The 72,089-nt window shown below is 40.4% G+C and overlaps 1 protein-coding gene and 2 long non-coding RNA genes across 3 annotated transcripts; 1 reads left to right on the forward strand and 2 right to left on the reverse strand.

Moving 5' to 3' along the window:
• Positions 1–6,666: 6,666 nt before the first annotated feature.
• GPR37 (G protein-coupled receptor 37) lies at positions 6,667–20,931 on the forward strand. The gene is made up of 2 exons (XM_030015032.2): positions 6,667–7,374; positions 18,530–20,931. The coding sequence occupies exons 1-2, from the start codon at positions 6,670–6,672 to the stop codon at positions 19,334–19,336; spliced, it is 1,512 nt and encodes a 503-aa protein (XP_029870892.1). The 5' UTR covers positions 6,667–6,669; the 3' UTR covers positions 19,337–20,931.
• Positions 20,932–21,690: 759 nt separating this feature from the next.
• LOC115341683 lies at positions 21,691–39,591 on the reverse strand. Its single transcript, XR_003923485.1, has 2 exons — positions 39,280–39,591; positions 21,691–21,949 (listed from the first exon to the last, which is right to left on the reverse strand). It is a non-coding gene; the product is annotated as an uncharacterized LOC115341683 (long non-coding RNA).
• A 14,885-nt stretch (positions 39,592–54,476) lies between these two features.
• Positions 54,477–55,688, reverse strand: LOC115341682. The gene is made up of 3 exons (XR_003923484.2): positions 55,587–55,688; positions 55,225–55,347; positions 54,477–54,671 (listed from the first exon to the last, which is right to left on the reverse strand). It is a non-coding gene; the product is annotated as an uncharacterized LOC115341682 (long non-coding RNA).
• Positions 55,689–72,089: the final 16,401 nt, after the last annotated feature.

Below are 72,089 nucleotides of genomic sequence, written 5' to 3' on the forward strand. Positions count from 1 at the left end.
GGGAGAGATGGAGACCACAACACTGGGAGATAACAACAGGGGCTAGGGACAAATAATCTAAAGTTGTCTGCTCCATGCTTTCAAGGGATGAGGCAGCCTCTACACCGTAGGCTCTCCCTCTCCATTTTATTCCTTAAGCTGTGCCTCTTTTCCTCATATTCTTTCAAGAGAATCCCTTCTTCCTCACTCATGACCTTTTTTTTCTGTCAACCTTCCTGACTCGTCTCCCTGTTTGTCCTTGACAGAGTCTTTCTCAGCTCCCCTTCCCCTCATTTTCTTCATTTCTCTTTACAGCTGTACTGGCTGCTTCAAACCAACAACTGAGATGTCATTCCACTGCCTCTGCCACTCTGAGCTCTGTGTTGTCACCCAGTCTGGGCTGGACTGCAGGTGGGGTTGGAGGAGATGCTGCTATGCAGGGCAATCTGGGCCATCCCAAAGACAGCAGTGCTTCCAAACCCTTTTGGATCTATGAACTACTGCCAACTCTTTGGAATTTCTCAGCACAGTTTCAAATGGAAATGGTGGAGCTTTCATTCTTCCATCAGGTTCTCCACATCAGCTGTGAAACCTTTGCTATGGCCTCACATATCTTCCTTAGTTCATGGACCACAACTTAGAAGTCACCACAGTTCGGGTCTTAATTTCCCTTGAGCTTCAGTTTTGCACCAAATAACAAACCAGGGCAAGTAGTGACTAACTGGAGCGATGTTCCTGGTGATTATCTGTGGCACAAGGGCAGTCTGATTTGAAGCTCTGAATATTAGTTTGTGCTTTTTAGGGTTTGTGGCTCCAATCCAAATGAGTTGAAATAGTCAAACCTGGAGATCAAGAAACTGAGAAGGGCCGTGGCCATTTTTTCTGCATGGGGAAAGCGAAGGGACTCTGGTAAATATAGGAAAAAATATTTTGTATAAAGAAGCTAGTAAAAAAAAAAAAACAACGCGGAAAACCAAAAAAACAGCCAAACAAAACAATATCTAAGAATTCTCTGAAATGCAATGATCAAAAGAATTTCACCATGGTGGACACTTTAGAAAAATCGCTGGTTAGGTTGAAAGCTGACACCAGCTACCATTTTAAAAGTCTGTAAAGGTTTAACCTGTGTCCATAAGACTCTTACTGCCTTTCTGCATTTCTTACTGACCTACAGAGTGAAAATCTTGGATAAACTTTTAAAAAGGAAAGGTTTTATTATTTTTTTTCCCTGATCTGAATTTCATAGCCAGGCAAAGAAAAAAAAAAAAGTTATTGCATCTCACCTCTAGTATTGCAGATTATTGAGACCTTTTATCTGTTTGAGCACTTTCTGCACAGAAACTTGTGAAGATGATCACAGGTAGAAGGGATGATGCTAACATGAGAGACTGAAATAGAATGATCTGATGTGGATGGACATGACTCACGTGGCGTCATCCCCATTGTTTTAATCTATGGTCTGTCAAGAATACTCACTAATAACAGATACTCTTTCCCACAGCTCCACATTATAAAAATATAACTTATTCCCCAAGTAATTCACCGTAAAAAAGGAATTGATGACTTCTGTCTCCAACAATCAGTGTTGTTAGACAGTCTATATATCGTTCTGCCTTTTGGATAAAATAGGACAGAAAAGCAGCAATGCAAGTATCAACAACATCTTAGTTTTCCATGTAATATAGATCACTGGTCTTTTTATTACTAATAGTAATAGAAGAGTTGCTGGTACTTACCTTTCAAAACAAGAATAACTTAAAAAACAAATCTAGTTGGACTATGTGATATGAGCACTGATGCTTACCCTTTAAAACAGAACTCAAACTTCAGCAAAAGAGAAAGGTTAAAAGGAAAAGTATTATAATTTAAAATGTGAAACTAGACAGGAATAGCAATCTATACTCAGGAGCCATCATAAGCTTTCCTAATGGATGTCAATAAATGCAGAATCAGAATAGTAATTACAAGAAATTCCCAATATTATCATTAAACTTTGGATTCCATTTTGAATTTCAATTTCAAACTTTTCAATAGTTATTTATTATTACAGAGCCTGACCCAGCCATATAAGTAACTGAATTCAACAACAAAAGTCCTTCCATTGATTAGGGGATTTTGGTCTGTCTGAAAAAAAAAAAATCCCAATGATACCACATCACAGACATGATGTTCTCTCTGAACTCAATTTTTTATGACAAGGTAATACATATCAAAACCCAGTGAGATGTAAGAAGACAGCCTACACAAATCAGTCTTTTTTCTATAGGAAAAAAGTTGTCCTATTACATTTGCCTAAATGAGGAAGCAGAGTGGAGTGCAGGGTAGCCGAGAACACCATAGTTTAAAACCAAAAAAGAACAGAAGTTATTTTGAGAAATACACTCTTCTTCATTGATGAACTGTTGAATATGAATCCTGAGTAGAGGTTAAAAGGACAGCTATAATCCCTTCTTACTGCAACACAGTAACATGTTCAGGCTAAGAGTATCGCTTATTCAGATAATGAATACTGGAGATGTCAGAAAACCAACATTGCAGGCATTGAAAGCCTATTGATTCCTTTAGCGTAGTTGAAATGTCATAGAACACCAACAAAAAAAGAATGAATGTATTTGGAAACCTCTCAAATTTCATAATTTTATATTTTTTTCATGTAGGAACATGTTTATTGGTTTTCCTTTTATAGATTTTGGCTGCAAAAACATCTCTGAATTTTAGTTCCCTCAGCTAACAGTGAAAAATGCTTTTCTCTCTCTTTTTTTTTTTTTTTTTTAGTGTTATAAATATAAATGTCTGCTTGCAGTTTGTGAGACTATTTCTAGGCTGATGCATGAATTGGTAGAAGGACTGTCAAAACATGTACAACTCCTTTAGAATAGAAGCACACTATGAGTTGTGAAAGCCTGAATGAACTGGAGGCTGTATCAGAATATGACAGAGTAGAAGCTTTATCCTAAAGGAAGATCTTATCATAAGAAGTACTAAATTTATTTGAAAGACACAGGACATATGCACATCGCTCCCCCCCCCCCCCCCCCCCCAAAAAAAAAAAAAAAAGAAAACCAACTCAGATATTATATGGACTGCAGCAAAATTTCAATTAAATATTTGAGACCAAAGAAACTGGGAAAACACAATCTTCAGATACTAACTTTCAGCATCTAACAGGGCAGCAATAGCAAACAGGGGACTACCATAATGGCAAGTTAACTATTTTTAAAGCCAGCAAAAGAGGACTTTTTTAGACTGGCAGAATTAGGTAATTATGGTGAGGTGCAGATATACCTAACTACACAAAACTACATCTCAGTGAGGTCAGAAAACTCTAGGAAGTATCTTTCCTCTGATTCCCTTTGATGTAAATGTTTTAACAAGACAAAACCCCAGAAGAACACTTCCATTGCACCTATATAAATACAAGCAGCTCCTCCATTCCAGGCAGGGTGATTATATGGCTACAAGCTAAAAAATCAATTTTTTTTTGCATGTGCTGTTCTTCACAACGAGCCAAATACTTACTGAAGTAAGAGAAATGTGACAAAATGTAAGTAGAGAATAATAATTTATGAGACTGTTTTGTGTTTAGAAATCAATTTTCTCTATTATAAAGCAGGTGGAATGCTGACACTGGAAAACCTATGTACAACTCGGTTCTTATCTCACCATTAAAGGATCAGTGACGTAAACCAAACACTGCTTAACCTTCTTCTTTGTGATCCATATCTCTTGCAGAAGTATGCAGAAGGGCAGTATGTCTGCTAACTGCTGTCTGCTCCTTCCATATAAAAGCCAGAAGCAATATTCCTCAGTATCCTTTCAGAACAAGCAGTGAATTTATCATCTCTCTTGTAATGCCCTTTGGGACTTTTCAGGAAGAAAGGCACAGTAAATGTAAGCTCATTATCATCATTAACTCCTTTTATACACCAGCTGAGCTCAGAAGAAACACATGTGAGAAAAATATAAGGAAAAAAAAGGTTAAACATATTTACCATTCTCTTTCTTTTCCTGGTAGGTTTTGTTGGGTTGGTTTTTTTTCCATTCATAGATACCTTTATTAGATAAAACTCATTATCTATCAGGAAGTCTTAAAATTAGCTTGATCATTTGACTCCATGAGATGACACTTAGATTGCTAAGGAAGAACAAAATGGCTTGACATATTAGGGGACATTCAGCACAGCAGTGCCTGATTTATTACACTTGTTCTCATAAGATTAGAAACGCCTTAAGGTTCCCACAATTACACCTCACCTACACGTGCAAGAGAATGGTTTCAGGAAAAGGAAAAGCTTTGTGTTTGTCCTGTTTGTGTGTTTTCTGGGTAACGGTCACGGCCAGGGGAAAGGCACTAGACCTAGATTTGAATGGGAGAGGACTCGCTAGTTGTACCTGTTGAAAGGTCACATTCTTCATCCAAAATAATTTTCTAAGCTCCTTCGAGGGTAGACGTGTGCGAGCGGCACCTCCAGACAGCAATTTATACCACACACGTTGGACATTAATATCAGATAAATGACCTCAGCAAGGCACTTGTCTCTCTCTGTTGACAGCAAGGTCAGCCTAGAGTCCCGTTGTGTGAAGCCTACTTTTCCGCCAGCTAGGTGAATTTGTGCAGCTGTGGTTTTAAATATAAACAATAATTATCAATTCATACGAAAGGATCCTTTCAACACTACAGCTTGATTCAACCCCATCGAGAAAAAGTGGTACTAATCTTGTCTGTGTTACTGCAGCTGATAGATTGGTTTCATGCATGTATGTGATGTGTATTTTCTGTTACTGTAGATTTAGACGGTTTTCTTTGTTGATCATTAATAAAAGAAAGATGGGGCCCCGACCTGCAAGCACATCCCCCCTACTTGGCATCTCAAGACTTTAAAAACTGGCCCGCAAGAAAAGAATTTAGGGGGCCGTTAGATCCACAGTCCTGATTTCAGTCCCTAAAACGGGGAGCTCTGGTAGCTTTGACTCAATTTCTGATCTTTACATCAAATGGGTTGAGTTCGAGGGGAGGAAAGAATGCTTCTCAAACTGCTTTATGGGTAAAGTTTGAAACTTTTAAACCTGTTGGGAATAAGCTACACTAAAAGTCTTAAAAATGGAAGCAAGGGTGGTAGAGAATCCCTCAGGCTGCCGACAGTGAAATATTTATCGCCTCCAACTTTGGCAAGCGAAGAAGTCACCTGAATTAAATAAAAATCAGAGAAAGAAGGAGAAAGAGCTGTGAAGTTTATCCGAGTGTACGAAGCCACGAAACAAAACCATACGCAAGCGTTCAGAACAGGAAGGAAACCTAAACCTGCCTCTCCAGGCACTGCAAACACGTGGAGACGCTTCCGTCGGCGTCCCGCTGCGGGGTGGGGGGGAGGTCTGGAACACCCTCTTCTTCAGCGGCCCCCGTGCGCTTCACTTCGCGCTCTCAGACGGGAACACTCCCTTCTCCCCCCAAGCTGTGCCCCCTGCCCCTACCGCAAGGTGCCCTCAGGGGCTCGTCTCCCACCCAGATGCCGACAGCGTCCCCCCTCACCCCCCGCCCTCGGCTCCCACCGCCCGCGGTGCGGGCCGCCGTGCCACACTGCCCGTACCGGCGCCTCCCCGGGCGCCGCCGCCACCTGCGAGCCGAGCCGAGCCGAGGCGGGCGGCCAGACCCCGGGAGCGGGGCGCTGGCAGCAGCGTGGCGAGAGCCGGCAGGCTGCAGAGCCGCCGGGCTGCGAGGGCCCCGGCAGCGGGGAACCGGCTTCTGCCGCCCCGGCCCCGGCCCCGCAGCGCCGCCGGGCGGCGCTTGCGCACTGCGGGCCGCCGCTCTGCTCGCCCGCCTCCCCGGCGCGCCCCCGGGAGCCGCGGCGGAGCCCAGCCGAGCCGAGCCGCGCCGAGCCGGGCCGGAGCCGCGGGGAGCCGGCAGCAGGAGCGGAGCCCGCCGCAGACCAGCCCCCGCCTGCCCGGGGGGCCGCGGCTGCCGCCCCCGCTTCTCCTCCCGCCCGCGCGGCTCGGGGAGGCAGGAGCAGCCCCGAGGGGTCGGTCCCGGGGCTTGCGCCCGCCCGGCGCCGACAGCAACTTCGCCGCCCCGGCCGTCCTCGCCGCTCTCGGCCGCCGTGCGAGCGCTTAGGCGGCGCGGCGATTAACCCCGGCAAGAGTTTCGCAAAGCCCTCAAACACCCTAAGCTGCGGGCAGCAACCTGTTTTCTGCGAGGTTGCCGGCGAGGAGGAATTAGCGCTCGCGATTATCCGGAGAGGGGAGGCGCGTTGCACGAGGGACCTCTCCTCACCAATAGAGCCACCGACTGCCCGCGGCGGCGGGAGGATGTCGACAGGCGGCACGGGGCCGGTGCGAGGGCTGGCGAGGAGGCAGCGGTCCCGGGAAAGGGCGGAGCGCCGGAGGGGGGTCCTCCCGGCGCTGCACTTGCTACATTAACTCGGCGCGTCTGAGACGGCGGCACAACTTTCCGGCTCTGGCCCGGCAGGCGGCACGAAGAGCCTCCCCGCTGCTCCGACCGCCGCGCCCCCGGCCGCTTCCCGCGGCGGACCCCGGCGGCGGCGGGAGCCGCGCTCCGGCGGGCGGCGGACGGCGGCTGCCCCCGCCCCGGCGAGCCGGGCGGGCATGTCTCCCGCTCCCAGCCCCGCCGAGCGGGGCGGCCGCCGCCGCCGCCGCCTCTGAAGGGGAGCGGGTGAGCCCCGCCGGCTCCCGGCCATGCAGCCCCTCCGCGCTCCCCTCGCCCTACTCTGCCAGGTGCTGGGCGCCTGGGCTGCCTGCGCCCTGGCCCCCGCCGCGGCCGCCGGGCCGCCGGCGCCCCCGCAGCGCGCCCGCTCGCCGCCGGCCCCGACGCCCCTCGCCCCGGGCCGGCGGGCGGCCGCGGCTCTCCCCGGGCGCGGAGCCCTCCCCCGCGGGGCCGACGCCGCGCCCGGCGGAGCGGCGGGGCCGGGCGGTAGCTGCGCGCCCCGCGGGGCGGCGGGGGCCGGGCGGCAGCGGCGGCGGCGGCGAGCGCGGAGCGGCGAGCGCGGAGGAGCCGGCGCGGCGGCGGGCGGCCCCCGCTGGCTGCCGCTGAACGGCTCGGCCGGCGGCGAGGGCAGCGCCGGGGGCCGCGGCAACGCCACGGGGCGCCGCGCCCGCCTCCGCAACCCCTTCTACCCGCTGACCGAGGAGTCGTACGGCGCCTACGCCGTCATGTGCCTCTCCGTGGTGATCTTCGGCATCGGCATCATGGGCAACATGGCAGTGATGTGCATCGTCTGCCACAACTACTACATGCGGAGCATCTCCAACTCCCTGCTGGCCAACCTGGCCTTCTGGGACTTCCTCATCGTCTTCTTCTGCCTGCCGCTGGTCATCTTCCAGGAGCTCACCAAGAAGTGGCTCCTAGAAGACTTCTCCTGCAAAATCGTCCCGTACATCGAGGTAATGGCGCTGGCTCGGGATGCGCGGGCCCGTGCGCCGCCGCGCAGCCCCCGAGCGGCCCGGCCGCCCCCGCCCGAGGGGACGCGGCCGCCCCCCCCCCTCCCCCATCGCTCCTCCGCCGCCGGCCTCGGCTGCGGGCGGGGACGACGCTGCCGCCGTTCGTCGCTGCCGGCGCGGCGGGGTCTGGGTTTCCCGGGCACTCCCGAGGCGGGGGACGGGGGGGGCGGCCCGGCCCCGCCAGGACGGGAGGGGGTTCTGGCCGGCCCGGGTCCGGCAGCGCCGGGGTTTCTGTAGCCTGAGACTGAGCGCGCCTAGCTCTTCCTTCCACTCGCGCGAGTTCTGCCAAACTTTCCCTGCTCCTCCTGATCCTGAAAGGCGAACAATCCTCTCAGAATTAGATTTCAAGCTCTTTGGGTTATGTCTGTTGTTTTCCTAAAGTGGGGCGAGTCAGGAAAGCGGGTGGAGGGGGTGACTGGGGATAGGCTGTGAGGTGGCGATTGTAAAAAGGACCATCAAGGGGATGTACGAGCTCTTAACTTATACCTCAGCGTTCGAATCTCACGTTTATTTAGCTTATCTTTAAAAAAAAAAAAAAAAAGTGACCCCAGCTCCATTGAAGTCGCAGCTTCTTGGCAGTTGTTCAGAGGCTCTGTCAAAGTAGCCCTCGGCCAGCTGGCCAGAGTCCTGCCGGCATCGCTCAGGTTGTCCGCTTTATTTATTTACTGGAACTGAACACAGAGGCTTGCTGGTAGGGTGGTGGCTTGTAATTCTGGCTGGCTCTGCTGTATTCCCAAAACCTTATGTTCAACATTATTCTGTAACCAAAAGCTGAGGAAATAACTGTTGATTCTCTTGTCCTAAGAATGAGATATTAAGAAAAAGAAAAGAAGAAACCCCAACTTGTTATTAATGCACAGAGTATCGGTTTTGACAGCACACCGGTACACAGTAATAGGTAATCAACGGTCAACCAGTATTTTTAAGAAAGTGTCTGTAAAGGTGTATGGTGTGTGTGGCCACTAAATTGCCATTACTTCTTTCATGTGTGATACACTTTATTACCGGTGGTATTGGACAAAGGGTGGAGCTGTGCTACGCTTAGATGAATTCAAGGCCAGTAGTATACCACTACTGACATGAAGGAGTAAACATGTATTTCAAGACATGAAGGAGTAAATATGTATTTGTTGAGAAACTGACAGTACTAGGAGCTTTCAAAATTTCTGAATTGGGTTCTGGGGCTACTGTGTTAACCAGTAAAATAAGTAGTACTGTTTCAGTTAAAGTGTAATCGTTTCAATTAAAGTAGCTAGTGTAGTTTAAGTGTTTTCAGGACTTTCCTGTAGTGGCATTTCACGCTTCCTAACCTTTTTTTGGTGCATCCACATACAAAATAGAAATTACTCTTTGTAATGCTGATTCTAATTAAAGATCAGTAATGGAAATTGTTTGCATGGCCGTGCTGTTCTTCAAAATTAGTTGCTTATGATGTGCAGCTTTGGGCACTAAAGAGTTTGTCAAACCGGAAGTAGCTTATCTGAAATGTAGTTGCTGAAATTCAAAACTGTAATCCTGAAAAACGTTCAGCTGCTGCTATCCCCCCTTTATACTTTAATGACACATTATTTTTTCACTTTACGGTTCTGTAGATGTCTAGAGTTGAAGTCTTGTTCGAGACCTGGCACCAATCCAGTCATGATGGAGCAGTAGCACGGTGCCTGTCTTAGGCTTAATTATTACAGGAGTCCAAAAGTGAAACATTTTCCTTGTCCCTGAGGAAATGTAATTAATTTTCACCTAAGGTACAGATCTAAAAAGGTATAGCCTTGGGGTTCTGTGTTGCTCCCAGAATTGTATATTTTTCATTCAGTAGTCATTACATACAATACTCATGTACGCGAAGTGTAGTCATCACCCAGGGAGCAGTAAGTAACAGGCTGCATTTCCCCCTCCTTTGTAAACTGTATCCATGAGTGGCAGATAATGAACACCACTAGTGGATTGTGCCTCTCCACAGCTTCTCTCAAGCTTGGCGAGGAGGACACTGCCCTGGAAATCAGGATTCGACCCCGCTGAGACGGAGGAGGGAGTTAGAGCAAAGTTTTGCCACTTTCCAAGTGTTGTTCAAACCTCCCCGGTGTTATACGGTGGCGCTGACACCACCAGGAGCAATGCAGATGTGGAGCATGTCATGACATCTGCCCCGTGAGCAGCTGCTGCTCTATGCTCTGCCAAGGATTGCTCACAGCAGTGCGCTCATCTGACAGCTGAATGACACCGTCTTCTCCCTTGTAGCTTACGTGGGCAGGCTCATCCCCTTCTCACACAATGAGCAAAGGATGAAGTCTTCTGAGCTCCTTGCGAGGAAAGCCGTAGACAGCTATCTTCAGGAGTGGTTTTCAGACCTTCCTGGAATACAAATAGCAGCATCTTCCTGAAGATGGACAAATTTTAAGCTGTTGTCTGTGTTTTCTGTAAGTTAGCCCAGCGTTTTGTTCTTTTAAGTTTCTCTTTGTTCCATGCTTTGCATCTGTGTTTTTTTGCATGCCAGTTCTCTTCATGTGCTGTTCAGGGAGCTACGTGTCTCACCCAGAGCTGTAAATCCAGAAATACTTCACTTTCAAGCATCAAAGACCCCCATTGGACTGAGCCCTCTGTCATACCAGCTTGTACTTTCTGAGCTAGGGAATAGGGGATGTCTGATTATCCAGAGCAAGTGATATGGCAATCACAGCATTTGAACGTAACTCAAGCATGCTTTGTATTGTGTTTGAAGGTTTCAAGTGATCCCAGTGAGGAACCTGGAGTTTTCTTAGTTTAGCCTCTTGTGGCCAATTGTTTTTTATTTGTGCTGTTTAATGGATATTGTGCAGAATTTCAACAAAGCATCTGTTGCCAGCGATAACACATATGCACACAGTCTGGGGAAAATGTTTTATGGTATCTTCAAGCACATTTGTATAGGTAAATGTTGAGCTTTCAGCAGTGGAAGGTCTCCACAGTATTTAATTTAAAGGGTAGTTTTCCCATACCTAATAAAGATCAGCTGTGACCAAGTACATTAAGCAGTCATTTCAGCCATATATTGTATCACAGTTCGGTCACTTCTAACTACCTTTTAAAACTATGTCATGGCTATGCTTGCATAAGGAATGCTGTGCACATGACTGAGGAGGAAACTGAGTAAATGAATTCTGTGCTTCTCACGAGGTCTTTAGGTGATGAGAGTAAAACTGCTGGAGAACAAAGCTAGAAAGGCAGATGGTTAGTAGAAGTGGATGAAATTATCTCCACCAAAAATTTCATTTGACCCTGATGATGGCACTGTCCTGGAGGAGCAGTTTTGAGTGCACCGAGAAGGAATTGAGAAGGGAATTAGAATCACTGGGGCAGCTACTCTGCCCATAAGGATATGTGGAGATGTGCTTCTCCTTTGCAGTTTAAAAAAAACAAAAACTCAACAGTTCTTAAAATTTTGCCACTTTTCTGGAGGTGGTTCAGAAGTCCAGCTTTATGCATGCATGTCTGAAGTGTTTACCTGCACACTGTGTTTATGTTGTCTTCCATATACTTTTCTCAGTATTGCTCAGAATCGGGAGATACATGGTAAACGACAATACAAAGACAATGGCTTTGGCTAATTCCTGTTCCACAAGCCCTGCCAATGTGGAACCCTTTTCTTTTTGTTTAAGCACACACAGTCTTTTCAGCAAAAGGACTAGGGGGAAAAAAAAAAGGAGTACAGAACAAGGTAGTTCCAGTTCCCCTAGTTATAGATTTATGCTAGGCCTTAATAGAAAGAAGTGTGGATGTAGACAAAATCAGTAGTTTTACTGTGCTTCTAAATATTTCACAGCTGTGAAAGGTAACAGTCCTGTAGAGCAGCATTTTTATTTTTTATTTTAATGCTGGAAGCCAATAGTGAAGAGGTTAAGTAAGTTGTTTAAGGCCCAGAGCAGCTCGCTCAAGATGACAAATGGATTGTGTCAACTAGGACTAGAAACTATCTTTGGGGCTTTAAAAGAAAGCTTGCTTGAGTTACATGCATTCTGCTCTTGTAGGTTACACTAGAAGCTTGATGAGTTTGAGGGGGGTCGTTGGAGGTAGGCATCACTTTCTATGCTGGCAGATTGAGACAAGCTACTTACAGTGGTGTAAGGATTTAGTATTGGGGAACGGTCTAGAATGAGGATTTGCAGAGACTGATTTACTGTCCTGTGCAGTCGGGCACAGAGCAAGAAGTTGCCGAGGCCAGTGATAGTACTCGGCCCTGTGCTCAGTGCTAATAAACGTGCACCCCTCTGCCTTTCTCGTAGCCCCCACAAAGAAGAGAACGATAAAGTCTGTGGTGTCTTCCTCTGGACCGTATCACGCATAGGAGACTGGCTTGACTCTGGAGCAGGCTGACCGGGAAAAAGCCTCTGAAATCTGATGCCCAGTCTCCTCTGCATGCGCTTTTGGCAATCAATTTGTGGCATCACTCCTCTTTCTGGTGGGTAACCTCCAGCTCAGGAAAGCTATCACAATTAGTATTCTTAGTGGAAAGCCTAACAATTGATTTGGCCTGGAATACGAATGACTCTCTTTCCCTGGAGCTGACCCTCCAGGGCAATTTGAGGTGAGGCTTTTTCCCCTTTCTCTCTTTTACTTGGTAGGGGCAAGTGAGAGGCACAAAGAAAGTTCCGGAGCTGTCAGAAGAGATCCTTATTTTAAGTTTCACTTTAGGGAAGCAAATACATTTTTTATGGGAGTTTATAAAAGCTGTGTATTATCTGTCTTTTCTGTGTCTTTTGTTGTGCAGCATCTTCTTTGTGTCTTTTCTTTGACTCCAGTCAGAGCTGGGCTCCTGAACCTCCAGTAAGTCCTCTGGGTAGTAGACAAAGATCTTCAGAGAGGTTTGCAATTTCAAAGCTTCATACTGAGAGTTTTCTAGGGCAATGGCTACATGTGTCTTTTACTGAGCAGAGTATCTTCAGCACTTATCATGCCATAAATAATTATTTAAAACAGAAGTGTTAATATATCTCTGCCCTTTAGGTATTAACGGCATGATGATAGTAGCTGCCATGTTGGCTGTTCTGTCAATCTTTCTTTCCTGTGCAAACTCTGTCCTTAGGGCCTTATAAGTTGTCCATAAAAATTTGCTTTTGGCTTAAACTTTGCATGTGGCATTTCAGCATGGAAATGAATTTGTGTCAGACTATGTTTAAAATTGGGTCACTAATATTTAAGTTACATACATGTGGAGAGAAAAAGGCAGCATCTGCTATCCCGGCACCATTGACTTGACTCTGAGCACTGGGATGTCATTTTTCCATATGACTGGATTTTTTCTGCAAAGCAGGAAGAGGCAGATTTTTACTAACAGTTCCATGTTGTTAATACTAAGAATTAGTACAGGAGTCTGTGTAGCGGGATGAGAATTTGATCCTCAGTGGAGAATGGCACCAGTTCCTTTATTAAAAAAAGAAAAAAAAAAAAAAAAAAAGAAAACAGTAAATTAAATTTAATTCTATGGTAGATTGCAAAGAGGAAAAATGAACAAAAATTAAATCCTGTTGTGTTTTGCGATTTTTCCAACCCTCTGGATAAGGATGCGGTGTACTAATGAGTATTTCCAGTGCCCTGACAGTCTGGTTGGCTTTTGCTTCCAACGGGATTCAAGAGCGGCTCTCGGAAGTGGATTCTGATTCTGAACACTATTACTCTTAGGATATACAGAAGGATAAGAAGCACACAAAGCACATGTGCTCTATGTCTCCCTGATATGAATGTTGATAGTGCTACAAAAGAAACAGCCATACCGTACCCGCTGTTCCACATGTGTAGGACATCTCCGTGATGGTAGTTTCCAGAATGACCGTCTTGTCTTTTGGATATTTAAGGCGATGTAGATTTTCATCCAAGATGCTTAAGCTAATTGCTGATGTCAGGGGAGTACCCTGGCCCCAGTACTCCTTAGCTACTGAATTACTTCTGCCACACAGTAGTGTTTTAACTGTGTGACCCTTACCTATTTTAAAGCATAAAGCCATTAATGTTTAATAGCACTTCATGTAAGAAATATAGAGGTATTATATTTATTTATTTTTGTTCTTTTATAGTAATGACTGTCATTCTATAGTAATGACTGGCTTTTGGGTTTTTGGAGTTTTTTTTTAATTGAAAGAACAGAAACCAGAAATCTAGATAAACTTAAACAGTTAAATAATTGTTTGCAATGGGATGACCTTTTATTTTGCGGTAGTCCAGTCTTATTACTGGACTCTCTACTGTAAGTGTAGAGCAGCACAAAAAAATATTTCGGTCTGTACTAACTTTGTTTATTTATCTTAGGCAAAACTGACAAGTCTGCAAGAGCTACCATGGTGTGTTGCATTAACATGCTCTAAAGCTATGAAGTTTGATGTGGCTATAGAACAGCCATAATCAGATAATAGACTCTAATGGCTTGGGGGAAAAAATCAGTCGTTTATATGATATAACAGCAATGGATATAAAGAGTCTACAGGGCGTCACTGAGAGCTCAGAGATGGCTTGGCTAGTAGTCATCAACCTTTTCTGTAGTTCAGCTTTCCGATTACAACGGGAAAATGTTTTGAATACCCATCCTGCCTTGTAACAAAGGAAGGAAGTGTGCCACATATTTTAAGAAACTCTGTGTTATCAACATAAAATATATTCTGTCTTAGAAAATCCAGCTTCAGCTGGTAGAAGCAGCCACTTCTTGTAACTCCTCTATTTTATCTTGTTCCATAAAAACTCAGTCTACATTGTTTCCCCTCACTTCTCCATCAGAAGGCGTGCTCAAGAACATGATGTCTGAGATGATTAATGGACTCTCTCATTTCCAGCCTCGAGTTGCTCATGGCTGGTTGATTCCCATTCTGCTACATTCACTGTCCTTTGGCTTAAGTAACTTTTGTATCTCGAGATAGACTTCTTTGTAGATAGCAGCAATATCACTTCTTGGTCTTCATCTTACTGGACTGAGTGACCCAACCTTTCTTTTGTATTCACTCACAGAATCTGCTCTTCGTTGACCTTTTCACCCAAGTCACCTTTTCTGATCTCATTTCTGGTTTTGTTTTCATTACCTTTATCTAGTCAAGCAGATATTAGTGAGAGAGAATTCAGAGTCTTATTTCCACTGGCATTGCTCACCGTACTACATCTGCACTGCTTCCCTGGTTAGCCAGAAGCTCTGCTCCTTGAGCCCAGGGCCAAGAGCTGTGGGACCACAGCCAGGGGAAGTAGGACAGGCCAGGGAAGGCCTGGGAACATTGCGGTGATTGTTAAAGTTCGTGAAAGGGGAATGGGTATGTTGGAGGGACGGAGAGGAGAACTGATGCAATTAAGCTGAGCGTTTCATGAGTTTGCTCTTGTTCTCTCCGGCCTCGGTTCCCCAGATGAGTTTTGACACAGCTGACTAACAGCTGGGGAGCTAATGACCAAAGGTTTGTGCAGCGTCTCAAAGGAGCATCATGGTGCCCACTAATATCCCTGTGAATGCTTTTAAAGGAGCAACAGTATTAAGAGGCTCTCTTGTAACAGTAATGTCTTCCTTTGCGTGTGTATGCTGTAGCTGGTATCCCTTCCACAGCGGTTCTCTGCCCAACTAGGGTGGGCACATCCTCAAAGCAGGGGTTACTTCACCACCTCCTCAAAGCAGATTGGTGGTCGTTCAGTTAGAAACCCGGGGACTTTTCTGATATCATCTGGTAAGAGAAAGATGTAAACTGGTGTCATCCTGAAAGTCTAGAGACTGAAGGAGAAACTTCATAGGGACCACATGGAAATAAATCAGACAACTAAGTGATGATCAAAAACTACTGAGCCTGACTTGCCCTTGCCTTGCCTCATTTCCTGCCAGGTTGTTGGAATGAAGACCGCAACAGCATATCAGCATATCAGAAACTCAGCTGTTACAACAAGAAGAGCACCATTAAACTCCAAGCAGCTTCGCACCACTTTAGGATTTGTTAATTTGTCCTTTACCTGCTCCCCATCAAATGAATTATCTTCGTTCTGTGGTTATTTCAGGGCAACATAACATTAAAAAGGAAACTTCTCTGGCTTCTTCTTCATTTTCAGCTTAACCCTGATTATTAGTATGACTGGTACGGAGAAACACCCCTAAACAGAAATTGTGTGAACGTGCAGAATGCATGTCCCAGTTCTTGCCCACATAGGTTGTGAGCAGCACCCATTGATTTTGCTGGCTGTTACTCATAGTCTGAAATGTGGGGTAAGTAATCAGACCCTTAAATTGCTATACTGCCTTTAAGCAAGTCAGCTGGAGTGAATCCCTGTTCATCTGCTTGGGAGTGTGTGTTTGTTTTTTGTAAGCTTTTCCATGGCATCACGAACTCTGTTAATCCACAGAAAATAGGAGACCATTGCCTGTTCCAGAGAAACACTGGCTTTGTTTAGCTTGTTTCATCAGTAAATCCACAGGAGAGTTTTCAGAGCCGACTTCCACTGTTCTTAGTTGTTTCCTCTTGCTCTATTTCACTGTCTTAAACCTCCAAGTTGTTGGTCAATTAATGTGACAGGAACCCCGTAGGTTATGTTTGTTCATGGTAGGCATGTCTTCTTTCATTAGTCCAGTAACAGCTGCAGAGTTTTAATGCCTTAGCCACTGTACAACAGCCTGTTTGCAATGAAATGCTAAAGCAATAAAAGCGTGTGCATTGAGGGCAGGGGGAGAGGAGCTGAGAGGGAAAATGTTAATGTACAAAAGCTCAGTTTTTCTTCTGTTCTGCTGATTTTTATTTCAATCTCTATTCATTCCCAAATCTTAGTTATTTCCCTGCCTCCCGTAATTGCAGAGAGCTGAGTCCTGACCCTTTTGTTATTCATGTTGGATGTTCTGGCTAGAGGTTTTGCTGTCACTAAGGAATTTGAAGACTGCACACACATTTAAATGTTTTGGAAACAAAGTCGCTAGTCTTGAATTTAAAAATCTGACTGTCAGCAGGGATACATGAAAATTATCTCTCATTAGCTAAGTTTATCACTGTTCATTAGGATTTCTCTGTAACTGTAATTTTTCTTCAATTGTTTTTATTTTTTGCTGTATTTACCAAGCTTTCTTTGAATCTTGTCAGACAGTTTAACTTCCTAAATCAATGGGTTTGCCTATTAAAAATGTTTACGGTACTGCTTTGTCATCATGAAATATTCCTGCAAGTTAATTAGTAAGAGACTGCATCTTACTCATTCCATCTTTTAGGAAGCTGCTTCAAAGAATTCTCCAACTAAGCCAGTGCCTGACAGTTCTAATCCCAAGTGCCTAATATTTTTCAGTGATACTCAATTTTAGCAATCTGATACGGCCATTAAATATTGAAAGCCAAAATTAATCATACATTTATATAATTGTGTATAATTGTACTATCTATCTTTGCAGAACTTTTTAGAAGAGGTGATGCATAAACAGGAATATTTCAAAATTACGGTGGAAATCAGAAAGTATTTTTTTAAATCTTCCTATATGAAATTTAAATATATCATTGCACATCAAATTTGGATAAGCAAACTTACAGTGAACTGCCTAATATTACTCTAGATTTCCCAGTTAAATACACAGACACGTGGTTTATTCATGATAAAAGTAAGCATTCTTTACATTTACTAGGAATATTATTTAACAGTTTCTTTTCTTTTGCATCAACACATTTTCAGCATAACACAAGCATGCAAACTCAAGAAAATAAATGAATTAGAATGCGACAGGGCACCTAATCTTTCTCCAATTGAAGTTAATGAGAGTTCTGCTTTGAATTTGAACTGAAGTTGAATTTATTGGAAATAGGATTAGGCCAAAATGTATATAGTCTTGCAAATTTCTTTTTAGGAAATTTAATTATAAACAGGATAAAATGATAGGAAATTATGTTTCATGACCGTACAGGATTTCTATTCATGCGTAGAATGATGGTTATTAAAGCTAGAGAACATATGCATTGCTCTGTACTTGCTCCTTACAGTATATGATTGAGAGCTCAGTCCAATCCATCTTTAAATCATTTAAACAAAGCTTCTGCCATTTCTCCTGGCCTGTAGTAGACTCTCCCACAGGATGTTTCCTATGAATAAGCCTAGATTTTCCCATGAACTTTTTCTAAATGAAACGTTGAAGATGGATTATTAAAGCCTAACTATTTTAGTGAAGGTTGGTTTTGCAGAGGCTCTGGAAGTCCGAAGATTTCAGATACAGTCTCTTTAAACTCACAGTACGGGATGACTTTATGTGCCTACATCCCGTGAAAATTTCACTTAAAAGCCTAAGTCCAAAAAACCTGTTGTTGGATCCTACTCCATTCAGTAGTTGCCTGATCCACAGGGTTCCTAAATTTTGTAGATAGGGAAGGTTTCAGTGTTACGATCCCCTGCATGCTTGATGAGCACGTGATGTGGGCGTTAAGTTCATACTTCTGCTGAAGGAAGACTCTCCCATCTCTCCCCTTTTGACTTAAATTGCAACCCCTGCAATGGAACTGATCTTTCTGAAAAACACCCCTTAGAAAAATGGGGGGGAGGAAAGGGTTTAGTTCTACATATTGGGTCAGTTCCTCAATTTTTTTTTCCACTCGGTGTTGCACAGATGCTTTCGTGGGCCTCCAGGAGAGGATGACGCCAAGCTGAAATAAATACTTGTAGGCAGAAAAACAGAAGGACATACTCTTTTGGGATGCATGCTGGATGACAGGTAGTTCAGCAAACACTGGAAGCTAAGTTCTGTCTGCGATGCTTCTTTTGATGGTGCTCAGCACCATGGTGCTTAACTGTCTCCTACACTGATATCCCTAAACTAGGTTTTCCTTTGCCTTTGTCAGTCAAGGGCCTAGACGTGACTGGTGTTTCAGAATACAAATTGAGCTCTCTCTAACTATGAAAGAGTATAAGCCTCTTGCAGAGAACAGCTCAGTGGTATAGAGCCTTCATCCAACGTACCATAAATAAATTCCCTCTTCAGCCTGCGTGAGTTTGGGCCTTCATCTTCCGTCGCTACGAAGACTGCCATCAACAGGGGACCAGGGGACTTTTGAAGGAGATGAAGTTTTCCCACTCTCCACTCAATAATGGGCTGTACCCTTGTAGCTGTCTTCCTCCCCCAGTATTAACTCGCCTTCCCTTTCCTCCTTCCCAGGTAGCCTCTCTCGGAGTCACCACGTTCACGCTGTGCGCCCTCTGCATCGACCGATTTCGTGCCGCCACCAACGTGCAGATGTATTACGAGATGATCGAAAACTGCACCTCGACGACGGCCAAGCTGGCCGTCATCTGGGTGGGCGCGCTGCTGCTGGCCCTGCCGGAGGTTGTGCTGCGCCAGCTGGCGAAGGAGGACCCCCAGTACGGCGGGGAGCGGTGCGTGGTGAAGATATCCACCGCGCTGCCCGACACCATCTACGTGTTGGCTCTCACTTACGACGGGGCAAGGCTCTGGTGGTACTTCGGCTGCTATTTTTGTTTGCCTACCCTCTTCACCATTACCTGCTCCCTGGTAACGGCGAGGAAGATCAGGAGGGCGGAAAAGGCTTGCACAAGGGGCAACAAGCGACAAATTCAGCTGGAAAGTCAGATGAACTGCACGGTGGTGGCTTTGACCATTTTGTATGGGTTTTGCATCATTCCTGAAAACATTTGCAACATCGTGACCGCCTACATGTCCACAGGGGTCTCTCAGCAGACTATGGACCTCCTCCATCTCATTAGCCAGTTCCTTTTGTTCTTTAAGTCCTGTGTTACCCCGGTTCTCCTTTTCTGTCTCTGTAAACCTTTCAGCCGGGCCTTTATGGAGTGTTGCTGTTGCTGCTGTGATGAATGCATCCAGAAGTCTTCAACAGTGACAAGTGATGACAATGACAACGAGTACACCACAGAACTGGAGCTCTCCCCTTTCAGTACCATCCGTCGCGAAATGTCCACTTTTGCCTCCGTGGGGACTCACTGTTAATTGACCTTAGGACTTTGTTTCCTGTATCTTTTTCCTTTTTCTTTTTTTTTTTTCTTTGTTACTTCATATTTTTCTTCTTGAAGCAAAATGCAAAAAAAAAAAAAAAAGATTATTGAAAACTACTCTGGAAACCAATCTGCATATTAACAGTCGTGCTTTGGAAAATAATGTGTTTGGTTATTAAAATGAAAGAAAGAGAGGGAAGGAGAGCCAGCACTCAGTTTTAAATCATGATATTTTGTATGGTGCTAGGATTTTATTGTTTGGGGAGGAGAATCCATATCAATCCACTTTTATTTAATTCCATAGTATTTTTTTGATAATCACTGTAAAATGATTATATAGACATTGTGGGTTTTGCAAGATGTTTCATGTAAAAGATGTGGTGGAAAGTATTTGAAGGTAGTTTTAATCCAATTACTGTACACTATTGTGAGAGGACTTGGACTTCAGAAAATTTATAAAGTAGCATAAAAATAAATGAGGTTTTATTCTTTAACTTCATTATCAATCTGCATTTAACAAGGACACCTATAAGTAGTATTAAATTCCTTTAATAAGTAAAAACAATCTTTGCTTTGCATAAAATAATTTAAATGGTCATATTTAATTTACCATTTGTGTACTTACCCTTGGAGGCTATAATTACAGTGTTTAAGGAAGATGGTTATAATGGTATTAGATTTACATGAGTGTTTTTTTTAACGTACATTACAAAGTTTCAATGTGCCTCATTGAAAATTTCCTTCTTAACCTGCAGGTATACAAAGCCTGAGTTATTCTGTTCTTCTTGCGAAGAAAGATTTGCTTTCTCACTAAATTTTGTCCTGTGTGGTTTCAAAATCAAGTTTCTTTCCAATTTGTTATTGGTTTTACATTGGCAGTCTCTGTATATATAGCTCCCGCTGGCTTCAGTGAGAGTCCCATTGCAGAGGAAGGCATTCTTTTGCCAGAGGTTTGCTGACAATAAATGTGAGGGACTGAAACATGTGGAGAGTGAATTCCTTCTTTTTTAAAAGGTATAAACACACTTGGACGCTTGGGGCTTGACCCAGAGCCCATTGCAGTCAATGGAAAGGTTTCCATCAATTTCAGAGGGCTTTGGATCAGGCTGGCATCTCCTATTTATTCTGGGATATGTAGCATGAATATTAATCGTGGGGGCTCTGTATACCGATTATAAATCACGCTGCTCTCACAGAGACTGCTATTCACTAGCAGCTCACAGCTCTGAAGCTGGTTTTGAGAACCATAGTGTGTTTTGCTGATGGCTTCTTGCTGTCCACAGCGTTATTAAAATGAGGGTACATCAACACTGCCAGCAACAATGCGATATAGTAAAATCTAAAGTTGATGTAAGCAAGCCAGGTTGGAGACTGGAAAGTGCCTATCTGTACCAGCAGAGCTTCTTTGCCCCACTTCTTGGCTGAAGTAGGCAGGCTGTTCTTGGCAGGCAAACCGGCTCATATTTACCCTGGGCAGTGGGCTGAAGTGTAGACACATGCTAAGGAACTGAATTTGTTATAATTAGCTTGTATTTTAATACTAATTAAATAAATAATACAATTGCAATAGTACGTGCAGAAGTAAAATCACATGCATTTGTCCTTTGAAGTTAACAGTGATTGTAACTGATGTAGCCTTACTTCCCGATACCTGCCTCTAAATATGTTAAAGACTGTGCTGTAACTTCTGGAAAGGAGTCTATTTTTTTATTTGTAGATTCTGGACTTAATATGTTTAATCTTTCTTTCTGCTTGGGCAAGCAGTATTTCTTCTTTTTCTTCACCGCTTTAACCTATAACAATTTCAACTGAAAAGCAATTGGAACTAATTAATCTGAATGAATCCGAATATATATGCACTTGAGTTCTTTTTCTGACTTTTGAACCAGATATTGGGCCCTAGCAATGCAATCTGCTTTAAGCACAGGCCTAAATTTAAATATTTTTTTCTGTTTAGGACTTGCTAAGTTACCTAAGTTTTTAAAATCCTTTTGTAACATGGTCAGTCACTTCTGAAGACAGGGGAACTGTCCCTTCTTTATAAACCCTTCGTTGACTTCACATTGTTTGATTACATTCAATAAACTATGAAAGGGATTAAAGAGAAAAGAGAAAAACAAAATCTCCTCACTGTGGTGCCTGTGTCTTCTCAAATACATATTCCTATCTCTGCATTTAGATTTGTACTACTCTTTTTTAGGTGCCAATTTTTATAAAGAATGGGAATAAAACCTCCCTTTTTGTTCCTTGCCGAATTGTTTCTCTCAGCTGCCTTTTCAGTCACAGCATGAGCAGTGGCTCAAGGACCGGAGAAAAGAACAGCAGAATGGGAGGAAGTGCTTTTTTAAAAAAAAAAAAGGAAATAGAGAAATTACTTGGGAATATTAAATGATCACATTTTGCTAATTTAGGTGCAGAACTGTACCGGGGCAGGAAAAGTCCCCATGGCCTTGGGTGTTCGGTGCTCCCAGCTTCCCAGTCTGCAGTGGATATGTGTAAGCTCTGCTCAGGACTGCTGCTCGCTCCCAGGTTAAATGCTCTGTGTCCCAGAGTGGTGCAGTTTGCCTCTCCATTGAAACATTTCCACAATATGTGTATGGTAATTCCACTGGGGAAAAAAAAAAAAAAATCAGCAAAAAAGAGATTTAACAAGTCACTGAAGAAGGTAGAATTTGAAGATCAATAATGCTGTATTTGGAAATACATCCTCCTGCTTGTGTGGTGGAGTATTCTCCAGCCTTGTATTCAGTGGGGCTTCTTTGTACCCAGTGTAACCTTGCCTTTTCTGCCGTTGAAAGAGCATTTTTCACAGCTATTTCTACCCCCTGCCCTGGACCTCCATAGCAATTGGACATACAAGATACCCTTTTATTCTAATTTGTTCTCTAAATTGGTTAAACTAATCCCACATTAGCAGGTTTGCATTGTTGTGGCCATTCTGATGCAGGCGCGGCTTGTGAATGCATTTAGGTGTCATGATAAATGATTCCTTTTGTTAAAGATGGGGTACTGCATTGCTTTTCTTACTACTTTTGGGATTGATGGTCTGAACTCTTGAAATTTTCCTGGTATTTGCTTTTCTTACTTTCTTTAATATTCGTAGAAGCCATTTGTGTCTGTTTTGAATTCAGTTCTGTAAGACATTTGTCTATTAACAAGAGGGCATTTAATGGACTGATGAATGAAGATTTGGAAATGTTTATGGCAAGGATTTAATTCTTTTACATAAAAATAGAGAAACATGCAGAGAGCATGGTGATCAACATAAAAGATGATTGATGGAATGGAAGGAAAATCGGATTGTGAGATAGGAATACACCTCTCAGGTATGTAAACCTTTAATACATTAACACTTATCGTCCCAGCCCTGGTCCCATTAAGAAATTAAAAACCATAAAAGTCTAGTATGAGTTCCAGTATCTCCAATGAGATCGTGTTTCATGACCTGTACGAAAAATATGATCTTTGTGTAGGCCAAAGTACAAATGGTAAATTATTGAAAAATATTGCTCAGTTAGAAGAAATCTCTTATTTTTCCCCTTCCAAATGTCTGCATCCCACCTTAAATAACCCCTGCCCTTAAATGACTGTAGTGACTTGCTCAGCTCCTGTTCTGTCTTTGGTACCCAGATGTAAGCTTCCACAGCTGCTGCTCCAGCAGCTCTGGGAATGGCTCCTACAGACAACGTAGAGGTTTCCAAGCATGTTGTCCTACGTCTCTTCATAAGAAATTGCGTGATTTTAGGCTACATGGTGAGACTGTCGTATTGTGCTCATGGCACTCAGAGGCAAAGTAGATTCTGTGAAATGTGAGTTGCTGTTGAAACTCTGAGTAGCTTCTCCAAATTCATTAAACAACAAGAATATTCAAAACCTCTCCTAGGATCTGTGAGCCATTGTCTTGGGCACCGTACAAATACATGCAACTTGCCCTATGGGCGCCTAACTGCTGTTGACGTTCTCAGATACTTCACTGAGCTGCTTCTGGGCTTCTTTTGCCAGGTCACATTAACAAAACTCCCAACACACTTAAATCATCCCCTTGTTACTGTGTTGGAATTAAGACTGAAGGCAAAACCTGCTCAAAATGAGTCTGTCTCCTTAGTTGGGCCCAGTCTTGCATGTGTATGGCGAGCGCATCTAAGGTGGCTGCAGACTGCCAGTAGATACAGCCTTAGCAAAGTAGCATCAGCAATATATGTTTGTGCATGTTCTGATGAATCCAGAATTTAGGTTCTGTTATTTCTAGGGTGGAAGAGCTAGATTCAAAGTCCTGCTCTGCTTAATTTATAGCTGAGACTTGAATTTGGTGGTTCACCATCCCATCAGAAAGGCGTAACTGCAATGGTAATAGATATGCTGGTGAAAAGGTTTTTTACCTCTCCTGTTGGAGTTGTTCCAACTTCTTTTGGTAATTAAATATTGAAGTAGAGACTTCAGCCTCAGTACCAACACCACTGACCTAAGCCACTGTGCTGTAGGAACAATTTCTTTTGTTCACTCTCTGGTCCAGAAAATGTTTCTAAGGGGAACAGCTACTGTCAGAGAAGTGGAGAAACTCTGACTCCAGAGTAGCCAGCAGGTTGGTTGGTAAGGTGGTCAGGTGAGAAATGAGAAGTTTACAAGTGCCTGCACTAAGCCAGACACTTGAACCCAAGCCTGTTTTGGAATACCTATGCTACCCATAGCCTTACTAGTTCTTCTGTGGTAGAAAGTTGTGGATTTTTGTGTCTCCTGGATGGGGAACTCCTCACCTACCTGAGCAAATTGTCCATTTCAGATGACTAATGGGAGAGTAGTCACAGTGGGTGAGCCTAAGCAGAAGGAAACCTGATGCCTTGCTTATCTGCACTTCTCTCTTGCCCAGCAATTTCTTCTCTACCTATTGGTTTCTGAGGGTCTTTCTTCAAATAAGGATATTTTGCAGGCAGTGTGGCAGCACTCCTGAAAGTTAAGCTGGGCAGATGCCCACATACGCACCTGTGAGTCTCTAGGCTGCAATCCCTCCGCGTCGGGAAGATTATAGCACGTACAGAGGAGGTTGTGTATTACCTTTCTTCTGGAGGGGAGAACCTATGAAGCGAACTGCCTGCAGGAAGCCGGCTCACCTCAGCTCCATAAGAACCTAGACCTAATGATTTGCTCAGATTACAAAGGCAAACTGGGACCTTGAAGTAGATCTTCCATGTCCTAACTTCTTACGTCTTCATCCTGAGAATATCCTTCTTCTTTTGCAGGCTGGAAATACAATAAGTGACAAGTAAGGTCCATTTTCCTAATAGCACTGACAAATGTGATTAGGAGGAGTTACACCAGGCATTTTCTGTGATAATGCCTGTTTTTCTTTTTTTCCTTTTCTTCTTTCCAACCTTTCTTATTCCCTGAAAGGCTCAGCCAAAGTCAGTGTGAGCAGATGATGTGAATCATTAAAACTTAACGGTATCCTGCATGCACTGTCTCATGCTTCAGGGACTGTATTTTTTCACTACTGTTTTGTATTTAATGGAGTCATTTGACACCTATGCTTAGCAGGTGTCAAATCTTCAAAAGCTGGGCATGTTTTTTAGTGAATAAGAAGCAACAAAAAAGACACGGACCGAGACGCTCCAGGACACCCAGGCATCTCTGCTATAGAAACACTGACTCATGCTGAGGCCTGAAGGTTCGTCAGACAACTGGGAGGAGAGCTGTATTTAACCATGTACTGCATTTAACCCCTGAAATCCAGGCTACTTGCTTTCCCTGTGATACAGTTTGGTAGGTTCAGTTTTTGGTTTTCAGGCAGTAAAAGCTGGGACAAAGACTCCCTGGCATTTTCAAGATGCCCACGACAGCACTGAGAGCCAGTGCTGTGCCTCCTTTTGGTGACACATTCCCTATGTCATGTCACCTGCAGTGACTAGTGGCAGCATTATTAATTAAGGTAGTAGCTTTATAGCTAAAGGGAAAGCTTTTATTTTGCTTTCTAGCTTTTTATTTTTTTATCCTTTGTTTTTGCGTGATTACAAAGTTAATTTTTTTTTCTGAAACAAAATGCAAAACCCCCACAAACACTTATTCTTTTGTCTAGTTAGAGAAATTCCATCCTTAGCTTACATCAAGCATCTTCATTTATATCCACATGAATTTAGCCCATTGTTCTTTGAGAAAAGAAGCCAAAATACTCACATCAGAAACATGGTCATGACTAACTTGATCTTGAAGAGATTAGATCTGAATAAACTTCGAAGGCTGGGATAGTAATGTAAAGTGAGAACTATATTTTTTTAATAGTTATGGTCTTGCCAGCCTAATCTTTTGAAAGAGATGGGAGATACATACAGTTCAACAATAGCTTGTGGTTGAATTTCATAACTGTCACAAGGGACTCCAGAATACATATAGTCTGTAATAAAATGATCTAATAGCAGCTGGATATGCATGTGATAATCCTTACTGAAGACAATGCAACTATTTAAGTGAAGAAGTAGATTTTAGCCTGTTAACTATTATACCAGAGAACTAAGTTCTTCCCTAAGATGTGCTTCCAATTTGATTTAATATATATATTTGTGCTAGAAGAAAAATCTATTTAGTGTTTTTAGTGCTGTACAGGGAACACAAAAGCTTAAGAAAGAAAGCATCCCATCTGTAACTGTAGCCAGCAGTTATACTTCACATTTTTTCTTCTAAATTCTTTCCTTCCTCTATTTTGAAACAATTTCTGCTGGCTGTTCTTATCAGTCTTTTCAAAGTCTTATTCCATTTACTACCTTTCCCCTGAGCAAAGGAAAATCCTCTTTTGTTTTTTCTGATGATCAATTCTTTTAAATTGAACTTGTAAGTAAGTCTCATTCATTTTACACAATCTATCCACTGGAAAACTTGAAGGTGAACAGTCCTTCTCCCTATGGGAAGTATTTACAAATAAGGAAGCTGCAGTCTTTCTTTCTCTTAAACTCACAGAACTAAAAAGAAATCTCACCAATTTGTACAAGATCTGCGGCCAGAGTATCAGCACTACAGCGTGAATTTCTGCCTTAAAACTGGCTTACCTACATGCAGATCATGAGGCTCTGCCAACAGACAACAGCACTGTCCCCTTGCCAAAACACCGGAGGTTCCTACATGAGATAATGCTGGCTCGGGTATATTTCTTTCATATGGTGATTCTCTGCTGAGTCTCTAATTTCACCTATAAAGGATTCTCTTGCAGATTGTTAGATGCCTTTGTGACCTCTGAGTAAACTATTTCTCATTCAGGGCTTCATTTAACAGATATCAGTCATGAGCTTAGATTAAGGCTTGTATGATCAAGCTGGGGGTTAACATTAGTTGTTGACCTATCTGTGATATAAGATATACCCTTGTATGGATGGCACTGTTCGAAGCTGCATCTGCAAGTTGAAAGGACAGAGATCTCTCATAGGCCTCTATCTCTCCAGCCTCCTGGTAGCGGACGACAATTTGGTGACAAGTCTGTCAACTGCTGGAGGTAGTTTTGAGGGGTCTGCATAGCACTGTTTTTAAAAAGCTTTAAGGAGTAGCCAATCTCTTAAACTATTGATTCCTCCTTAAGACATCCTTGTTTCATATAGAGGAAGACTTGCCTTTGGTTTTTGACAACAGAAGAGAAAGAAAGGAGGTAGAAGAAAGGCAGAGAAGCTCAGATGTGGATTATCTTGACTTCTGTCTTTTGGGATAGAATCCTGTAATTGTAACTGTTAGCTTCCCAGGGTTAAAGCAGATTAGACACTGAATCCTCGACTCTAATACAGACCTTCACACTGCTGCTGAGGATGGAGCCAGTGACCCTGGTAATGAAGCCCCAAAACCCTGGAGAGAATACTTGACTTTTTTCCCCAAACAGGCAGGCCTGTTCGAGTGGGAAGTCCATTCTGATAAACAGAGCATGGAGGGCATGCAGGTTAGCCTGCTTTTCCTGATGTCTCCACTTGGTGTTGAAATGGTTAAAAATGTTAGCATTTTCTCTAGCAGAGCCTGGTTTCAGATGAATAGGGGCAGTTTGTGCCTTCTCAGTGCCTGTTTCAGGCTGTCCTCATCCCGCACAAGGCAGCACTGTATGCTTCAGACCCTGAAGGTTCCACCGCCTGCAGGGCTTGACTTTTCTTAAACTTTTTTTTGGTAAATAAAAGGAAAGAAATAAAGTCATCGTTAACTCTTTGAGGTTTGAGGACTTAGCTTTGGATACCTTCTTCCTCCTGGAGTACCACTGCAGCATAAATCAGACTTTGCAAATATGTCCACACCTAGCAACTATACTCAGAAGCAACTATAGAGATTTGAACACTGCAAATCACATAAAGGAATGCAAAATTGTGGGTTTACCTTGAGTATGCCAGAATGTAATCAGCCAAGTGAAAACACACCCAAAATCTACCTCTTTCTGCTTTCAATGCACCATTCACCAATTATAGAGTAATAGTTGTTTTACTGTCAATCATAATATTACTGCTTAAGAATTCTTAACATTTCTTATTCTTCCTTTCTGTTTGTTTTATTTTCCTTTGTCATCTTCTTTCATTCTATTCTCTATCTCTGTTTTTCTTGTCACCTGGAGAACTTTAATCGTTTGTGCTGTCCTCTATACACTTCACAGTGACCTCTGTTTAATCAGAGCTTGAGTTCAGTGAGTAAAAAATTGAGTTAAAGAACCCAATATGCACTTCCAGCTCACTACATTACCATGTCCATATGTGGTTTGGGTCTTAACTGAAAATAACTCAATATAAAACCCCCAAAATAAAGCAGCCTGCCAGGAAACCAAAAGCTATCAGAATCTGGAGGCTGGTAAAACAAGCATTACTGTGGGCTTCTCTGCTCCCATTCAGCAGCCAGTTGCAAAAGTCTGCCTTGGGATGGACCTGTCAAATACACAGATGGGTGTCCCTTGGAACTAATCTTGAACATGGTGAAAATTAAAATATGAGGTATTTTAAATGCAATATGCTGTGTTCAGCAGAGTAGCGTTTGAAACACCAAGGTCTGTTCCATCAGAGCATACCTGACCTGCTCTACCCCCAAGCCACTGGCAGGCTGTCAAGCTTTTGGCCCCGCTGGAGGAGAAAAACTATACTGTTAATTCTGGCATCTAAACCAAATATTAGTGTCAACCTAAAAGTATTAAAAGCAAAACTAATTCCATCTTGACACGTTCCTAACAATCACTAGCTCAGGAAGGACATTATGAAGTAAGATTTATGTTTGCCTCTAGAGAAAGCTTCTTTATTCAAATTATGATGAATTTGAGGCAAGGTTCGCACTTTTTTGTATGTGCTATAATGTATATGCTAACTAATTTATTATATGTTTTATAGGAAACAGGAATGTTTCTTGCTTTACCTTAGAGATAAATATTCAGTGACATAAAGATGTAAGGACGGAAAGGCAATCCTGTTACAAATGCGTTCAAAAAGTATTGTGCACGCTGCTCCATTGAACACGTGGCTCTTACGCGATCTCAGGACAGCACATCATTGTCATTTAGGCAAAGTATTCTTTCTGACTTTAAGGCTATCAACTAAAGACAGCCCTGATTTTTTTTCTTCAGCTATTTTCTGTGTATAATTTTTTTCTACTTCTGATGTTTACTTTTAAGATGAAGTTCAACAGTAACTTTTCTTCAGTCTGCTATAGGAGATTGCTGAAAGGCAACATCTGGTAAGTAGCAAAAAAACTCTAGCTGTCAATAAGCAAGTTAATATAAATTCATCAGGGGCATTTACTTTTTTTAGAACATTATATTCTATGGTCTGCTGTCTTAAAGATAAAATTTACTACACTTCAGCTATCATTTATGCTAATAATAGGGTTTAGAATTGGAGACTGATCTCAGTTGTATGGGTATATGCTGCAGGGGTATTACTCCAGGATTGTTCTGATATAAAAGAACCTTCAGGTACTAAAGGATCAGCACCAAAAGCCCTTTGTAGCATGTCTAGGTGGCTGCAACTGCATCTGTACATCGAGACCAGATCTCCTTGTGGCATCTGACAAGCCCCTGCCGCATCCCCTGGCAGTACGGGGTGTTGCACTGCACAGCCTTTCCAGGCAGCACAGGCCTGCAGCTCCTGCTGATGGCAATGCTGCATGCAGATACAGAAAAGCACTTCTGTCAAAACCAGAAATATTGTGTTTCTATGGTGTGAATATGCTAAACCACTGCAGGGGCAAAAAACTCGATTGTGCCGTTCAATCAGCATCACCGTTAGGGTTCTCTGCTTAGGACCAAGTCCAGCCGCCCAAACCACGGAGATTTATTTTTGGGGAAAGAAAGAGAACACTTCTGACTGGACAAGCTGAGTAATTCGGCAGTTGCTGTACTATAGATATGTTAGGGCCTTGGTGGAAATAGGCACTCAATCCTCTTTGTCTTTGACTCCTCTAATCTCCTTAGGCTATACTGATTTATACAGGAGATCTCTGCAGAGAGACAGGTGCCTTGTCATAGTCACCAAGAGCAGCCGTAGTAAAAATGAATACATTTTCCAGCTAGGATATCCCAGGTCTCAGAGGAGAAAAAAGTGGTGCAGGTGGTCAGGAGCAAGATCCGGGCAGTGGTTTTCAGTCGACCTTCATTTGCATCATAAACCCATCATCTTCCCGAGCACAAAGGAACAGCAGGGCTGGCAGCCTGCGCAGCCCCACAGCAATAGGCATGGGACGGGCTGGGAATCGGGAGCACTGGCTGAGCTGGTGAGAGATGTTTCACACATGGCCTCCATCTCTGAAACGCTTGGCTCTAGACAGGGCTGTTCGTCTCTCACTTTTAAGAGTGCTAAAAGGTTTTCTCTCCTCTCTGTGGGGGGTGACCAAATGCAATTTAAGTAAGCGTGTTTCTGCTGAAGCACCGATATATTCTGGTTGCCATTTGTTGTTCTCATTGTTACAAAGAACGATCTTTCCGTTAACCTAATCTAAATGATCACTTGGAGGCTGCAAAACTATATGTCATTTTTAAGCTACTGTATCCGGATGGCCTAAGGGAAATTCTACAGATGCCTTGCCACAATCCATTTCTTCCCCATGACGAGCTACCAGGCTAGTTGCTTGGATTCATTTGCCACAGCTGTTTACCTCTTTGACCTCAAAGCTACGAAGGTATGGTGCCAATGAAATACAAAGGAGGCTGCCTTTTAAATTACTCATTATAAGAATTATTTTCTAAAGTAAAAAGGGACAGGAGGTGGTATTCTTCCAGCTGAATGGAACTACTTGAGTGAGTATTTTGCCTTCACCTTCTAATAATTTTCTTCTTTCTTTCCTTTTTCTGTTAACCTGTAGACATAGATAAATGAGCAACACAATATTAATGTGCTTATTAGTCTGGAATAATTTAAGACAGACTAATATCTCCCTGACAGAAAATTGTCAGCTCAGGTCTATCATGGCATCAGTCATTGCAAGCTATTAAATTTCTGCAGCAGAGCTAGTAGGTAGATACCTCGTTTTATTTATTTCTGCAGTTCAAACATACCCCATTTCCATTTTGACCACAGTTGTTCCTATCTGGTTGTGCTTATTTATTTGAAGTTATTTATAGGTGATACTGTCCCCAGCTAACAACTCAGCATGCAAGAGCTGATGAATATTAAATTATAATTTGTCTAAAAACCAAAGGCAACAAATCTAGGTCAAAGATATTGCCTTGGGCAAAGTCCAGACAGGTTCTTTTGCATCACTGAATATTAAGCTCCTGCCTTTCTATTTAAAAATGGTTATACCTGATCAGGCAGGTGCCTTTTTATACAAGGAGCATATAGTTTAAAAGCATCTCAAGAGGTAAGTGCACAAGTCCTGGGCTATGTGTTGCAGAGAAAAACAAAATGTTACCTCACAATATCCATTGATCTAATGACTGATCTTTGAGACGTGGGTTTGTATTTGCTGCTTGTCCCGTTTTGAGGAAGAGACTTGCCCCTAAACATTAGGTGACTGATCTAAACAAAGAACTAGGGGAATTTGAGGAGCTCCTCACATTCTCACTTGTTAAAGCTGTTACTTGATATAAAAATCCACTAGATGCCTCTAGTCCGTCATTTCACTTTTATATCTGTTTTTCTGCATAACTGCTAGTTTCCTGGTCATCCATGCTGTGCTCATACCACTCTGCTCATGGTCTCTCCTCTGGATTGAATTAGTTCCCTCCTAATACAGGCTAGTTTTCTTCTGGGTCCACAGCGGGTACAGCTGAAGTCAGCCTTCTGCAGGAGGTGCTAGCTTTGAACAGTAAGAAGGTGGGCACCTCCATACCACGTGGCTTAGGAACCAAGGTTCATTCCTTCACGGTCTGCAAAGACCCTGTAGGCACACCCAATGAACACAAAGTGGGTAATTTCGGAGCCTGATGGCAAGGGTATTGATCTGGAAAATTAGAAACTGAGGGTCATCTTTTTTATCAGATGGCATTGACCAAGTAGGAGAGCTGCAGCAGGAAAGACTGTCCACTGCCTGCTCTCCTCCCCCTTCCCTTACAAAAAGCACTCAGTAGATGTGGTTTTGGCATTCATTTAAATGAAGAAGAAACCTGCATCCATGCAATAGATTCCTCTATTGCAAGAGATGATGTTTGCCACACATAGGTATGCTGAAAAATTAATGCCACAGTGAGGAATTCTTTCTGTTCCTTGGCATCCTCCAAAGGTGTAGGAATATGTCCATGCCCTTGTATCTAATTATGGATTTGGAACTTTTCTTGGTTGCATGCCTTGAGTAGTAATTCACAATGCAATTAACTCTTTATTTTGGATTGATAGCGTGACTAGAACAGGGGAAAAGCAGACAAAAAAGATCATAAAAGTACAGTATAGTATTTTTTTTACCACTGTAGTGATGTTTTTATGGTATGAAGCATTACCACAATGTTGAATTGTTCCCTCTTTGCTGAAAGGTGGGGAGAGACTATAATTTTCTTATGCTTGAATTATGTGTTGCTGCCTAGTGAAATACGCAGTAATAAGGTTCCGCAGGTCACTACTGTGACTTAGTCTTGACAATGAAAATAAAAGAACTGCAGCTCTTAAAAATATCAATAAACATTTTCAAGCATCAGTTTCAACAGGAATGTGTGTCATACAAGGTGTCATATTGTGTGTCACAGGATGGCACACATTCCCTCCCACGTGTTTAACAGTCATTCCTTGAAAAGTCGTTGATTGCCAGTGGCTGCAAATGCTTGTAAAAGTGCTTATAAAAGAAACATTTATATATACATTTTTAATAGATTTATATAATAATAAAATATTTTATATTTATTGGGTATTTATTATGCATGTACTGCAAAAGTGGCCCAAACAAATGCAACCTCCAGTTCTGTGTTTAATTTCTTCTGCTTCACTTCCCATACAAGAATTCCAGCTCTGTGCTTTATCAGTCACCTGTATTTAGCTTACCACTTCCATCTATTGAATTGCAAGAGAGGGGGCTGCCACTTAAAAATATCGGAAAGTTCTGAGGAGTTGTCTGACCCTAGAAAATAGCTCCATATTGATTGATGACCTTACAGATCACAACAGAATTGTAGATAGCAGTATGTAAACAACGTTGCCAGGCTCCACAAGTCTCTGATTTCATCTAATCAGTCTTCAGACATCTTCATGTTGATTTCATAAGAGTGAAAGAGAAATGGAGAGTCCCTGTTGATAATCATTCATAGTTGCTTGACGGATATCTCATGAAACACATCAGAAAATATGCTGAATCCTTTTGAAAGCCATACTAAAGGCATGGCAGGAGCTAAGAATTCATCCAGCTGTTTCACATAGCTTTTAATATAAACCTTCTAACTTTTTTTTTTTTCTTGATGGTACCTTTTCATGGAGTTTTCGTGCTTGGACACAAATTTAGTCATGATATGTGTCTTTAAATTTAGCATCACATGTGCCAAGCTGGTGTGTATTAACACCTTACGCAGTGCTACAATCAGGTATTATATGTCAGCACAGCTGTGGAAGATTCTTACATTACCTGATTTTTAAACTGCTAGACATACATATGTGGCTTATACATAGTTAGCCTAGAGCAAAATATATAAAAATCTGGTCAAGATTTATGCTTGAGGTAGATTATGTGAAGATGAAAGAGAAAGCCTAAGTTTCTGTGTGGTGCAGCTGAAGTGGTGGGATGTAAAGAAGATGACTGAAGTAGGTAGCTGAACAATCCTCCTGTCTAAACAGGATCACGGTGGTTTGCCCATATGGCCCCTGATTTAAGGTAGCCATAGAAGGGAAGTGAAGATGCAGGAAACAGATTAGGAAATCTCCAAACACGTGAGCTGCGTGACCTAGTGCATCAAAGACATAACGCTGGTAGTGACTAACACCCAAGTGAATGAATCTGTAAAAGCGACAGGTTAGCTCAACAATACTTGATACAATATAAAAACACCTAGTGTGGTGTCTAAAGAACTGACAAGTGTATGAGAGAGTCATGAATACATCATTGGGCTATTGAATGGCTTCATCCCATTGCTTGCATAGCACTTAATTGCTATTCTTGCTACTTGCCACCTTATTTCAGTAAGGATACCGGAGACAAGCTGCCTGACTGAAGTTGCTGGAGTTCTTGAATGGGGGGAGGGGAAGACTCTAGAGCTGTTGATACTGGGGCGTGAATAAGGCAGATGACCAGGAATGGCCAAGGACCCTGGAGTGCCAGTAGTGGCCACTGGGAGAGACAAGCCAATGCAGAGGCAAATGGCTTTGTTGCTCTGTCAAATTTGATTGAAATTGTTAGGTGGATTAAAGGATAGAACATCGGCCGCTGGGAGGAGTGAATACGTGGACAAGTACACATATTCAAGCACAATCATGTAAGTTATGTTGCTTTCAGAACTTAGATTTAAAAGGCTATTAAAGAAAAGTAAACAAAGTCTTTCCTTGAAGTCTGAAGTATTCTGTTTTCTCCCGAGACAACTTTTCAGTGAAAGGCTTCTCTTTAAAAGGTCATAGATATTGTCTGCCGTAGAAATTGCTGAGGTCACCAAAGGTCTCTGCAAGCTACAGACACTGTGAATGCTTTGGTTCTCTTTAACCAAATATTCCATTTACTCACTATACTCTTTCTATAATATAGCTCTTTAGATTTTCTATAGAATTTATAAAATCTGTCTAGATGATTTAAAAAAATTCCTGACTCCCTAAGTAGCCATAATAAAGAGAAGCAAAATACATATGCAAAATACATTAAACAGTAGAGAAAGACTGTGGTTGACCCTTCAAATGACACATATCTTTTTGACACTCACAAAAAGTTTTATCTGTATACTCATATTTTTTCTATGCATCCAGATTTGGGCATTGTAGGACATAAAGTGGAAATCTCTGGCTGAAAACTTTGAATTTTTACATAAAAAGTAAGTTCCTTTGTCCTTTTCCTTTTACTGAACATAACAAATGAAGCTACAGAGATGCAATCGATCAAATTCCTGTTAATGAGAAAAAGGACTGAAGCAAACTATTTAAATGCATGTCTACAACTTTCCTGATTGTGCTTCCAATAATTTAATGTATTTACATTCTTCGGTGATGAAGCATCTTCTGCACTCATCTATCTTGGAAGATCTATGCTGAACTACTTTGTGAAATAAACAGAGATCAAATGCCTCTTAAATGTACGTCTAACTAGAGGAGTAGGTAAAAATTTGGGAGATTTGATAGGTGTCAGTCTCAATCCTTATTTGCAGGATAGCCCAGGGACATACCTAAGTGGTAACAGCCTCCTGTCCTGTGAGCTAAAGCTGCAGCACATTCCCTTTCTATTTACAACCTGTCTCCAACATTGCAGAGCTTGCATGTTCAATCCAAATCTTACCTGTGGTCTTGAAATATAGTCACATAGGTGTCTTCTGCAGTTCCTGTACCACTAAGTGAAAGAACTGGAATATCCCATGCCCTGCCTATATGCTGACCCTTTAGTCTATCATAAATTGGTTGTTGCACAGGAAAAAAATCACATGTTATGTGGCAGAGGAGAACTGCTCTCACTTGCTTTTCAACACTGTTTGGCTGGCTACTGTGCTACAGAGGATGTTTTCCTTTTAAATATTGTAGTTCATAGTTACCGAGAATGACACAAAAAAAACCCCTTCTTAATGGTCTCAGACAGATGAAAGACATGTTTTAAGATATTTAAATATTGCTTAAGAATGTTTGATCTTGACTATGTATTTCTTAATTTTAAGTTATTTTTGTTATTCTAACTCCCTGCTGAAAATAACATTGCATCTGTTTCTTTATAAGCCCATTTGTTAATACACCTGTTAGCCTTCTTTCTTCTAATGCATTATTATGTTTGTTTCCTCATTAAAACTGAAATAAACAGCAATAATTATGCTGATATACTTATTTTTAACACATTAAAAGCTGGTAGTTTGGATAGTAGATATGACTTTGTAGTACATGCTCACTTTCAGAACTGTAACCACTCTACCTCCCCCATTCCCTTTATTTACTAAAGCATATATTAAATTCAAGCGTCCTAAAGAACTCACATTTTAATAAATGAAAAGCTTTGCCACGCACAAAACAACAGGTTGTTTTCTTGTATTAGACCTTTTGTGCAGGGGAAAAACATGTAGTATCTAAATATATCAGATGCTGATCCAACTGTGCAGGAGAGCTATATCTAATGAAAAATCACTCTTCCTTAAATTTCTTGCCTCAGCAAAGTTAATTTTGATTATTTTTTTTATGAGGTAGAAAACAAACCACACTTAGATAAGCGATGTGTTGATAATGCTGGAAGGATATAAATGCAGGTTAGAGAACTATTTACTTTTACCTCATACAGGCATAGCTATTTATTCATTTTTACTTGTTCAACTCATTTTTGCATTTATAATTCCTATTATAGACTATCTTTCCTAAATTGTTTAAGCACATGATTGAATACCATTAAAAAACAATGGGACCCAAATACATAGTTGAAGTTAAATATGTTTAAGTGTTTTTCTTAAGTAAAGCCAGCCAAAAAAAAAATATACCTTTAATAGAAAATCAAAACATTAACATCTCAGTGGTAGAATGTTTGTTTCTCTCCTGATTGTTGATTGCCTGAATCCGTTCCTCGCAAAATGAGCAGCAGAGCTGCCACTCACTTTAATGAAGCATGATCAAGGCCGTAATTTTTACCAGGATGAACACGTTCCTTATGAGTGTACCTGCATTGCCCACCACATAAAAAGTATAGCAGTTTAAATGATTAAACCCATCGATATTTCGCAGTTGTTATGTCAAGAATGAAGATGCTGATGGAAGTGTTCTTCCATCCCATGAGAGCTGCCAGAACCCCCCCCATGCCCATGGCAGGGGGGCTGGAACTAGATGATCTTTAAGGTCCCTTCTAACCCCAAACATCCTATAATTCTATGATTCTATGAAATCCATGTGCTCTGCTGGACACAGTTTTTAAAGTTAAACCACAGGATTCCAGACTGGAGAGCAGCCCACCCAGGCCCATAAGTCACAAATGATAGCAATCAGCTGTGGCACAAAGGGATTGTGTATGAATGTATTTTTGCATATCAGAATTTTTTTGTACCTCAGTTATCCTGTACTCCCCAAATTCTGAATACTGATGACTTTGCTAGTTTGATTCACTTAACCAAATTGCCTGTTATTTTCAAACAAAAGCTACACTAGATGCATAGGCATTTGCAACCAAAAAATGTATCAGTACACAAATTTTTGAATTAATTATTTTTTAAAAAATTATTCATAGACTACAAATCTATGTAATTTCCCTGAGAAAACCTTTGAATAGGGGAATAACTGAAAATATAAAATTTCCTTGCATGGGTGATTTCATCATAAATGGAAACAAAATTTTACACTTACACTCCAAGAGCAATCTGGAAGAACAGATCTTTGTTTAAAAAATTCTGAATCTGAAAAGAAATCTGTATAAAAAAATGTCCTGTCATTGATCACACAGACTCATTTCTTTCCTAACAGTAATTTGTAGGCTGACATCTGCATATTATCTGCTATAATATGCCACGCCAGATTATTTCGATTTGAGCTTTGTACACTTAATATTGTATTTCTCAAAATGCAGCTTGAAGTTTGTCAGCATTAGAAATCTTGTTACTCTGATTCACCATTCTGAGGATGAAATTCTGGCACATAAAACATTTTCTTAATGATGATAATGTGGTTGTTATTTCACACTTGGAGCATATAATTAATATTAATGTTAATGTTAATTTTGTCCATATTATTACAGTTTATTGGTTTTGATACTTATTCTATAATGATACATTATAACCGTAATAGCCAATAATGTGTGGTGATATGCAGTAATACAATAAAACAACAGCAATAGTAATAATGATAACTGATGAATAATTAGTACCATTTTTATACTATTCAAAGCTTCCAGTCAGAAGTCTTATCAGGTTCTAGAAGCACTTAGAAAGCCACAGTCTTTCTCCCACAAAACATATATGTAAATTCTTTCGAGACAGGGAAAAACACGCCAATCTATAGAATTCCTAATCAATGCAAATTGTAAATTTTTTTTAACCACAGGATTGTTAAGGAAAAAATATCTCTGACGTGATGCATGTTGTTGCTTATTGTCATCCTTATGTAGTTTGGTTTTCCTGAGAAATAGCATTAAACCTGCTCTGAGGATGAGGCAGCACACCACAGGGGAATTGTTCCTCAGGGCCTTTCTGGAGCACTTGTTTCTCCTGTTCAGCCATCGCTGATAGTTTCATACAGTCTCTGTCTACCAGGTAGCCTGTTGGACTAACTGAACAATTCCAATTGCTTTCTTACCATCTCTTGCTACCAAAAATAACTGCAAACAACTATATTACTTAGGTGGTGTCTTGAGACTAAACATAAAAGCCTTTAATCAGAATTATAGGGATTTTTAAAAAGCCTCCCAAACTCTGCCATGTCTTCAGGCAGCTAAGAAACAAAAAGCTCACAGCTTTGCTAATTGGAATACTAGAATTATTTAAAGTGAATACAGGTCCTGGGTTTCTCCTGCCTCAGAGTATGTTCCTTTGAAAACTTCAGCCAAGGGCTTTAATAATTTAAATACTATCTTCCTTTATTTTTTTTTTTTTTTTAAGTCCTGTGGAGTAGAAGATCTAAAATACCAAAATCAGTAATAAAGGGCTGATGGCATTGTGGACACATGGGCCTGCTTGATCTTAAACATTGCTATTTAACATTTCTTATGTGCACAGTATGTGAGGAGGACTCCTTTTCCCTGGTATAGCTGATTAAAATGGCTGCATGAGGAGAGGCAGGGGAAAGGGATGGTGTACCTGGCTCAGGTCATTAGCTGCTCTCTACTCCATCTCAATCAGAGCTCAGCTTAAAAAGAATCGACTTTCCAGTCAGGTCCCATGGGAGCACTGGGAATAAGCAATATGCACAGGTATCAGTAGGCGCTGGATGTCCAGCTGGAAGAGTGCTGCACTTCAGAGAGGGGGAAAAAGCTGAGATGTACACTGCAGTACTGGGGCCATGTGGTGCTCTGATGACCTGCAGAGGACCCCCAAGAGAAAAATTTTAAAGCTGAATTATCTCACTTCCCTAATAAATTGGGCCAATAGAGAAACCCCAGCCACAACTCCAAATCTTAACTGTCCAAAAATCTGGGGAAAGTTTATCCTTGGATTACAAGACTTGGGCCTGCAGGTTTTCCCAGCCCACAGCACTGATGTGAATCAGAAATATTGACTGTGATTTGTATGTCAGCCTGGAGAGTCAGCTCTAATTCGGGCAAATCACAAACATTTCTAAATTAGATTTGCTACACCTCAGCTCCAGTTCTGGGAAAGAAAATACACTCTTACAATTGATCAATCGATATCTATCTATCTATCGAATTTTTTCTATGCCTATATCAGCTGATTAGGGCAGCCATAAGGTACAGCTTAGGAATTTGGGCTCAGATGAAGCAAAGTAAACATTTTCATACCTATGGGAGTAACGCATGCCTTCTCCAGGAGCGCTCTAGGCATTAGTACCCATATGCTACGCTGCTACATTTTCAGAAGAGCCCTGGTCACAATTATCTTCCAAACTTCTCCCTGGGATGACTAGGGAATATCATTCACTGATCATTTCCAGATGCCTTGCACACATTTCTGCTCTGAAAATTAAGATAGTTAATAGGATGGACACAGGTTGTTCCATGCCAGTTGGCCTCATTGCCAGGGTGTGCTCATCTCAGCTCTATTCGTATTTTGGTGAAGGAGTCTTGCTAGTTGAGCTGTTCAGGAGGCAGCCATGTCAATAGAGGTTTGGAAGGAACCGAAGCTCTTGGTTGGTGATACACATGCAGCTTTGTGGTCACAGCTCATGACGTAAGGGACTGTAGCTGAATGAGGAACATCTTTGTCTCCAGCTTTCGAAGATTTACAAAAGTGCAGATGAAAATGAATAAATATCTGTTGGATCCTCTGCGGCTTTTCCTTTTCTTATGACTCATTCTGTTTTTCACGTACAAAGCAGTGCCTGGCAGCCTGACACGGGATTATGGGATGTAATAGTATTTTCTCCCCCAAGCTATTTGTGATGGATCTAAAGGGAAGATCATTAGATAGAGGAGGAGAGGCGTTATGCTGGTTCTGGTAGAAACGAGAGAGCCTGTATTTGTAAAAGTGGGGGGAAATGAGAATGCTTTCACCACTGGGAATGTGAATGTCTCTCAGCCTCGCACGTACGTGATCCAAGAGCAGAGGAGAGAAGGTTCCTCAGAGCCCTGACACAGCTGGTTGTTCTTCCACACTGAAACACTCTGGAGATTTCAGTCCAGAGCCAATTTCACAACATCTGGATTAGTTTGAAATTCACTTGGTTTCATTCTAGCAACCTTAGCAGATAGCCTGGGGAGGCTTAGGAGTATTTGTCACTGGAGGTCTTCACCACAGCTTATACAAAACACCTGTTGAGGACTGACCTGGCTGTAACAGAGTCTGCCTTGGGCCAACCACTGGACAGCTGATCATTTGAGGTCTCTTTCAGCCCTGTTTTTCTAAGCTTCTATGAATATAACGTAGCTGGGTAAGAACATGAAAAGTATGAGGCCCTGACTAAAGTCTGAATAGAAACCCCTTTCTACGTTCATTCCAGAATCCAGCCAGAGACTAATGGATTTGTATATACATCATACAGTATATTAATAGCAGACCATTTTTAGAACGTGTTGACATTTCTTGGTATCAGCAGAGACATTTGAACTGCTGGAAGACAAACACTTCAGTAATTCCCCCCCCCAGTTCTTTAATAAAGATCTTACATGTGGAAAAGTAAGATAACCACATAAATTTTAATGGCACAGTAAAAACAGCTATTCACAAAGGTTCAAAAGACTAGTAATTAATTTGCACACTCCCTTTTCTTGCTTGTTTTATAAATGGACATACCTTGCCTCTATTAGATTACCCTCTCCCAGCTAGTGACTTTAAACATTAATTACCTGAAAAATTCAGGTCAGGTGCCTAGCACCTAACTTACAAGACACTTGGAATTGAAAACATCTTCATCCAGTGTTGTCAGCTAAAGGATGTGGGATAGAGATTGCATTGAGGTTCACAGAAAGAGACTGTAATATGAAGGAGTGAGTTAGAAAAGTTTCTGAACACAATTGCAGATTCTCCCTGTTGTGAAAGTTACAATCGCTTTTGGCAAAGCTCTGCACCTTGGAATAGACTTTAAATCTTTAAAGCCAAGTAAACAGGCAACAAAGTCAACAGTCACATTATGATTAAATCATCTGAAAGCATGCATATGTCTGTGTCTTCTTATCTGTTTGTGTGTGCAAATATTCTGTATTAAGAATTATCAGCATTAGAATTCAGGAGGGTGATTAAAAATGTTTGAGGATAAAGACAGTAAATAAAAAATTATGTGTCTCTCATTCAGTGTGGAACAGTAGTATCAGTAACAAGTTTTGTCCTTGCAGGAAGAAAATTGCATTTTAGAGGAGATTAGGACTTTTAAAATAATGTTCACTCATTGTACTACAGTAATGAAAAAGAAAACAATGGAAACTTTGATTTGGTACAACTAGAAGGACAAAGCAATCCTACCGAGTTCAGCAATTCCAGTGTGTGTCCGTGAAAGTCTCTGGAAAGATACCTCGGGAGTTTGCCTCCTAGAAAGACATATATTAGTGACAGACTTGGGAAAATGAGTTACGGAAAACTTGCAGCCTCTGACTTGCTTCTGAACCATATGCACATGGTCCTTGCTGCCCTTTATATCCACCATAATGACGTACCTATCCTGCTGCGGAATCAAAACCATGGCAGGCATAGGATGAAAGGATGTGGTATATACTTACTTTGCTGCCTCCAGTTTATTTTAAAATATTAATAAGCTAACTTTATATTGCCAGGCTGCCTGCCAGATCAAGTACTATCTGTCTGCATCTCTAACTTTATGCCAGATCAGGCTTTTTCTCTTCTTTTCTAATTAGCATAAAATCAGCGTAAAAGCGCATAGCCAGCACAAATCCTATACGCACAGGACATTTGCCCAAGCACGGTCCAAACCAAAGGTGCGTTGCTGTGTGGGGTAGATCCAGTTCTAACACATATAGGACCATGGCCTCACAAACGCCATCTCCAGTCTCCACAAGGTAAAGCCATTAACACTGAAGGACTCCAGCAGATCCCAGGGAGCCAGGAAAGCCCCACAGAGCCTGTGGAAAGAGCTTCTACCCAGCAGGGTCCAGGTCACGTGTAGCATCCTTGGTACTCCAGTTTTGAGACCCTTTGTGTCATGACAAGCCAGGGACTTCTGCAATTCAAACTGTATATCTCATGAGCACAGACCTGAGTTAGCTTCAAAGCAACACCACTAGCAGATTGGCCAGATTCCTGTCCACTCTGGTGTATGCCCCAGGCCCATAATATATCTCTTTGCAGTCTGAAGCTGTATGGTTATCTTAACTGAGTGAGCTGGTGTAAAGAGAACTTGGTATGCCTACATGAGCAGCAAGTCATCCCACTGGATTTCAGTGCTCAATCAGCATAACAGAGTTGCATGACTCACTAAAGCACATGTAAGAGAAACAAGGTGAAAGCCCCAGATGGCCATGAGTCCTATTTTTATTACATGGTTTGAAACCCATTTTGCACAAAGGTAGAATCTATCAAAAGTTACATGTGTTTGGGGGAAAACTGTAAATGCTGACCTCCTAGCATGTGAGATGCTAATTCATAAACCACAAAAACATCTAGAATCACAAAACAGTGCTTGTTGTTAACAAATTAAATGTTACTATATATGAATGTAAATAGAGTTATACAAAGAAATTAGCTAATACTGCTAAGATTTAATGCCAGCATACTGAATAGCCCCATATTTAGATTTATTTTATGAGTTATATTGATTACCACACTGATGATGCAAAAATCTTATATAGCATTTCAATATTATAATAATTTTTTAAAATTTTTGAACACTATTAATAAAAGAAAGTTTATCTCCAGAAACAACTCGGGCTTCTGGCTTGTTTGTCTTTTCCTTGCTTCATTACAGTGATGTTGCCAGTTAGATTCAGTGATAAACATAACTTACGCACTCCAGGCCAGAATTGTCTTAAATTATGCCTACAAAAACTGTCATTGGTTAAGGTACTAGGAGATGGGTAACTTGAATTACAAGTAATAAAAAGTCTAAAATAGTCTTAGAAAGATTTTTCTTCATTTGTTTCCCTATGAGGTAACAAGAGGTAAATTCCCTGTTATTCGACTTATCTGTTAAAACAAAAGTGACAGTGTACCTATAAAGACAAACATTCATTTGGAACTGAAAACTCAAAAGTTTAGAAGAATGTTTAACCAATATGCATCTGCACTGGAATAAATATTGCCCTCAGGGGCTATTACAGAAACACAGCATTGCTGGAGGGAGAATTATTCAAGTTAAAAAGTTCTCCTTTATTCACCAGTCCTGTGAAAGAGAAGCGTGAAAATGGGATCCTTTTAAATGAAAAGTCTTGACTAAATATTCGAGTCAATGGAAGATGACATAGGAATAACTCTGTTTAGGAATAGACAAGGAAACTCCATTTTAACAAGGCATCAAATATCAAATTAGAACAGCATAGCACCAAGGAATTCAAGTTGCTCATACTGCTAACATTTTAATATATTCAGAGGTGTATGACTGGCTTTTCTTTGCTGTATGGCGTGGCTGAGAATATATCAGCATTAAGCAAATAATGGGAGTGTTGCTATGGGCTTCAGTGAGAGCAGGCCTTGGTGTAATGCGTTAAGACATCATCCAAGTAATTTTCTTCTTGCCATCTTCAATTTGGTGCAGTACATTATCATAATAAAGGGAGCTGGGAGCAGGAAGACTTGATTAAGTGTCAAAACGCTCTCAGAAACTCAAAAAATTGAGAATTTTAGTGTCAGTTCTTTGATTTTCAAAGCAGACAATAATCTTAAAGGACAAAAGAAAAATGGGCAAGGAACAAGTTGGAACACTCATATTTAAAAATAAAACAACACAGTGAGGTCCTTGAATTCCTGCCTTAAGCAACGCAGGACTGGGAGGGCTTGATATACAGTCCTTTGTACTGTTGAGTCTTTGGTCAAGACCCTCAAAAGTAACTAGGGGCTAGGTGTTTGGCTCCTGCTTGTTTCAGTATGCGTTAGGCTGGTAGCTGAATGCAAGAGTTGGGGCCTTCACAAGTTTATACCTCTGCTTATCCACATTAAAAATAACATTTTGCACTAAAACTATTCAGACTTCACTTGAAAGCTAAAATAATGATTCTTAATAACATTTTTGTGAATTACTTTATTGTTTTATCTCCATTTTGCTTACGAAAAAATAGAGTTATAGAGCAACAGTGACTTGTTTAAAGTTACTTTCATTATTTTTTTTTTGGACCACTGCCTCTCCTGAGGAATACTAATATCCCCTATCTGCAAGCAGCATTGGAAGGATAAATTAATTAATATTTGCAAAGAGCTTTGGAATCCTGAGCTGAAAGGTGCTAGATAAGTGTAAAGAATTATACTGTAAATTATGCATAAGTATTGTGAATGCTGCTTTTTCAGATGTGTCTGCTACAAAGATCACTCAGTAGTTCAGACATCTAAAACATGGATGATGCAAGACTGTTTAAGAATTGATTAGTGTACCTTTGGGGGTATAAGAATGGCAGTCTACAGCAATGCAGGAGACAACAGCTCCCATATCATGAGAAAAATGACATTTCGAAACCATAAGAAGTTCCTTATGCCTTTGAAGTTGCATCTTAGTTCAAAGCCAGTCAGTATTCTTTATTTTTCATATAATTATGAAAGTGGTTTCATGTCAATAAGTGCTTTTTTTAAAGAGAAAACAACCTAGATGGAGCAGTTATAAATCCAAGGGAAACTCTCTCCTCTCTGCTGCTATCAGCCACCATTCGGGCTCTCCTGAAAGCTGCTTAGAAAGCTTCTTAAGCAACTATCCACAGTTGTACTGCTTTAAAACCAGGGCTGAATGTGAACCATAAAGTATTCTATTCTTCAAAGGCCCGGAGAAACAAGACTGCTAATGAGACAGAAATGACAAAAGAAGGAGCAAAATGTGCATCTGGGCAATAATAATGAAGCTTTGTACTACAGGAGTGGCCAAAGAGCCCTGCGTAAAAAGGATACATTTTGTCTGAGTCCAGGTCTATGCAATGAGCAAACTTTTTCCAGAGAACCACTGACTACATCGACTACTGACTAGACCAGACAGCCCAAGCAAACTGGCTAGGGCCCTGACTTCAATGCCTCTGTTGGGATTGGCTGGTACTAAAATGGGATTGACTGGTCCTGGTATGGGATTTTCATGCCACAGCAGGAAGGAAGGAACTGCAGGTCTACTGATTATTCCATTAGCAAAACACATTTCAGTAAATAATCTTCAGAACCTGAAAATATAACATAAATTAAGAGCAAGAGAGATGAAGAGGTTTGCCAGGGCATTGGATGGGTGAAAAAGCCCTGCTGATCCTTGACATACAACTTTCACAATGAAATATCTGGATAATATCTGGTAAAAAAAATTGTAAAGCATCTGCCACTAAAACAAGAAAAATTTTATTTCCCCAATTTAAAAGAAACCACCAGCAAAGCTGTCCTGTTCCCTTGACAACCTCAGTCTCTCCTCCACCGGCCATGGCCTTTGTTCACCTCCCCAATTAACACATTGGCTCCTGTGCCTCCAGGGCTGTCATCTCCTGCCAGCAGAGTGGCACAAATTCGGTGTCTTTAGCACAGTCCTAATGGATGTATTCAAGCTAATAACAAAAGGTGACCTACTAGGCAAGTAGCAGAATGTATGTAGACTTGGAGGACTGTGGTGGTCTGAGCTGCAGCTAAAGCCTAGGTTTGAGTTGGATAATAAGACTTGTGAGGCTGAACGTTAAAGCGGGGAAGAAACACGAAAGACAGAAATTCAAAGCAAAAGGCAGACAGAACATTACAGTGAGAGTGTCAGTTAAAACAAAATCTTTGCAGTGAACTAATAGTTAGGGAGGAAAGGAGGAAACAACATAAAATAATACTACAGAAAATATTGAAAAGAAAAAGCCCAAAAAAGAATTGGGTGGAAGGTGGAAGGACTGCAGGAATAAGGACTCTTCTTATGCTTTCCTTTTCAATGTTATATTCTTCACGTAATGATGTGTCACTGTATGATTCAAAAAAGAATACGTGTCTTTTTGGCTTTTTCATTTCAAAACCAGAGAGAAAGTCTGAAGAACGTGACCCTGCCTGTGAGGTTGCAGCAGCTCTGTGGCCTGCATGAAAAGATCACCAAGCTGAGAGTGAATTTTTCGTTATGCCCTGCTGTGCCCAATAGCTTTCCACCAGCCTTCTATCAATATTGACAGTGTGTAACAACCCTTCAAATTTCTCATCTCCTACCTGTGGTGAGGTAACTTCTTCACAGGATTTGAAAGCCAGCCCAGAAAATAAGAAGCAGCCCGAGTCCTGGGTCACCCTTTCATCCAAACCTTGTGTGATCACCCTGGCAGAGGTGAGTACAGGTTATAAAATCCATCTCGTAAGGGGAGTTTGAACACAGCAGCATTTCCAACTCGTGAGACTCAAATTAGTGTCTAAATAAGAAGTTAGGTTCTTTTTATCCAAGGTGCCAAGCAAAGACGAAGTGGTGAAGCATTATATCCCTGACAATCAGGCCAGTGGCATTCAGCTTGTTAAAGGGATAATGTCTATTTTTTTGAGTAATAGTCAAATTGTCTAACTTCAGCAAAGAATTAACTGTGTTTTCAATGTGAATATACTAAAAGTAAAAAGAAACCAAAATGTGTAATATTGTTTCACCATGGCCTTTTCAAAACAGAAAATAATTTGCCCTGGGATCAAATGGGCATATAATGTTCATGATTTGCATAATAAGGGTGACCTGAAGGAATTTAGAAGGGAAACAATGACTATGCAGAAAGTTCTTTCAAATGTCCTAGGAAAGCAACCATGACAGAAAGAATGCATCCCTCTTGTTTTTATTTCCCTTCACTAATAAGAACATTTGGATTAAATGTGACTGTGTTAGAGTAGGTCATGTACTAGCAAGACACTGCTATTTCACACAGCAAATGTATCATGTATCATGTAAAAATGAAAATTGGTTGAAAAAATGACGAGTATCACTAACATGCTTTAATATGATGCCAGCTTAATTTTTTATTTAAATTATACATAGAAAAAGTTACCTACATTAGTGAGCTTGTTAAGAAATTATCAGCAGACGCAGAGTGAGCAAGATAGTTTTCTGTTACGGCAGATACTTCATTGGCCTTAAATTGCAATTTTGTTATTGGAGATGTGTATGTGAACTGGAAAATCACATCCCCTTGCCACTAATTTACACAGGAATTTAAAATTAATTTTTCATGCAATGCCAAATGCCTTTGTGTGTTCATAAGCTATTAGGCCATATGCCACACATTATTTTGCCAGGTGTTAACATGGTACAGACAATTTACATGCCCCCTAAGATAGCTGAGAGTTTTTGAGGGACAAAATTGAAGGAAGAATATAGGATGAAAATAACAAGCTTTGGAAAGAATTTTTTGAAGACTTGAAAGGACTTAAAAACAATGTTCTGACAACTTCTCAGTAAGAACAACCATATACATCTTAATCCACAGACCTCAAAAGATACAGAAGATGTGTAGCGTTGATGAAAAATCTAACCTGACATACCTTGTCCAACAAAGTTGTCACTGACTTAACGAGCTTTTAAAAAAGTCTGTCTTTAAATGCTTAAACTGGAGAGTGTAGCAGAAAAGATGGTCCAAATAGTCCTAGCACAGTAAATTATTATATTGAGATAGTCTCTTCTCCTGTCTTAGGGTTTTACCTATTAAGTATTACTGACGATTCATTCAGGAGAGGGAGGGAAATGAATTATTTAGGTCTGTTATGTGTTAGAAATGAAGTGCGGTTCAGTAGTCTATGTCCAGTCCTAAAGAGTGTCTATCAGTTCCCCAGTTCTCATATAATTTCTAAATACCAAAGTCAAACAAAATATTGTTTTAATTCCTCTCTGCCCGTAGGTCAAATAAAACTATGCACATAAATCCACAGGCAGTGATATAAAAATGCCATACCTTTATTATTTTCTCATAACAACTGGATCATCTGAAACTCATGTATATTTGCATGAGGCCATTTAAAGATACTAAGATGAGCACTATAGCACATCCTTAAAATCGGAAAACAGATAAATATATCCTTCAGGCATACAACTGGTAACAGAAACACAACCCATGAGCAGAGGTGTTGAATGGTTCACTCAATTAAGCAGATTTTCAGCCCACTTGAATACTGTTCTCCAGCTCTTGCCTAATCTTAAATTATTGTAGTCATTAACATATAATCATTTAGTTGTATCATGCTGTGTTTGCCTGCTACCGAAAAGCCAGAGAGCTACTCCATGAGCAAATAATTATTAGGACACCGGTTCACTGTTCACTTAGCAACATCTGCTGTCAGGTTTGAATCACTTTGTCTCCAGGCAAATATTAGTGGTTAAGGGTAAGATTCACAACACTGTCTGAGATGCAAGTAATAAATACTTAACAGCGGGGACTCTCTTCAGCTCAGACCTCTGCTAATTATTCTGTGCATGCGCCTGCCAAATCTCACCAGGTTTCCCCTTCTTTCCCCACTATTAGTTCAGTATGGTTACCTTCAGTGCCATTATGAAGGCTAAAGGACACTAAACATCTTCTTTATGGCACTGGCCATGCTGGTGTATTATCAGCTGCTTCAACACGCTTTGGGCTGTGATGCTTCAGCTCAAGCAATTTGCTTCAGCTCAAGCAGAGGTTATGGGTATGATGCCATTTTTCCATATGAAATTCTGTACTCCATGTGGTTCAAGAGCCTTCCGGGTTTGCTTCTGGGAATGCTCATACAAAAGGAGTTTCACAGTCTGTGAACCTGATTGTTAGTCATCCCTGTGAACGCTGCTTCACACAAGCTCCTCTGCTGGGTCCAAATGAGTACTGCTATAAATGAGTAACAGGTTGCACAGTCAGACCCTACAAATTAGAGCAGTAGCACAGAAAAGTGCTTTACAAAAATACTTATTACATGATGCTTTCTTTTTGCCCTTGCACAGAAATTGCAGGTAAAGGTTGATGCAGCAGGTGGTATTAAACAATAGTTAACAGGTAATAGAGAAACCAGCAATGGTATTTATTTTCCAGGAGTCCCTGAGGAGAGAATGGGTTAAAAACTGAGGGTGGGTTCAAGCCAATTTTTACATGGGATTTGGGAGTGTTTTACATGCCAAGAGGCTGCCCTTACCAGTGAGGCCAAGAAGCCAGTTACTTTCCACAGGCATAGCTTGGGCAGTGGCATGGCTCAGCCCCTTTACCAAGCCTTGCTTCTTGCTCTGCCTTCACACGTGGACTGAAAAGTCCAGTTCAGACCTGGGAGGAGATGGTATCTCAGGCTTGAGGCACCTTCACTATATCTCCAAGGAGAACAGGCACCACAGAAACTTTGTGAATTTCATAAGGGCACCATAAGGTAGACAGGAACAGAATGGATACAAACCTATCCAAGCTTAGATGTATCTGTCAAGTAGGTTGAGTTTTATCAATTAGTGATGGCAGTTTTGCTGAGAATTCAAGAAAGCATGAAAGGCCAGCTCACTTCAAAATATCTTTTCTTTTTCTAGCTCTGAGAGTAGCAGCAGAAGTGCTATTTTTGTAGTGTGAGGTTCAAATCTTTCTACAGCTGGCAAGAACTTAGAGAAGAAGAAAAATACATCAATATTCTCAATCACTTCTTACTCAGACCTGAACAGCTATTGACTATCATTCTTTCTACCTTTAATCTCTTAATCCAATTAAAAATTCTATAAAATGGTAGAATGTATTAGATGAAGACTAATTTACCAGGGACAGTCCCACTGATTTCAAAGAAGAATTGGTACTCGCCTTTACAGTGCAATTTTGATCTAAAATATGCACTTCATGAATCGTGAGTATATTATTTATTGGGCAAAAGCCCAACCGATTTTGAATATGATTTCAAGAGAATCACTGGAAACAAAGAGGACTAGATCATGTCAAAGTTCTCTGCAAAGAATGAAATGTGCTTTTCCCATATTTCATGTTCCCAATCATAATAAAAATAGCTGTATGTCATATTATATAACATTTTATTCATAAGGCCAAACTTTGCTGGGAAATCTCCGTGCTTTGACTTTAGTGGGGTCACCATAGGTATATGTCAAGGTAAAATTTGTGCTGTAATATTTACAACTGAATTTTCCCCTGCATTTAATATAATTAAGTTTAGTATTGCAATATCTTTATATCAGCAAAATGTCACTGCAAGCTAGATCCTCATGCCCTTATAAACAATGAACAGAATAGATACATTGGCACTTGTTTTAAAAGTAAGGTACAATTAACTGTCTGTAACTACGAAAGTTTGAGTTGAGCCTTGGAACCATGCGTCAGTGATTCTTCTTAGGCTGAACATGAAATTCATGGATTTCAATGTATTTCTTTTGTAAAAGACCTTTTGGTATGTCATTATTTTCAGGGATTATTGTCGAGAAAAAAAAAAGTCCATTATTTAATATGTAGTGCTATTCTACCATTGGCATCTGGAATTCAACTGCACAAGCTTAGTGGTAAATCGACAACACTGTCTGAATTAAATTTAATGTTACCTCTTTTACTTTTCAATGTCTACTATCCTCAGAGACCATTCAACAAATAGAGTACCCATTGTTGACATTTTCCTGTTCCTGTCACTATTTAATAAAAATTTTAAGGCAGTGCTCACTATTAAAGATAATTAAAAACCAAAAATCCATCTTCAGAGATGCATAAATAATAAATAAATAAATATAATCACTATAATCTTAAGCATTCTTATAAAATTGTGTATATCCCATGTACCATATTGCCTAAGCAATGGCTGGTTCCACAGCTAAGGGAACATATTTCCTGAAATCCATGGGGCAGAAATTCTAAAAAATAAAATTTTTTGCTTCAGGAGACAAGACAATCATCAGCTGGTATACTATTAGGTGATTTTTCTGAGTGTGGTTTCTTCTGTTATGCTCTGGCATTGCTTGTTCTGCTGACAGCCAGATTGACGATAGGGACTAAACCAGACCATTCTTCTGCTCTGCTTTGGCAATTCCTTTGTTCTTCAGAGAATCTTATGCTTGTCTTAAAAGTCCCATATCTGACATTGTACCCATCACTAAACTTCCTTGTTACTTCTGGGAGACCCCTGTGGACTTTACTTGTGATGGTCATGTTCGGAATCTTTCTGAAGGGGTATGCTCTAATAGTACAATACGTTTTGTGTAAAGCATTACTGCAGGGGCTGGTCAATGAACAAACTATGATTCAGTTTTCACCTTGCTTTTTGAAAGCAGTAAGGTACTTCAATCCTTCATTGAACAAATTACTCAGCCATGTGTGCCTACTCAAGGTCTCTCATTCCTCAGGCAGGAGAGCCTCTTCTTTTCCACTTTCTACATAAACAATGTTCTTTATCTTCCTTTCTTTCTTCTTTTTGGGGGGATTGTTTGGGATTTAGGCTGGTTTTGGGGGTTGGTTTTTTTGTTACTGGTAGCTGGAAAAAGGAAGTACTTTACTTCTCTGTGACTTAATAGATTCAGTAACACTCTACATGAACTTTGGTCAGGTGGCCTGCAGAGGCCAAGAGCAAATCAAAGTTCATTGTCAATAGAGCCTGCCCCTGCAACCCTGAACATTTCTGACTTCAGAAATACTTAATATTTAAGCAATATTCCCTGAGAAGACTCATACTAAAACTAGAGTTGGAAAGATGATTGACAAAGTGCATAGCCAAGGCACTTCAGGACATGGTTTAATGGGCATGGTTGACAATTGGACTCGATGATCTTAAAGGTCTTCTCCAACAAAAATGATTCTATGATTCTATTCTATGACTAAGACATGATTTTTGGAAGGGTGGTACTGGATCTCAGTCTGAATGTTAGTACAGATAAGAAGAAAGAGGTACTCATGAAATGAACATGCAGCTAGGAAATTCTTTGTGTGAATGCACTTGCTGTCTAAGTGGGTTTCAGAAGTAATTTTGGGGGAAGCTGAAAAAAGAACAATCTAGCATAGGGCCCTTTTTTAATTTGAATCAGTTAACTATTCAATAAGGCAGAAGTAATGAAAGGAACAAGAATTTTTTTAGGCAGAGAAAATTTTCAGAGGCAGAGATCATTTTGTCTTTGAGTGAGGGGAAAATAGAGTACTGCAGGGAACAAGAAACTGAATGTGATCCTTAGTGCACTATGAGGAAAGAAGTAATAATCCAGAAGATATTAGTACAGCAGGGGCATTTTGATAAGTTAATTCAAGACGTTGGGAAGGATAAATGTCTGTCCATTTCACACTGACATTTGAAAAAGACTGGCAGAGAGTTTGCCTGAACTGGAGAGCGCTACTGGTTGCTCTTTGTATGTTATGCAGCTAGCAGAATGTCTCTTTCTTCCTTACATATTTGACTGTGGAATTTTGAGGGGGAGGAAATACCACCATTGGACTTCAATCTAACTGACTACTTTTTGATCCTGAAGACATTTGCTAGGGAAAATCTGAAAATTTTATATGGTTATGGGGCATACAGGAATTAGATGGAAATCCTATAATGTAGGCATGGACTTTTCTAAGAAATCAAGTTAAATAATTCTGATGTTCCAATGGCAAATTTAATGTAGGTTCATATAAAATAGTTCTGACTCCAACATGCAGCAAAATTTCACTGAAGACTTGGAGGGTGCTGTAAAACTTCCATAACTTTTATATGTGAAAGTTAACATTGAAATGGATCTAAATTGTTTTGGAGGCTAAGATTAAAACATGGAATACTCTTAAACTGGAGCAAGTGTCTAAAATAAATGCGGAGGTTCAGTAAAGACAAATGGAAATAAGTTCACGCATGGGAGAGTAATCAAAGTCAAGAACACAGTTAAATAGGGTTCATCAAGGAGTGTGTAAAGATCAAAGTAAACATAAATTTGGGATAAGTCTGCAATCATAAAAAAGGCAGTTCCTGTATTGGGTTGTATCAATAGGATTATTGCAGTAAATAAACCTTGATGGGAACACCTGCATTCCCAGTGCTGCTTTGGCTTTACTTGAAATAACACCCACATTTTGGGATGCTGCATTTCAAAGAGAATAGAAATCTGCAGAGAATCAAAAGAGCAGCAAGCTTCCTAAGATACTTGAAAACTTGATCCATGAGGGTGTGATAAGAGAATAAAGCAATGACAGAATGTGAATACCCTATAATATAAATTTAAAAAAAAACCCACAATACAAAAAATACAATTTTAGAAGGAGAAAATCTTATGTCACAAGCCATTATCATTTGTTAGTAGAGGAGACGAAACAGTTGTGCCCTGTCATGGGAGAATGTGATTAAGTATTAGAGGATGTTTAATAATTATTTCTGGCAGAAGAATCACTTGCAAGGAAGCTGACTGAAGTAAACTCATTTGAAATATTCACAGCTAGTTCTGGGACCGTGAGTAATACTTGCATCAGTTCTACCATGACTCAGGAGGATAAGCTACTACAGATGACTCACTTGAAGTCTCTTCCCACTCTCATAATTCACAAAAACTCATTCCAGTGTGTTTACTTAATTTAACTAAAATACTAGACTGAAAATACCATCCTATGCCTCAAGTTGTTCAGAGTGTTGGAAGTATAAATTCTATCAATTGAAACTATTTCAAAGGGAGATATCTTTAAGGACCAAACCAATATACACCAAGGTTTTAAAAAGCAGATGGTAATGGTAAAGAATACTGTTTTTTTCTACTCCACTCCCTACTAGCCAGATTTTCCCTTCTAATGTAATGCAACATCTGTTTCTAATTCCAAAGCAGACCAGACTATTGTGGAATCATAGCAGATGTACTATTTTTGTACAGATTACATCTTACATGATTTATTAGATTTGTAGAGTGGCATCTGTGACACTTTATTATCTTGGAAATAGTAGTAATTAGAAACGACAGAGTTGCACCAAAATGAGTTTGAGCTTAATGTGAATAGAAAATCCAGATAAAGGGTTGATAGTCCAAAGTCATTCAGGAAGTTAATAGCAAATCAAGAAGTGGGGTATATCTCTTAAATATCAACCCATTATTTCATTCATTCACAGTACAGCATACCAAATTTGTTCAGTTCCTTCCCACTGAGAGAGGAATCATGGAGAAATGACAGGGTCCCATGTATCAGAGACTACGTATAGAAGGCTGGTCTCTCTCTACTACTCATTAGGCAATAATTTTAAAAGGTGTAGCATTAAAATTGTATGAATAGGGTTAGACTCAGAACTTATCTTAAACACCAAAGGTAGGAATCAGGCATAATTTAGTTGTCTTTATACAGAATATAGGTGTTCCAGCTCCTTTTTGACTGCCTCAGAGGCACCAAAAGTCTCCAGGCAGTAGAGGTTTTGAGTTTGAATTTTCATAGAAATTGTATTTCTGGAATCTTAACTTTTACAGAGCTGAGTAGCTCTGCAACTGTCTTATGATTATACACAGCTAAGAGCTACCTAACACTCATTTTAGGCACTAGCTAAGGACACTCCCCAGACCATGCTCTTTTCAAAATAGACAGGCTGTCTCTGTTTTCTTTCAAAAGATTCTTGGAAGAATATGCACCTTCTCTGTTACACTATAAAATTCAGCATTATTAAAAACATGGAGAGTTATTCCTCTGAGAATTCATTCATGTTCCTCCCAGAAGAGTTCTCTAGACATCAGGCTACATTACAGAGCCTTTTTCTATGAATCCTCTTGAAGCTGAAAAAGAAATCAAAATGGAAGGCAACTGTCATGAAGCTGGACAGAGAGAACTAGTGTTAAAGAGCATGATTTTGTATACAAATAGGTAATGCATTTGGCTAAGAGAGAGGATATATTTGTCTCTTGGTCTGTGAAGACTGTTCACATTATTGGGGTGAAAAAACTTTTGGAAAAAAACATAAATCACCATTAGAAGAATGGTGAGAGCTTTTCTCCATCACCTTAGTGCTTTATTAGGCTGTAGAGTTTTATCTGCTCATGGTTTCTTTTTCTAGGATATAGTGAAACTTTTCCAGGCATCGAACCACAGCTTAAAGAGTCACTTGTTAGGACAGTCTTATAAAGCTGCAGATATGGTTTTGAATCCTTTCAGATGTAAGCAATATTGGGTTTCTAGCATGTTGGAGAGGAATACATTGCTAGCAAAAATACAAACAAACAAAAAGAAATTAACCTTCTTTAGTGAAGGAGGTTGGTACCCACATAGAGAACGTCAGAGTTATACATTCCTAATATACAGAGGTATCTTTCCGTATGTCTTTGGACTCACCTTCCAGTTTTCCTTTTTATTAACTGAAGGTGACAGTTCACCTACACTGTCAGGCACGTATACATCAGGCAGAACCTTGTTCAAAGTTTCTCGTTTTGACTTTTGAGATGCCACTGGCCAAGCCTACGTGCAGGAGAAGAAGTGTTCAGGAGTGCTTGTCATGGTTTTGGTCATCAACAAACTCTTCCTGCATTTTCACCCTGCCTCAGGAAGAGACTGGGCTGTGCCTGCACATCTGAGTGTCTTTGCTGTCCTTACAAAAGGATCATTGATGGATGAAAAGCATCTACCCAAAACCAAGTTTGCCACAAACATCCTGAATCCAGACCATGCTGCGATCTGCCATTCTCCTGAGTACTGACCTGGTCCAGCTCCTTCTCTGCTCCATGTAGAAAGGCTCAGCTGAAAGGCCCAGCTCCAACAAAATCTTTAGATTTTTATTTCTGAAGTCCTCTTTATTTTCCTATTCAACAAAATGTGAAGTTAGGAATTCAAATGTGAGTTAAGGGACTCTGTATTTTCAATTTGTACCTAAATGGCAATGTTGCAGTCCTTAAGTTTCAGATGCACAAGGCTTTTATTGCACTGATCCTTTACAGTTTTCCTTTATAACTATCAGGCATCTGTTCTGAATTAATTCTGGAATACTCAGAAAAATGAAAATATTTCTGCAAAGACTCTGAAAGAACCAATCCTTTCATTCTACATATTGATAGGCCACAATTAATTTTCTATTTGGATTTTCAAAAATATTTGAATATGACTGACTAGGGGTCCTGGTAAGTACTGGTCAAAATTAACAATTTTTAATGAAAAATATCAGATTTTTCAGCTTTTTATACTTTTATGGATTCTAGAAGGGATCAGTTCACTTTTCTCCAAAAATATTTATGTCATTTGCAATACGTGGGAGAAAATTAGTGAAATATTTGCCTATTAAAAAGATTGCCTAATGAATAAAATTTGTGGGTAGGAATTTCATCCTAATTTAAAAAATAATGATGGAATTTAGGAATCCATAAAATTTGGTGTTGATATTTGTGGTGGGTTAACCCTGGCTGGATGCCAGGTGCCCACCAAAGCCATTCTATCACCCCCCCCCACCTCAACTGCTCAGGGGAAAGAAAATGTAACAAAGGGCTTGTGGGTCGAGATAAGGACAAGGAGAGATCACTCACCAATTACTGTCACGGGCAAAACAGACTCAACTTGGGTATTTTAATAATAATAATAATAATAATAATAATAATAATAATAATAATAATAAAGACTCAACTTTATTGCCAATCAACCAGAGTAGGGTAATGAGAAATAAAACCAAATTTCAAAACACCTTCCCTCCACCCCTCCCTTCTTCCCAGGCACAACTTCACTCCCGGATTCTCTACCTACCCCCCCAGCAGTGCAGGGGGACAGGGAATGGACCTTACGGTCAGTTCATCACTGCTTCCTCCTCTTCAGGGGCAGGACTCCTCACACTCTGCCCCTGCTCCAGCGTGGGGTCCCTCCCACGGGAGACAGTCCTCCACGAACTGTTCCAGCGCGGGTCCCTTCCATGGGCTGCAGTCCTTCAGGAGCACGCTGCTCCAGCGTGGGTCCCCCACAGGGTCACAAGTCCTGACAGAAAACCTGCTGAGCGTGGGCTCCTCTTTCCATGGGGCCACAGGTCCTGCCAGGACCCTGCTCCAGCACGGGCTTCCCACGGGGTCACAGCCTCCTTCAGGCATCCCCCTGCTCCGGCGTGGGGTCCTCCCTGGGCAGCAGGTGGAGATCTGCTCCACCGTGGACCTCCCTGGGCTGCAGAGGGACAGCCTGTCTCACCATGGTCTTCCCCACGGGCTGCAGGGGAATCTCTGCTCCGGCGCCTGGAGCACCTCCTCCCCCTCCTTCTGCACTGACCTGGGGGTCTGCAGGGTTGTTTCTGTTACATGTTCTCACTCCTCTCTCCAGCTGCCGTTTCTGTGCCTGCTCCAACTTTTTTTCCTTAAATGTGTTCTCCCAGAGGCACTACCACTATCGCTGATTGGCTCAGCCTTGGCCGGCGGCGGGTCCATCTTGGAGCCAGCTGGTATTGGCTCTGTCGGACATGGGGGAAGCTTCTAGCCGCTTCTCACAGAAGCCACCCCTGTAACCCCCCTGCCGCTACCAAAACCTTGCAGCTACCAAAACCTTGCCGCACAAATCCAATACAATATTTAAAAAAAAACCCAAACCCTTCCAATACAGTGTGCTAATGAGTTATTTAAAAAGAGTAACACAGTAAAATATTTCAAGCAAAAAGTATTCATCACCTCTAGTGTCAGACTGACATATGGGAAGGTTGGTGTGTATTTGGATGTAAGTGTTAAGACGCAGAAAGAGGGGAATTTGAATATCAAAGCTATTCCATAGGCAAAACAGTAAATTTATTGGTTTCCTCAAAATATTTGTTTCATTAAGATAGAACAAAAGTAGTCTCTTCTTTTTGCTCAGTGAGTGTTTTTATAGTCTTCAAAAGATTTTTTTAGTAGTCAGACTTTTGAGCATCAACTCTGTCACTGAAACTGACTTGATAATACTGTAATTCTCCAATTTAGGCAGCCACCCAAGTCCTAGTGTTTCATTATTTTTACTAAATTATAGGTTTGAGATTGAGATAGAGACAAAGCCATCTCCCAAATCTAATTTCCTTCTGAACTAATAGATAACTAAGGACTTAGATACCTCTATGACTACCTCCAAATTTTCAAATGCCTAATCATTATTAATGGAATTTATCCTCAAAACTGCCCTGTGGATAGGAAAATAATATCCTTAGCAAGTAAGGGATCAGGCAAAATAAATGACTGACTGACCCAATGTTACATAGGAAGCCAAAGAGGCCTGGGAATATAAAAACCTTCCATTTAATGCAACACCTTTTCTACAGGTTGCTCTTTCTTCCTTGGAAAATTTTGTGGTGTTCCTATCAACACACAATACAAAAGGGTTTTTCAATTCTTGATCTGTTAATTGCACACTAGCTATCATACCTGTTTTACCTTTTACCCAACCACATTTTTAGCTATACATGCTTCCAATTTCTTATTATTAAATATTTGTTAGCTATTAAGGTTCCCTTTTCAACCTTATCAGTTTACAGAATCACTGTTGTATCTCAAAAGTTCCACCCACCTGACATATTGACAAATTTCCTAGGAGCTGAGGAGATCTGTTTGTTTAGATGGTTGCTTTCTTCAAATCTCACAGTACTCTAGAATTCATCAGTCAGGACTTTTAACCATTCACAGTATCATGCTGTTGTAAAGGTTATGGTTTGTCAGTCCCTAATCTGGTGACATGCTCAATGCACTACATCATATATGAAAGCCTGGCTATAACATTAGACTATATATATAGAAATATTTGATGAGGAATTTGTGGAGTTCTCCACTGACTCAAGTTCACAAAAAATGAGGGCAGCTTTATTACTTTGATAAAACTAATAAGTAATTTGACTGGCATTGACAATATCCTCAATGGTGGAAATTCCTGAATCTAGCAAATCAAGACATGCTAAGACCCAACCTGTCACTAGAAATTCAGAAACACAATAACTTTTTAAAATTATTGACATTGATCCAATTAGCTATTGCCAAGTAATACTTACCTGGCATGTAGCATTTGCATGTAGTCCCCCTGTACTCAGCACTGGCGAGACTGCATCTCGAATACTGTGTTCAGTTTTGGGCCCCTCACTGCAAGACAGACATTGAGGTGCTGGAGCGTGTCCAAAGAAGAGCAACAAAGCTGGTGATGGGCTTGGGGCACAAGTCTTATGAGGAGCAGCTGAGGGAAGTGGGCTTGTTTAGCCTGGAGAAAAGGAGGCTGAGGGGAGACCTTATCGCTCTCTACAACTACCTGAAAGGAGGCTGTAGTGAGGTGGGTGCTGGTCTCTTCTCCCAAGTAACAAGACATAGGACAAGAGGAAATGGCTTCAAGTTGTGCCAGGGGAGGTTTAAATTGGATATTAGGGAAAAGTTCTTCACCGAAAGGGCTATTAAGCATTGGAACAGGCTGCCCAGGGAAGTGGTTGAGTCACCATCCCTGGAGGTATTTAAAAGATGTGTAGACATGGTGCTTAGGCATGTGGTTTAGTGGTGGACTTGGCAGTGTTAGGTTTATGGTTGGACTCGATGATCTTAAGGGTCTTTTCCAACCTAAATGATTCTATGATTCTATTATTCTATGATTTTCTTTGTCAATGGATATCTTTTTAAAAGAGATGTCCTAGTCATTCAGCTGGTATAGTTTCAGTGCCAAAAATGACACGGTGCCATTTCCTGTATGGTGTTTTGCAAAAAATGATGCTAGGTGATTGTATCAGATCTTTTTTTTTTTTTTTTTTTGCTGTGACATCTATCAGCATGATAAATATATGTCACAGGAATAATCAGACAACCAAGGCATGTCTGAGTGCCTCATGCTGAGAAGTGACCTTTATAAATACTGCCACCTGGAAAATAAGTCAATCCAAGCTATAACAGCTGAGCTCCCAATCCAACTAATCCGTCATTCTTTCTGGCCTATTATATTCTTAGATTCTGATAAGGTGTCAATTCAATATTGTGCAGATGCATCTGCTCAGAATGAATTCTTGTTTGGAGATTAACTGAACCACATTAGAGGGGTAAGATCTGATCCAAAGGTGACTCTACACAAACTTTCCAGCCTTCTCTATTCACTACAAAACTCTTGGCTCAGCCTACTAGCTGGTTAGAGTAGTTTTCTTTGGCTAAGGACACCAGAGAGGACTGTCAGACTCCACCTTCTCACCACATTTTCAACTACCACCTGGCATAGCTCCTTCCTCCTGCTTTGAAAGAGAAAGATACACAGAAAACCAGAGCTCGCTCTCTCAGTCATGAAATATTTTACCTCTGAGAGGTAAGTCTAGTTCTAGACTGGAATTAACAAAGCTGAAGTTCTGAAATCCCAAGAGCTATGAGGAAGATAACCTACTGTCTTTGCTCTATTATTGTCATTTTCTACATTAAATTCTCCATTCCTTAAATGAGACAAAAGAAATAAAAGAGCAAGTGCATTTTGCGATAAAAACAGGAACAAGGTTTTGAAAAGCAGTTTATAAACAAAAGACTACATTACAATTGCTTTGTAAAGTCTTATGAACCCTTTAGTAACAATGGATGATATCTTATTTTCGGTTGCTATTTCTATTCCCTATGCTGGCACATTTTTGATCTGAAATAGTTGTGCTGAGGAAAAGAATCATAATTACTGAACATGAAATGAAGTGTCCTGCCTTTGAATAATTGTATACCACAAGCAATTGTAGATTACACAAACCTACATGTTCAGCTTGATAAAAAGATGACCAGGAGAGAAATATTTAATCGAGTAATTTGTTAGAGCAATAAGTTTCAAAGTGCCAGACATCTCCTGGAAATAAATAACTGTCTACAAGGGGTTTACAGTTCTAGACACCACTTTAGGCCATTTACCCATGTCATTATTAATGGCCAGGAAATTCTAAGCTGAGATGTCCTCACTACTATTTAAATATTTTATTATTATTTTGGGAGGTTTTGTCTTGTCTTTGACAGAAGATTAAGCCAGAATTAAGGACGAATGAAGGGAGTTTGATATCATCTATAGTGTCAAGAAAAGGACCTATAGGCATGTGGGCATAGTAAGAATTTTCTACTAAGATTTATCCCTCGTTACTACAGAGTTAGGGACACTCTGAGCTGCTCAGTGGGGAAATCTGGACTTCTAATAGCCATGTAGGTGATTGTAACATTTTAAGCACCATAAGTAAACCTTAAAAACCATCTGGTTACTTAAATCAACAGAAGACATTAATTCTGAAATGTTATTGTACACCCACTAACCTAAGGAAGTCTTCCTGACACAAGTCTTGAAAGTCTGACATTCACAGATGCTTCATCCAGTGCTTCCATCCATAAAACACCGTGGGCAGATTGCAGGTTTCTTAGTGTGGAAAGGATCTGAGCTGTGATTCATTGGCTTACTTCTTTCACCAAGTTTGTAACTTGTCCATTGCTTTACAGTGCAAAATAATGTACATTGTTTCTATATTACGGTAAAAGTCCAGGCCAAGAAAGGGAAAACTCAGAAGCTATCTTTGTGATGGAAAGAAATTGTTTATTTGGGACATCTTCATAACTCACTTTGGCTAATAGGTATGTAAGGGCCTGTCAAAGTTACTATTCTCCATATATTGACTAGATACCAGTCCATCTACTTACACCTTTAATCCACTGTCTAGAATCTGAGCACAGAGAAGACCATCAGTTGTGTATCAGGCTCTGGACTTGTCCTGCCGAAGCTGTAAATTTTTCTCTTATCCTTTTAAACTAAAATGATTTAAGTACGGAGAACATGGGAAAGGGACGGGGGAGACTGAATGCATCACCCACTGAAATAATACAATCTACTGTGGTAAGAACCTGGTCCTCCATGGTTGGCAAGAGGAACTTTTTTGTGGTTTGATACAAAATGATATTTCTGTGTGGTTCTGCAGCCACTCAGAAGAGTGGTCACAGAAATGTCATTGGACATACAGAATGTGAACTGAGACTGAAGTGAGCATATTCACTTAAGACTGCTCCACCAAGCACCCGCCTGGTGTGAAGCTACATGAAATCCCTGCTGGAACTGACTCTGATGTAGATGTACCCAAAATAACTTGACAGTACAGTCAGCTCTTGATTATTTGTAGATAGTTTACTTGGTTTGTAAATAAAAAGGGCCAAAAGAATTATTTTTCTGGCGTGACTTATTAGCTCAGACATTGTGCTGTACTAACATGCCTGTGCCATTTCCTGATCTCAGGTGGCTCCACACAGACCCACAGGGCTGTGGTAGAGTCAATCTTCTTGGTATTTGTGGAACTGGGGTGGTGTTGCTGAGATGTCTATGCTGATTTGGGACAATCTGTGGAGGCTGGGAAATAGTAATAGTCATATTGTATTGGTCTTCTATTTTCCAGGGTGTCCTGACCATGAATAAGAGAGATGATTATGGTTCAGTTGTCAGTGCTGGTCAGCCCCAAAGCAGAACAGATCTCAAAGGCTATTCAAAATTGGGGTAAGCATTTGAATGTTCAGCTCAGTCTGACTTGTGCACAGCTGTGGCTAGCTGCTGGAAATCATTAGTTTAAAGCCAGCATAGGTGCAAGTACCCCGTACCCCAATCACAATTTGGCAGTATATCCATGTCCTATGGATATTCTTTATTGTCCTAATACAACACCTTGTCATTTAAATGTCCATGCTCAAGAAAATGCCAGAAAAATATAGCGGCAGGGGACACAGGAGGAAAAAGATTATTTTACTATGAGCTGTGAAGAAAAATCTTCTCCCCTTAATGGTTCTCAAGGGACATGTTTATCTCAATGGACACGTTTGTTGCTTTTATCTGGTGGTGGGAGTTTCTAAGATAAATTCATCATGATCTCAGAAGAGTCTCAGCTCAGAAAAATTTATAATTCTTACAGAGTCAATATTATTGAATTCTTGTATTATAGACTATATTAATTATTACAAAATCTGAATATTATATAATCGGAATACCCTCACAAGCACTGTCTTTGAAGACACCCATTATCATCCCTGTTTTTCAGACAGGGAATGGAAGCCTATCCAAATTGAAGTAGACCAGTCAAAAGCCTCAAGTAAAATAAACTCAATCCAGACCTCGGAACCAGTTTATCCAAACTACAGGTGTCTTCACCAATGGAGGAAATTTGAGTTAGACAGTGAAGGACAGTCTGAGCTCTTTGTCTTGCTGGCAGTTACTCTTTCACTAAAGTATCAGTGTTTTTACAAGTATAACATAAGAATCTCCTCATCAACAGAACTATTTCTAATTTATCCCAAATCACTATATTTGAAATATGGACTGAATTTTTCTGTATGGTTGTGTCTGAAAAAAGGAGGGCCTTGATCTGTTGCGGAAGTGGTTAAATGTTGCTAGTAGGGTATATTAGTACAAAACTGGTATGAGAGGAAAGCCAGGTCCTGTGAGCACATGACTTGTTGTTCTAAGAAGCGTTTGTGTTCAAGCATTCACAAATTGCCCAGAAATGTTGTATCATTAAAGATAGAAATCTGCTGCTATAAAAAGCCTTATTCTGAGTTTTATCATGCATTACTTCTCTCCATATGCTACACTGGAAGAAAGTGTGAAAGAGCTAGCTTACAGTAACTTCCATAAAGAAGTTTATGGAAGAAAGAATTTATTCCCAAGACCTTCTTTGGTTCTATTGAAAATATTAGCATTTTTAAACTATCTCATGAAGCATTAAAGGGAGTCTCACTCAGAAACTTCAAAATGAAAAACAAAGGAATGTGGTTACTGTTTCTTATTGTGTATGATTTGCAAAGCATGGGGTTGATTCTTAAAAAACCCACAGTTTGCATAATTAATAATTTACCTCTGAAAACTAAGCATATAAATAAGCTACCAAACCATAATATTCAACTACTACTGTTCTGCCATTACAACCTGCCTTGCAAAGATCATCTGCCTCTGGCGGTTAGTTATCTATTAAAAGACAAAATCATTCTCATAAAAAAAGAAAGAGAAAACTGAAAAGAATCTTTTAAAAGTTTCTTCAGGTTATAGGGAGATGTACAGCTGCTGGAATAATACAAACAGTATTTTCATAGGACTTTTGGGGAAAAAAGTTCATTAAAAAATTGCTAGCATTTCTTTATGACAATCTGAAATTAAAATGTTTATTTTTTAGGAAAAAAAAAAAACCAAACCCAAGAACCCTACAGATGCACTTTTTGTTTCTTGTTTCTTTGAAAAACATGGAAGGAAGAAATCAAATGAAATGAAAATTTCCATATAAGGTAAAAAGGGACATTTTCTGATTAACACAATTTTGACAGAACATTTTCCAATCATCTCTATTTATGTGGAAGATTAGCTCATTTCATTGCTATTGTTCTGTGCAATCCTCTATGGAAATTCAACCAGAGACATGGAGAGGTAATGTTATCGGGATCAGTAATGTAGCTGCCAAAATGATTTTCTCACTTATTAAAGCAAAACGTAGTCTATAATTGGCAGTCAGTTTTCTGCGTAATGGCCACACAGATGTGTCACAGGATAGTAAAGGTGCTTGTAAATATGTTTTTTGAGTAATTTGAAACATATCTTAAAAATGAAAGCTTTCCAGTAGTGTAGGTATTCAGCCAAAGCCAACTTTCTTTAGGTCCCATGCTTAAGGTGTTTTCATGGTTTTTTTCACCTTTCAAATTTTTTACCCAAAATATTTTAACAGAAGGGTATTTCATAAGAAGGCATAAATGTAATATTTTACAAGAAGTTCCTGGATATATAATGGAAAGCAATATAAATATGTCTTGCTCATTCGAATTCATAAACGCTATAGAAGTATTTAGCTCCACCTGTTCTCTCCGTATACTACTACACACAATAAGAACAAGCCCTCCTTCTCTCCATCACTGTCAAACTGACTGTGACTATACCAGACTCTTTTGGCATCTCCAAACATTTGTTCATTATCCTGAATGATTAAAATAAAGTATTTATGCCATTAACTGCTCAATAGTATCCTGTGCCCTCCATTTTCCTATTCATGTACTGTAATAGAATAGCTGGAGCTTTTATGATAGGAGAAAACTAAACAATTTTGGAGTGACAGCCATGCATGCAGGACACTGTTTAATACCAGGACATAAAAAGGCAATTTACTCACTTTTTAAATTGATCTTGACATTTATAGCACACATATTATCCATAAATAGGGAAATAATTGAATACTCCAGGTAAGTGGGTTAATGTGTTTTCATGAATATGGATGATCATATTTTGCTTATTCTTTCACAGTCTACATAGCTTTTGTTGAATGTCTTTTGATTGCAGGCTATTGAAAAGTTGCATTTTCCTACATCCCATTAGAAATCTATAAATCATTTGCTGGAAGAGACTTTCTTTGCCTCTATATGCCAATATACTGTCAGTGGTAGAGCTGGGACCAGACGTTTCAAATGAAGGTACAATAAGCTCTCCAGCAGAGAGGAATTATGGAAGAACTATGCAAAGGGAATTGTCATCACTAACATTTTAGCTTCTGCCTTGAAGCCAGTTGTGTATATATTGGTTTCAAAATACTTTCTGTATTTTGTTTGTTTAACCCTTATTATTGTAACACAGGGTGTGTTTATTATCTAAGTAAATGTCTAGCCCTTTAGAGAATATTATTAACCTCATAATACCTTACAGCTGGCTTTGTAACTGGGTATGCCCATTAGTAACAGAATTTAATGGTCCATTAGAATGACAGGGATCACTAGGACCCCATAGCATTGTAGACACAGCCGCTCCTCTGGGCACAAGCCTCCTTGACATCTTGTGCAGAGAATATGTTAGAAAAAGATGATGCCATTTGGCTTGGGTTTTGGTTTATGCACTAATACTAATGATTTTTCAGTTAAAGGGGACAATTTACTTTTTTTTCAATAACCTTTTTGGTTCAGCTTGATAAGGAGTCACTGAAGTTGGAAATAATAACCTTCTTTATTTTCACAGTTTTTACATAATTTAATGTAATTCCGGGGAGGTGAAAAAAACATCTTTATGTCCATATTTCCAACTTTACCCAGTAGTAACCAGAGGAAGAAAATGTCACAACCATGTTCCCTACATTCAAAATTCCAATACAAAATTCCAGTAATCTTTGCAGAGTCAGAATCCTAGGCAGGAAGCAGAGCCACGTGGGAGATCAGCCTTCATGCAAGTCCAGTACTCTGAATGCTACAGATTGCCCTTTGTTGTCCTGACTTCCTTCTGCTTTTCTCGAGTTTGCCTGAAAAGGTTTTCTGTCTTTAGCTGTCCTGTTTTAAGATAAATTATGAGAGAAATGGTATGATTGGGAAGGGCAATAATGCGCACAGTGGAAATAGAAGTCCTTGGTTTTGGTGCAGGTGTCCAGGTGGAATACTTAATGTGTATTCTTATGTTAGCCTGCAACTGGAAAGGCTCCTCTTTACCAGAGGATCTCCGCTATAGCTATCTGTACGACATGCTCTAGAAGGCAGACTAGGAATGCCATAAGTTATGGCCTGGACTCCTAGATCATAGCCTGGTACAAACAATAATAGTTATCTACAGTTGACCTTCATCTTAGGACAGAAGATGAATAGAATTTGTCTTGAAAGTACTACTCCATCATGAGTATCCGTGTATGCTTCTTCATTTTGTGACCACCCATTCCTTTTGGAGGCTGAAGTGTATACTATGATTAGTGTCACAAAAGGGATATAAGAACTTACTTGGTGGTACATGTTAGTTAGACATTTGAAAATATAGACCATATTCTTTTTCTTTAAGGAAATAATAATAAATGCAAAGTAATAATTATTTTTCTTTCAGCTATTAAATCCAGATAATCTGGGGCTTGGTCCAGTGATCATAGGAGCTATGGGAGTGCGGCTTTAAAATCTCCGTGGCAAGTGATATGCTGTCTGTATATGTCTGTGCACATATGCTGGCAAAAGAAAGTCTCTGAGTTTTGTACCAAAAATTTTGTTTCAGAGGCAGCCTTACAAGTTTTAATGGGATTTGCAAGGGACATGACTAGGATGCGCAGTGCAGATCAGAACAGCCATTAAAACATGCATCTGTGAGTTTATAGAGATCACACCTTTGAAGAGGACATGCAGCAGAACCTCTGAGCATTTTATCCCCTGCTGAAGGTTATCCTCCAAAGCACAGACTCATGTTAACTGTGATGCGAGTCAGCTTTACAAAACTCCCAGGTATGATCCCCTTCCCCAGAATTTGGGTCCTGTATTCTATGACTGATAAATGATATACTTCTTTTTCTTTCCTTCAACTAAATTACTGGGTTTTGTTTACTTCTTGCCTTGTACCACATGCTGTATGTGTATGATGCCTCCTCACCACGGAAAGACAAGAGTCTTCTTGCATTTAAGAACTTATCAACAAAAAAGGCTTCCACTGAAATGTTTTATTCAGTGGGCTTATAATACCTAACTCAGGGACACCAGCAAAGAAACAGTAGGTCTTTTCCATGTTTATGTTGGTTATTAAAACAGTAGCAACAAAATAATTACTCTAAGTACTGTGAGTGTCTTTTATGGCACAGCAGCAATTAGAAACCTTGATTAAATTCAGAAATCTCCTTGTTAAGAACTGTATGTGCACCTAGTAACAAACAGTTGCCATCCTAAATCTTTTTGTAACCTAAAGGTAAATGATTGAAAAAAGGAAGCCATATAAGGAAACTAAGACTCAAGGAGCCTATGGTGCTAAAGTACAGTCTCAGTGGCAAAAAATGCCAATTTATAGGCCAGCTGTATTTACTTGTTAATGACATTTGTGGTGTTTTTCCTCAACTTTAGACCTTGAAAAATTAGGTATCTACATCAAAACTATGCTTCCTGTGCACCTGTTATAGTTAGACAAGTGAGTTAGACAAGGAGAGATAAGCACCTCTGGAGAGAAAGTCACCTGGCCTATTTTAGACATCTGTCCACTACACACCATTTTGTTTAGAAGGAGCCCAGACTAGATTTAAGATACAAGATTAGATTCCCAATTCTAAGTTCCACCCATGCCCTTGAAAACGTGACTTTCCCAGGGTTGGTGGAATTGAAGCAGTTCACAGTCCAATGCTGCCAGCATCACAGAGACCTTCCTCTAGGCACACATCATAGTCTACAGCACACCAAAGATGATGCCACCTGACTATAAATTAGCTTCGTAATATGAGTTTTGTAGCCAATATATTGGCTTTTATTCTGCATAGTGCTTTTTGACCATGACATCTCATTCACAGTTTCAGGCTAGACTATGGCTGCATCCATCCAATGGAGAAGCCATCTTGAGGACGGGTTCAAAGTCATATGTGTTTCCCATCTGCATTAACTATCTGCAAAGTAGACTGCAGGGCTGGCTTTAAGCTGACCCAGCTGGAGTGTCCCTGGAAGAAAACTGGAGATAAATCAGGAGCTATAGAGCACACAGGAAAGCAATTTTCTTTCCCATACAGAGATAGATTTGGAACAGCTGTGGAGACTGCTGCCGCAGCGCTGTGCAGAGGAGATGGCCATGGAGGGCTGTGCAGAAGCACTCTTGACATTCTGCCTGAAAATGCACCAATTCTACCTGCCACAAAGGCAGATGGGATTTACAGTCGACAGATTTCAGGCTGATTGCAAGCTGCCTGTAAATGCAAAATGTGTGGTCTGGAGAGCTCCCCTGATTGTCCTGCCTTTATACAACTCGGACATAGGTCATATTTAATCTTTTTCATTCTTTCTTCTTTTCTTCATATATCATAAACATCTCTGGGAATGAAATTACTTTGCTCCTCTTTTTCACTGGAAAAGATCAGAAGGTTATCAAGATTTATGTGTCTGACTTGAGTCACTTTGAGACATCTATACATGGCTGAAAATCCTGCAAAAATCTAAGTGATTTAGACAGTTTCATGCTTAGCCTTGTCACTTCTTGCTTCTAACCCTTAGACTAACTAAGGGTGGGGGGAATATCAAAAGTATGTGTCAGGACATGGTTCTGAATCCAGAGTTAGAACTCCACAGATCTCAGGAGTGGCTGCATTTGTGATTTGAGCCTCTGTTAACATTAGCGGAGCCAAAAAGCATAATGGAGATGAGCTAGTATTTGTTTTGCTGTCGGATAAACTTGTCTGCTTCAGGTGAGAAAATAGAGCTGATGTCTGCGTGTTCATCTCATAATAATAAGAGAGTGCCTGTCTTCACCTGGCACTCTCAGCCTGGGATAGTCAGCACTCCTGAGGAGCCCTGAGAGAGGAATTCACAGCTCTTAACAATGAAGACAAACCTGGAAGCTGGTATACAAGTGTGTTCTCCCGTCAGGACTTTAAGAGCACTTCAGAACACACTTCGTGACTAACGTAGTAACGGGAGAGCCTCCTCACTGTCATTTTGCATCAACGAGGGTGGCTGCAGACAAGTGACATGCGCCTTTTGTATACTACATCAGCCTGTTGATCAACAGCTTTCCCAGCAAAACTCTTCAGGGAGAAGCTTTAATTGGTACTGTCAGAAAATGTGTCTTGCTGCCTTTCTCATTCAATAAAGGTGCAAAAAGCACTAAAAGCTTCAGAGTAGCAGAAAGCCACATCATCAAGAACACGGCATTATAGAAAGCTGTAAATGCAAAATAAATCAACCATTTTCAATGCAAAACAGAGCACTTAATGCAGTGTTTTGAATCTACTGTTTTCTGGACACTAAATAGATCTGTCTACATCTGCTATCAATTTCACCAGCTTTCATATCCTGTTTTTCCTCACCTCACATATAAGCAATATTTTCTCTCCTGAGGCATTCTCCTTCAGTTTCAAGTTAAAGGCTGAAGACATTTCAAATCCTTTCCTGTTCAATTAAATTTTTAATTTTAAAGAACTTTGGACAAAGAATGTGATTGCTGATATCACTTGTTGATGAAAGAACAGTGAAGCATCCCTGGATTTTATGGATGTGCTTGCATCCAGGTCATTGCTTGAGAGCACATTCATGTCTTTGCGAATATTGATTCTTTAGGATTTCCAAAGTCACTGAAATTCAAGGTGACCTGGTACACCAAAGATGCAGGTCAATAGATTTCAGAATGCCTGAGGAGAGCGCCCTGTGTAACTCCCCTGTTTGTAAAATCCTTCTCTGATCTTTTAATGTCTCCATAGGCCAGATGACAATTTACTTTCTAGAAGTCCATTAAGAAGAATGATAAAAAAGGCTCATGTTATTTGAAAGGAATGGTGTGTGTTGAAGGGTTAAACATACTTTATGTTAAAAAAAAAAAAAAGTTTAACCACCTGTTGGCTGAATTCAGAGCTCAGTATAGAAGGTGCTAGAGGAATTTGGTATGAATTTTCCTACTGTTGTTCTGTGTCACATTCTGTAAATTCTGGTACATTCATTTCCTTCTGTGTTCCCTGAGATTATCTAACACACAGCCACACTCATGAGTGAGGAAATGGTACCCATTTGATCACCCTTGCAGCCACCTATATTCACTTACACTGTTCAACCTCCATGGTAGCTTTAGTTGCAAAGTCTCTGTTGAAATCTTTTTTCAATTATTTGATTTAAAAAAAAAAATCATGGAAAGTGTCTGCTGACTGATAGTTTGGGTTTGGATTTTTTTATTGTTTTATCTTTCCCAGCACAAAACTAGACACTAGTTTTTAATTTCTATTGTAAAAAACCCCCCACCATACTGCACCCCTCCCCAAAATTAGAGAATTATTTTATAGGAGAAAAAAAATAATCTGACTGGCAGTGTTATTTACTCTCACTCAGTAAACGTGCTTGGGAATCTATCCTGTCGAAAACATCCTATCAAGCAACCAGACAGCAGCGTCCATCAGCATAGGAAAGTGTAACTCAGACTATTGTGAGTTTAATTCGCACCTTATACTTTTCAACACTTCAGGTATATACCTGATGGCTTAGGGTTTCAAAAGTGGTCCTGCCTATTTATCTTTCCGTGTTGCCCCATTAAATGTAGACAAGTATCCAGAACACTCCCGCCTCGATAGTGTTCATAATGGCAGTACACATGCCAACTGTATAGCTGTAGCACTCCAGGACCATAAGGTGATGAGGTGTTCTGCCACTGGTAGTGTACACAGAAAGAAGTCACTTTTAGAAAGACTGCTATAGAGGTTAATCATTACATATTCTGGATTCAGCCAAATATAGCCAAGACTACACTGACCTGTGACATAGCAGTGAGCTAGTCTTTAACAAAGAGCTTCTGATAGCTTGTGGTAGTTCCTGGTATATTAGTATATATATTGAACAATAAGTCAAAAGTTGATTATTTTTTGTCTCTAGAAATATACAGGTCTTTTTTCTGTTTAAATTACATTACAATGAACCACTTATCAACTTACTCTTTCTTAGACTTGTAGCAAAAAGAGATGGATGAATGGAAGTGACAAAGACTGCCTTTGAAATAACTTATTTTTACATGGAGCATGCAATTAATAAGAAATGAAAAGAGTGAATATTCTGACTGTATAGAAGAAATGTTTATTATTGATTTTTGACCCAGTCATATGTGGGCCTACAATTTTACACCTGCAGGAACAATTTGCTGTAGTTAAATAACCTAGTTCCTGATGGAACATCGTGGAAATGGACATTCACATGCTGTAAATAAGACCCCCAATTATTTTAATCCAGAATAGAAATATTCAAAATTCTGTTTCTAGTTCTCAGACAATGCAAAATTAGACCAGAATGTTTAGTTTATTCTTGGGTTTCCTGATCTAATATATTGTTTTGAAGTTAAAAAGTTCCCTAGTGCCATTTGAGGAAACAATCTCAGCAATTCATGAAACATCTTTTAACCTGCCCTGATTCCAATGAGCAATCTGCTGAAAATAGTTCAGACACAGCTTTTGTAGAATGGTAATTTGGATGCCTTCACTTCTGAATTGGGAATCCAGACTACTGATGCATCCCCAAGGAATACACATCTGTGTCTGAAGCTGTAATGTGCTATAGGTTGTCATTCTTACTCAGTTTAAATAAGGCTGAATTGTAATAGGTAAAATTTACCCTGGGGTAATGTCTTTGCAGGCAAGGGCAATGAATTTGGCCCTCAGTTCCTGGCTGTGGGAAATGTGACTAGCAATTCAGCATATTTCATAATAATTACAAGCACATAAAGTAAACAATTGCTTTGACCTAAATGCCTAACAGAAGCAGAATACACTTAAAAGGATGACTTGATCTGTCTCAACTAGGCAGAAAAGGAAAAGAATTCTGAACATTCATAATCCTCTTGCTTTGTGATTCCATTAGGGA

The sequence above is a fragment of the Aquila chrysaetos genome, chromosome 5 (assembly GCF_900496995.4).
Source record: "Aquila chrysaetos chrysaetos chromosome 5, bAquChr1.4, whole genome shotgun sequence".
Taxonomy (NCBI): Eukaryota; Metazoa; Chordata; class Aves; order Accipitriformes; family Accipitridae; genus Aquila; species Aquila chrysaetos.

Coding starts and splice junctions, on each gene's coding strand:
- GPR37 (XM_030015032.2), top strand. CDS start 6,670: ATGCAGCCCCTCCGCGCTCCCCTCGCCCTACTCTGCCAGGTGCTGGGC. Junction 7,375..18,529: donor AAATCGTCCCGTACATCGAG/GTAATGGCGCTG, acceptor CCTCCTTCCCAG/GTAGCCTCTCTCGGAGTCAC.